Source organism: Camelus bactrianus, chromosome 22 (genome assembly GCF_048773025.1).
Source record: "Camelus bactrianus isolate YW-2024 breed Bactrian camel chromosome 22, ASM4877302v1, whole genome shotgun sequence".
NCBI classification, from domain to species: domain Eukaryota; kingdom Metazoa; phylum Chordata; class Mammalia; order Artiodactyla; family Camelidae; genus Camelus; species Camelus bactrianus.
The window spans coordinates 8,531,873-8,603,086 of NC_133560.1; the positions used below are offsets into that span (position 1 = coordinate 8,531,873).

Here is a 71,214-nt window from a genome sequence, read left to right on the forward strand (position 1 = left end):
CTTTGTGTATCCATCAGATGCCTTTATTCATCATATCTCTCAATTCTCACTGCAGCCTACAAGATAGACTTTATAAACTCTGTAACCAAAATGACATCTGAGGCTTCCCGATGCTTTGAGATCTGGACAAGGTTGGTTTGACCCCACACATTCACTACCCTCTAGGAAGTCCAACAAGCCTTTCCCAAGAATCTGGTGACTTCCCAAGGGGCTCAGAGTCTCATAATCTCCTCTGCCTCTGGGTATCTACCTCCTCTAGGGTCCCTTCTGTTATGTTCTACATGAACCCAGATGTGAAACTCCACCCCTTTCCTAGACTGTCTGCCAAAACCACTCATACAAAATATGCACAAGGACAGTGGATTCTCCTGGAGATCTTTTTATAGGAGAAAAGGTGGAGAAGGATTTATATCACATCAAAGCTTGCAAAAATAAAATGAACACTAGGCATTCCCTTTTCCTCAAAATGTCGTTTTGGGAATATGCATGGTCCCCATCTTGGTGGCTCTTGTCTCTTTTCTCTTTTCCCATCCCTCCTCCTCACCATCTGCCACCCCAAACTGTGCCTGAGGAACTCCAAATTCTTCTCCTTCCATTATGGGGATAGATAAATACATTTTCAGATTCATCCAGGTGGTCCATGGAACAAAGGAGACCCAGTTAACAATAAAGAGATTGTCTCTTGAAAAGGCCATTTAGGTTAGAAATAGCATAAAGGGAAATGTGTGCAGCACCACCAGTTCATGGATGAGAAAATGAGGATCAGAGAGGACTGCGTCCATCACTCCAGTTGTCCTGTCTGGCAAAGCTCACTAGATCAGATGCACGCTGGGTCCCTGGGAGAAGAGATTGGAGTAAACTCAAGATGATCTCCACCCCTAAATCTCTATGAGATGTTGGACGCCCAGGGTAACCCTGACTTGGTCTCACATCCTGGACTGAGCTCTAAGGGTGGTGGGGGTTTCTCCAGCTTTGGGGAAGTGTTAACTGGTCACAGCATCTGGGAGGCTCAGAACTGACAAAGTAAGAATGCACAGCCATTCAGAGTAGGGAGTGTGCATCTCATGGCTGGAAACTACGTCCACATGGAAGCACCAAGGGATAACATGGTCCCCATCAAGCAGGGCTGCGAGTGCTGAGCCAAGGAGCCTGGTCTGTATCCACACGTGGTGGGAACCACACAGGCGTTTAAGCACAAGAGTGCTTAGAATGACCTGCATTTTAGCAGTAACAATGGTTGACATTGATTGAGGACGTACTAACGTCTAAGTTCTTTTATTGCATTGTTCTAAGCACCCTGAAAGCATGATCTTATTGAATCTTCTAACAACCCAGGCAGATACTGTAATTATCTCCATTTTACGGATGAGCAAACTCTATGCCAGGAGGTAAAGTAACTTGTTCTCACAGCTGGATTTCAAAGCCAGACAGAGACCATGATCTACTCTCTCTGGCTGCTTTAAGGATGTAAGAGGTGGATGGACATATTAGAGGAGGAGAGAATGAAGACTGGAAAACTAGTTAGGAGCCCAGGAAAGACTGACTCAGGGTGCTGGCCCTGGAGATGGGAGGAAGGGGCACATGTAAGACCCTTTTTGAGAACCAGGAGGCTTTCTAGATCCCTCTCGGGTACTGCAGAGAAACCTTGGTCAAGACAGAAGCAATTTACACTTTCTCCATGACTCTTCTTCTCTGCTCTCTCCTCACTGTCTCCACCTCAGTCAGAGTGGAAGGGAAGCAGGGAGGGCTGGCTGTGTCAGTGGCAAGGGACATTTTCAGTGGTGTCTGCTCTGGATGGGAGGCCACATGCCACATCCCCACTCTCTTCTCCAAGGGCTCCTGCAGAGAAAAGGGGCATTTGTAGCTGAGGCCAAAAACCGGGCTTTCTGGTCAAATGTGGCCAGTGAAAGGGCTTGGTTTTGTCGGTGCAGTGTTTTTAAAATTTTTTGCCATCTTTTCAAAGATCTATCTGTCTATCTATCTATCTATCTATCTATCTATCTATCTATCTATCCATCCATCCATCCATCCATCCATCCATCTATCTACCATCATCTACACATCCACCCATTCATACATTTATTTTAATGCTTCTACAGCATTTATTATGTGCCTAGCACTTTTCTGAGATCTTTACAAATATTAATTCATTGAAAAAGGCTAATAGAAATCCAGATTTATGGTTTCTCCTAAAAAACAGAATCTGGCCCCACATCCCCATAAAGGAACTTCACTATATACAGAGTTGCTAAGGTGTTACTCAGACTATTTTATAATGAGTGTGGCAGGGGCATAGACCAACTGCAGGGATGTTGGTCATAAACCACCAGTGTGTCTTTTTCTGTTGTCTTACACGAGTGAGCTTTGCTGGTCCCTGTAGGCATTTGAGTCTGGGAACCCCTGGGAGGAGTGAGATGCGTTCTTTGACAGGGAATGTACCCAGGAGGAAGTGATGAGCTATTCTAGGAAGGGGCAGGGATGGTTTTGAAGTGGAGGTGACGCCCAACTTGAGATTTGAAGGATGGCTAAGGGAAACTCTGTAGGTTGAGAAGGAAATTCTACATGGGATATAGCTGTAGAGTGAAATTGTGTGAGAGTACAGGCCCTTGGGCTGGATGGGGAAAATGGAGCAAAGGGAGAGAGGGATGTGAGATGAGGCTGGACCATTAAGCAGAGCCAGACCATGGTGCAGCCTTGAATTCCCTGCTCGATTGATGATAAATGGAGGGGACAGTGGAAATTGTGGTGAGGGCCACCGAAAGGACATCAGCCAGGGAGTGCCAAGGCCCAGAGTTTGAGTCTCAAAGATTTTGTTGTAAGCCAGGGTAGGGAATGAGCATAGGGTATGTAGGAGGCTGGAAGCAACTATAATATTGAGGAGTGGGGAGGTTTAGAGAGTGCCAGGGAATTTCCAGTCACTTGGGAAACCCAGGTCCCCTCCGTCCTGAGGATGCAGAACTCTGGAGTCAGGCAGCCTTCAGTTCCTATCCAGGCTCTGCCTCTGTGGTGGGTGAGATGGTCATCCAGTAATATTCATCTCTCACTCCATCTCAGCCCCATGGGAAGGGTAGATATGCTTGCTCTAGCATGGCTTGGCCATGGGACTTACTTTGGCTAATGATGTATTTGCAGGCAAGATGCTCAGGAACCTGAAATATGCTTGTACTGCTGGGATTGCTCTCTTGTATGCCAATCATTTCTGCAAGAAGGCCATGCCTGGGTGGGCCTGCTGGTGCCAAGAGAGGGTGAGAGACTTGTGGAGCCATGATGAGCCACCCCAGCAGAGCCCATCCTCAATTAGTCAGCCTACAGAATCATGAACTACATAAATGTTTTTCTTTTCTGTCTTTTAAAAAATTATTATTAAGGTATAGTCAGTTATAATGTGTCAATTTCTGGTATTCAGCATAATGTCCCAGTCGTGCATAAATATATACATATATTTATTTTCATATTCTTTTTCATTAAAGGTTATTGCACAGTATTGAATATAGTTCCCTGTGCTATGCAGAAGAAATTTATTTTTTAATCTATTTTTTATATATAGCAGTTAACATTTGCAAATCTCAGACTCCGGAATTTATCCATTCCCACCCTTTTCCCCTGGCAGCCATAAGATTGTTTACTATGTCTGCGAGTCTGTTTCTGTTTTGTAGATGAGTTCATTAGTGGCCTCTTTTTTCTTTTTTTTTCATAAATGTTTAATAATTGTCATACACTGAGAGTGTTTGTGAACATTTGTTACGCAGCATGCCTGTGGCTGTCGTGAAGTGATACAGCTTCTCTCCAGTGGTACAAATTGGGCAAGGTGGCCCTCCTCTACAGACACCCCAAGGAGGAAGGTCAGGCTTTGTAGAGCTTGCAGGAAACCTGGGGTGAGCCTAAGGGAGTTTCTGGGTATTTCTTCTACCTACATGACCTGCCTGCACTGACTAGAGGTAAGACATCTCTAGGAGGAATATTCTAACCTCTCAGGGATGAAGGGAGCTGCAGGGCATGGTAGAAGGGGCACAAGTGTGTGGTAGGGACCCCTTAGTGTTGTTGGTGGGAGCTTGAATGAGCTGTGCCTCTCTGGAGGGCTGTTCAGCAACACATGGGCTCCACATCCAGAGTTACACTGTTAGGTATGCTAAACACATGTGCGCACAGGCAGACACACACACACACACACACACACACACACACAATGGCAACAAAACCCACCTGCAGATGTGCACAAGGAAACACTGTTTCAGATGATCAGCATACTATTATTAATGTTTTTATTGACGTATAGCTGATTCACAATGTTGTGTTAGTTTCAGGTGTACAGCAGAGAGATTCAAACGAACTCATTTATAAATCAGAAACAGACTCACTGACCTAGGAAACAAATTTATCATTAGGGGGGAGGGATAAATAAGGAGTTCAGGGTTAAAAGATACACACTACTAAACATAAAACAGATAAACAACAAGGACCTACTGTACAGCACAGGGAACTATACTCAGTATCTTGTAATAACCTGTAATGGAAAAGCGTGTTATTATTTCAACAGCTAGAAATTTTAGAAAGATTCAGATGTCCATGGCTAGGGGGACAGCTAAATGAGCTGTAGGGTGTCCATTCCTTTTGGACACAATAAGAAAGGAGCTCTTTATGTACCAATGATGTAGTTGAACCTTGAAGACAAATGAGTGAGTTCAGTTCCTGAGGAGCACTTGTGTTGAAAACCAAACAAAACTGAACCAAACACCATGTAGCAAACTTTGTAGTGGAGGTTGCCTTGGAAATCTCTAGAGGAAAAAGATGGGGTGGGGAGGTCCAAGGATCTCTGGCTTTCTCTGTCACGTCACAATTTTCAAAAGAGGTTGTATCTGTCACTTAATCCTTAAAAGTGAGTTTCACAATATGAATGATATATTAAAAAAAAAAAAAGACCCAGACTTTGGGGGCAAGCAGGTCTGGGTTGGAACCCCAGTTATGTTGCTTCAATTTTTGACTTTGGGTGCGTCCTGTACCTTTTCAGGTCCCGGGTGGTGAGGATGCTAACTTCTAGCTGTGGCCAGTGGGAAAATCGGACCAGTGCCTGTCGAGGGGCTGACATAATGACTGGGTGCATGAAGGGGCTTGTACACGTCAGTTGAAAGTGAAGGACAGGTTTACCTGGGAGTCACACAGCCCGGAGGGCGTGTCCCACTGGACCCTTCCTTCCTTGGGAGTCCAGCCAGGCCCGCTGGGCACGTGAGAGCCTTGGCAAAGTCCCAGAGAGCAAAGGCTGATGTCCAGCCGGGCCCGTGCTCTGGCTCATGCAGTGGCAACTCAGGGCGTGAGAAACATGTTCTGTGTGACCTTGGATGGAGACACTGGGGACATGGTGCCCACATCTGCAATGACCTCCAAAATAGCAAAACTATGTGCCCCATAGGGCTGCTGGTGGGGTGAAGGGGGCCTTTTCCTAGTCACCCCAGGGGATGTTAGTGACCTTTGAGGGCTCCCAAATGATCACTGGAATGCTTGGAATTCTGGTGGGATTTGGGAATTATGGTGAGAGAAGTGTGTCCTAGGCTGTCACTCCCTGCTTGAGTGACCTGGAATGAGCCCCCTAACGTGGACACTGAAGACGATAAACTCTCCCCCAAAGCTCCAGATGGCGCCAAGTGTGACCTGCCAGCTGCTCAGCTGGGATGGGAAGCACGGCCTCCCACCTCCCACACGTCAAACCTGAGCTGAAATACAGCCCGATGTGCACCAGGAGCACATCCCCTTAGAAGTTCATGGTTGTCTTGACCTGTATCCTTACACACACACACACACACACACACTTTCCTCCCTGGGTGTCCCTGGCACTGCCCCCCAAGTCCCATTCCTTCTCGGATTCCCTGGTAATGTCTCGCTATCAGCCCGTCTCTCTGGAGGGCGGGGAGGGTCTGATGCCTTTGGGTTCCCCGCACGGAGCCTGAGTCAGCCTGCCTGGGTTCTGGAATCGATCCTAATAGGACACAACGGTCTACCCTCCCCGGCAGTGGGGCTGCCCTGATCACCCAGCTTCTGCCCTCTCACTCCCTCAGTATATTTCTCCAAACTGGACTCCAAATGAGCTTGCCAGAGCCCAGCTCTCATCAGGTTAGTCCCCTCTTGTTAGAGGCCTTTCAAAGCCATTCCTCCCAGGATGAGATAGTGTTCCCTGATGCAGCCCCCTCCCGGCCTGATCCGCTCCAGGACGCCCGCAGCAGCCCCTCCTAGCCTCTCTGGCCCCCTTCCCCTCCTCCCACCCCCTCCCCTTGGCCTACTTAGCGACAATGGCTTTGCTTCTCCCCCCGCCTCTCACTGGTGGAATCTAAACCTATTGGGACGGATTCTCAGGAATTGCGGTCCCCGGGCTTCCAGCCCTAGCTGGTTGCCTATGAAGTGGCCCAGTATTCACTGCGTGCACTGTAGTCATTCAGGGGGACAGTTCCCTGTCCTTTTAAAACCATCTGCATAGAACCGCTTGACATCACCTAGCGACTCCTTCTGAATGCTGCTTTCATCTTCCCGGGTATCCCTGAACATGCTTCGCCTTCTTGGCCCCGAAACAGGGACCTCCCGTCTCGGGCAGGTCAGTTCCGGTAAGCTTTGCTCCTGACGACTCACGTCTCCTCCCTGCCTCCTGTGGAAACACCCAAGTGTGTCTCTGTGCATCCCTCGGGGAGGCTCCGAGTTCAGGACTCCACAGCCTCCCCCAGCCCCTCCTCCCGCCCCGGGACACGGCTCACTGCCGACACTGCAGTTGTCACACAGCGACCTCGACTCTGGTCAGCTCCCTCCCTCCACCTTCCAAACCCTTTCCGGGTGCCTCTGGGATTCCGTCCTTGCACCGAATCTGCGAATATTTTCTTTGACGTGGTCTTTTCACTTACACCTCACCCACCTCCTCTTTGACTGGACTTTCCTCGATGGACAAGTTTTCCATTTTAAAGATGTCTTTTCCTCCCACCTAACAAAGGCATCTCTGGATCTGACAATTTCAGAAATATTCCATTCCACAAACGCTTGCTGAGGGCCGATCGAGTACCTGGCTCACCAGGTGAGCAGGACGAAGGCCTGATCCTTCCCATCAGTCTGTCCCTCATTTCCAATCGGATGTTTCAAGGTGAGACCTAGTTTCCTGAGAACGCTTTCACTTTTTAAGGCAGTTTCCAAGTTGGCCTTTACCCCAACATTTTATCATAGTTCTTTATCTAAACCGAGACATGCCGGATGATGAAGTTCGGGGAGCATTTCCTCACCAGGAAGTGAAAAACGAAACCCTCAAGGCAGCATCTGTTTTGATAGCTTTATTGGAACACGATGGTGACACGCAACACGGATTTGGGGGCCCACCGCAGACGCTCCTCTTCTAGCAGCATGCGCCCCACTTCTGCAGCCAGTCGGGGCTTCAGGAGGCCTCCAGGAAGGCGGGGCAGGGCTCAGAGACAGACCTGAAGGAGTCCCTGCCGTGGCAGGTGGCACGCGGGAATCCTGACCTCTGCCCTGACCTGCTGAGCGTGATCAGCTAGGCTAGTCTTGTGCTCTAACTACTTGGCCATGACTTGGAGACCTACCTGTCTCAGACTCTTAGGAAAACTTCCAAGGAGGGGATTCTGGAGTTTCGGGAAGGAATTAAGCCAAGAGACTGAGCATCTCTGGGGAGGTCATGGGGGCAAATCGTGCCTTCAGGTGTATGTTGGCAGATAAGCTGCTTAAAGCTCCTACTCTGTAGACTGAACAGTCTTCCAGGGGCTAGACAGACAAAGGTCAACAGATACAGGCAGGACTCACGACCTCCTGAGTGGGGGAGACAGACAGGGCAGGAATCACACAGATGACTATAAATGACAGCCATGCCCATGGTTCTGAAGATGGCTCTGGGGATGTGTGTGGGGAGGCCTGACCCAACAGGGAGGGTCAAGGAAGGCTCCCTCAAGAAGTGATGGTTCAGCTGCGATCCCGTGGCAGAAAGGGCAGGATGAGCATTCCAAGGCATGGAAAGAGCTCTACGTGTGGCCTGGCTGCTGGAGGGAGCAGGGAGGTAAACAAACCAAAGGAGAAGGCCAGCAGGGTGGGGTGAAGAGACGGAGGGGGTGTGGGGCCAATGGAGGCTGGAGGGACACATCGGGCCGACCACGTGGGACCTGTGGGCCACGTGGAAGATGGGTTTCTCCCTGGGTTTGCACCGCACAGCCCACAGTGGCTGCTGGGTGGAGACCAGACAGGAAAGAGGCCAGTGGGGAGCACAGGGAGGTGTCATGAAGCTGTTTGAATTGTCCTGACAGAGGGGATGGCAGTGGGACCGAGTGAAGACAGAGCAGCCGGAAAGAACCAGGTAAACGGTGGGTACTTGTGGGAGCTTGGACTCGAGAGGATGGATCATGAGGAGCCAGGAGAAGGGCGATGTCAAAACTGACCCTCAGCCTTTGAAGCCAGTGGCAGGGCTTCTGTCTGAGGAGCGGGGCCTCAGGAGCGGAGCAGGTGCAGGGAGATGGCCAAGCTGCAGCTGTGGACCTGCTAACAGTGAGGTCGAGAGTGGGTCGAAAGCGTCCCAAAGGAGCCTGGGCTCCAGGTACAGATCTGAGTCACCTCCTGAGAGGTGAGTCTCCTGTAACTTCAGATGCGAGAGTGTAGACGTGGCCGCAGAGGGCAAGAAGTGGCAGTGAGAGGACGAGGCTCAGGACCGAGCCTCGGAACGGCCGCGTCGATGGCTGGGGAGAGGAGGTGGGCGGCAAGAGCCACTGAAGAGGTACAGGTGGGCGGGGAGGAGGCCACCACGAGGGGGTCTTGGAACCAAGGGAAGAGTGGACTCAGGGAGGGGCAGTGGTCGACAAGGGGGCCCATGGACACCCTCATGTCTCCGGGGCTGTCATCTCCTCCACCTCCTTGGGTCTCTCCACCACCCCCGTAGATGGGAAAGGGGAGCGCACCCGCCCACAGAGGAATAAAGAGCTGCTCAGGGGCGCTCCCTGCGGCGCCCAACGTCACGCATCCAGCAGAGGGCGCTGGGGGCCAACTTCCCCACCCACGCCTGTCCTGCCCCCTTCCAGCTGCCACCTGTCCCTCCCTGCTGCCCGCACACTTTCCCCAGCAGGCCTGCCCCACGCCACTCCTTGTGGATGGAAAGCACCAGAGAGGATCTGTACTGCAGCATGAAGGGACCCTCCCAGCCCCAGGCTCCGGGTCTGGGCGGTGAGAGCGAGAGGGTCACCTGAGTCAAGGAAATATCGTGGCCTCTCTTGAGAGGCCATTTTAATGTCATGTTAAGAGCATGGGCTTGAAGCCTGGTTTTCCACCCATCATCCTGTCTGTCCATTTCTTCGTTCCTTCCTTCCTTCCTTCCTTCCTTCCTTCCTTCCTTCCTTCCTTCCTTCCTTCAACAACAGTTTCTCAAGTGCCTCCCTCGTGCCAGGCACACTTTCTAGCTGAGTGGCCTTAGGGACGGCCCCGTATTTCTCTGAGCCTCAGTTTCCCTATAAAGTGATCCCTGCCGCACATGGTAAGGACTATGTGTGCTCATGCAGAGGGCGTACCTGGCACACGGCAGGTGTTCATTAAAGGCTAATGCCCTTCCCTTCCTTTGTCTCCCCCTCCCTTCCTCCCCTTCATCCCACAGAACCCGCGAGGGAGTGAGAGGCTAACTCTTTATGGCAACACCCTCGGCCGTGCTCAGAGGGCACGTGTGCTCCTGCGCACGCACATCCGAGCACACGCCCGTGCACACAACCCCGAAAGCCCCGCGTCTCTGTTCATGACCCAGGGCCAGCACCAATGTGAGCTCTGAACCCGCGGGATTCAGCAGACCTGGACCCAGGGGAGGCTGAGCGCAGAACAGGCTGCTCCACCCCGGGCCGGAGGACCCCAGCGCCCGTCGTGTGCTCCGGGAGTCCCCAGACTCATGCCAGGGTGTGTCCTCCATGGTTTTGGGGGCTGCTGGGTCCTTAGTGGCTCCAGGAGTCAAATGTTGGTGACCAGGAGCAGTAAGTTCAGTGTCCTGGGGCCGAGGCTAGACAGCCTCGGAAGGCAGCGTTCTCGGGGGCTCCTTGGACAGCGGCTCCCCCAGCTGCTCTTCCGAGGGGCCTCCCACATGTCTCTGGAGGAGCCTAATTCCCCACAGGCTCTTGCAGCAGCTCAGAAGGTTGCTTGAGCACGTGGTGCAGGACAGCGCCGGCCTCCTGGGGAGACACAAATGCAGGTCAGGGCTGGGGTGACCACTGAGCAAGGCCCTGGGAAAGGTGCGGCGGGATGGGACAGGGGACCACCCACGTGCAATAAGGACTTCTTCCCTCACCCCACAAGGGGAGTATTTGGGAGATGCTTTTAAATCCCCAGTCAACTTCTAACATGCTGTGTGCCCTTGGTCAAGTTACTTAACCTCTCTGATCCTTAAATAGAGGTAAAAATAACCACCCTTCCAATTCTTAAGAGGATTAAGTTTATAAGATATGTTTAAAAGTATCCCACACATTGCCTGGCTCATAGTAGGAGCCCAATTAACATTTGCTATTTCTGAGTCTTAATTAAATGATTCCTGAACATCTACATTGTGTTTCGCATCAGTTGGGGGAAGCCTGGGAGAAGACGATACAAAGATTTATTCAGCCCTGCATTAATACCAGTTGTGAACACGCCTGTCTCTCCATGAGAAGGTGTGGTCCCTGAAGACATGGCGCTTGCCTTTCAAACCCCTACCATGTGGCCGGCACATAGCAGGTCCTCAAGTTAATGGCTGTTGAGTCAATCTGCTTGAAGGTCACTGAAGGTAAGTTAGCCAAGTGCCCAGTGTTTGACATATATTTTCAGAGAGATGAAGCTCCCTCCCACTTCTAAGTATACAGAATTCTCTGCCCTGTTGCCTCTGCTTAAGATGTGGATGGTTGACCTGCTTTCCTCTTCTACTACTTTCAGTGAGTGAGAGTTCTTTTATTGTTTTGGTTTTTTTTTTTTTTCTCAAGCCTTTCTGAGGTCAGAGGGAAAGGCAGCGTGGTGCACCTGTGTTTTCAGCATCCAGCACGCAAGTCTGCCTTTATATCTGGGAGTGGGAGCAGGCTCAGAGCTTTAATCAGGCAATGGGATCTGACCAGACTTGGATGGCATGGCTTTGTGTCAGTGTATTTGTGTTCAGAAGTGTTTTCCATTTGCCACGAGTGATACTGCATTTCCATTTATGGTGATGATATAAAGTTTTCTTATAAATGTATTTCAGTGAAAACAGCCAGGTGGTGTAGAGATTTAAGCGCACAGAATGCAAATGGGTTGCATGGGGAACGGGGTTTGCAAGCAGCTGTGGCTTGGGAAGTGTTGTGGTGAGCCCCGCCCATTCCCGCTCACCGTTGCCACAAAGCAGGAAAAGCTGAGCACCGCATGCTGTCCCTGGGAACTCTGCCCCAGGTCATCTCCATGACAGGACAAAATCTGGCTTCAGTTCTAAGACCACAGACGCTACCTAGTTTCTCACTTCCCTGTCTAGACTGGAGTGGTAGCTTTCCTCTTCCAGCTTCAAGAGAGGAGCCACCCCTCTTGTGGTCCTGAGACCCATCGCGGGTCCTCTGGGTGTCCCGTGAAGCTCGTGTCTGGCCTCTGCTCATCTGCTAAGGTCATCTGGCCACCAGAAGACTCAAGCTTATTTCTCCACGGAGAGAGGAAAGAGCCTTGTGCTTCCCCTGAAGAGTCTATCAGATGGGAGATGCAGATTTGGGTGCCTGACTTTGTAGGTCTTTGTGAACAAGGACACAGCCAGCAGCCACAGCCAATGCCGAAGCGTGTTATGTTCTGGCTGAGCCAATGCTCCCCCTGTGGGTTTGGCCAGCGCCTCCCTCCCCAGAATCCCCACCCTCACCTGGACCTCAAGGTCGCAGCCCGGGCACGTCAGAGGCTCCGGTCCTTCTCCGTGCCAGCAGTGTACATATTTGACCGAGCAGGCAGGTAGCTACCCTTGGATTGTCACTCCAGATGGAAGTCTGATAAAATGACTTGCGCTGAAATTAGTGAAATTAGTGAAGAAAAGCTAGCCCTAGGCTAGGAAATACCGACTTCCCTTCTTCTAAAAATCACTTGAAATAGTATTATTATGGAAGTATCACATGTGCTTAGTAAAAAATTCAGAACATACAGACCAACAAAACAAAGAAAATAAACATCTCAGGCACCCCCCCTTCTCAGACATCTCTCTGCTACATGTCGATGCTGTCATTAAGTATTTTTAAATGAAAGACATCAGAGAGACTACATCAAAAACCACATATGCGTGGCTTAAAATACTAAAGAATATGAATGGACACCAGTGTAACCACCTCTAGGTTAAGAAACAGAATTTACCAGGATCGGACTTGTTTCAGCAAATATGTATGTGTCCCTAAACAATATATTGTATTATTCTGCCTGCATTTTATTTTTATATAAATGGGCTCATGTTTTAAGATTTTTTTCCCCCTGTAGCTTCCTTGTTTTAGTTGCTGGTTCACATTATGTTTTTGAGATTAAACTGTGTTGATACACGTATCTGCAGCTCACGTTCGTTGACATAAAGTGTCCTACCATGGAAGGTACTCCAGTTTATTTATCTGTTCACCGGTTGATGGACACTGAGTTGTTTTTCATTTTTATCATCTCCCTTCTCATACTTATTTTTGAATCTACACTATTCTGGTCTCATCATATAAATAGGAGTGTTTTCCCTTTTTCTCTCCTGTGAAGGATTTTGTGGAGGACTGGAAGGATCTGTTCCTTGAGTGTTTGGTAGAACTCATTGGCAAAACCAAGCAGCACTGGTGCTTCGTCCATTTTATTTATTTTTAATGGTTATAGGACCCTTTAGGTTTTCTGTTTCTTCCCAAGTCAGTTTTGGCAAGTTCCGCTTTGCTAGGCATTTGTTGACTGCATCTGAGTTTTCCCTTGTTTTTGGCATAAAACTGATCACAATGTTCTTATTATCTTTCTTAATTGCTGCAAAATCTATATTAATATTCCCTTTCATTCTTAATACTGTTTGTTTATGATGTTAATGATTAATTACTCTTTGTAGTTCTGTCAATTATACTTCATCAGTTTTACTTTTTGAAGCAAGTTTATTTGGTACATACAAGTTTAGAGTTTTTCCAGTGAATTGAGTCTTTTTTTGAAAATATGGTGGCCAGCTTTATTTTCAGTAATACTTTTTGCTTACAGTTCACTTTGTCTACTATTAATATAGCTACTTAGATTTCTTTTGGTTGGCATTTGTCCAGAATGTTTTATTTTTCTTTCCTTATACTTTCAACATTTTTGTTTCCTTAAGTCTAGCTCTTGTAAAAATATTTCTTTGGATTTAAAACATCAAATCTAACCATCTGCATTTAAAAAAAATTGATCAGCTTATCCTACCTACAGGTACAGTGATTACCAATGTATGTTGACTAATTTCTTCAGCGTGATCCTGTGTTTTATATTTGATCCATCTTTTATAAAATTCCCCTCTGTCTTTTCTTGCTCTGTTTTAAACTGCCTTTTCTCTCATTTTCTTTCCTTCTTACCATCTGGAATGTCAGTCCCCTTATAAAAATTTTTTACCATGCATACTTAACTTAATAACGTCCACAGGCATGAAGCCCTTCCTCCTTTTCTAGCTTGCCATCCATACCAAGTGTACGTTGGGTTGAGAGACTAAGCTGGATTCCCACACTCTGTAGAATCTATTACATTACACACATTTAGGGATACTAGTAGGTTCAATATTCCTTGACTCCCTTCACGGCCCCATGGCACACGTTGTCCCTGAGCCCTGACACTTAAGGCTAGGAGGTGTTAATGGGGCTCCAGGAGAGCACGTAATACAGTGTCTGTCACTCAGTAAGTGCTTATGGTAAACATCTCATTTCCACCCTCCCATCATCAACCCCCCTTCTCTGAGTAATAGCACCTTGACTTTTCTTTGGGATCCAAAGTTCCCCACTCTTTGTCCATGTGGGTGAAGTGGGGTTGACCTCTTATTCACTGGCCCGCCTCTGGGTCTGGGTACAGAGGCAGACACATGACCCAATCCAGCCAATCAAACTTAAGCCTGGAATTTTCTGTTGGAACAGGAAGAGAGGGATGTATTTTCCATGAGGGCTGCTAAGATGGTAAGATGTTCTGCTGGTGGCACCATGGCAAGACTAACTGAAAATGAAGGCAACACAGGGTGAAACTGGGTTGAAAACTGGAGAAAGACAAATTTATGACGGCGTCTGAGCACTTGAATCCAGCTTAAAGCTACACTTAGTTTCTTCGGTTCTATAAGCCAATTCTATACCTCCACCAAGCCCAGACTCTTTTAACTGGGTTTTTACTACTGACCGTTAACACTGTCCTGACTAACAACATTCCTAAATAAATGTTCTTTGAATCTGAATCTCAGTCTTTCCACATGGGGGATGCTATAATATGATCAGCCACCAGGGGTCAGGACCCAGTTTCAGCGCTACTTTGTATGAGAAGCCCTGCTCAGGTCCTCTCTGAACCCTGGTTTTCTCATCTGTGAAATATATGAATAACAGCTACCTCACAGGACTACATAGTGACTGCCAGTGCCCTTTCCATCACCCTCTATGGCTTATAGTACAAATGATCACACAGAATCACCACAGCACATCACTCTGCTGTTTCTCGTATCTGCACCTTTCCACGTGTCATTCCCGTTGTTTGAATTCCTTTATTTTCTTCTTTGCTGTGCAACATCTACTTCCATTTCAAGGTTCCGTTCAGGCATCACCTCCTCTGGGCAGCTGTCTCTGAGGTCTCCCAGGATTACTGATTCTCTCCCGGCTCCCACAACCCCTCTGCGGAGGCACTTACTTCCTTGGATTAACCATCAATTTACCTGTCTGTCTGTCTCCCAGACTAAAGGCAGGAGTTGTATCTTTCCTCATCCACCCCACCGTCCAACTTTATAGCAGGTGTTCAATAGTGTGTGTGAGCTAATGAATGAACAACCTAGTACGTCTCAATGTAGATCGTGATTCTCCCGTCTTCCAGCTTCCCAAGCTCACAGATCATTGGAAGCAGAAGCCCTTTCCCTGGCTGCTGGGCAGCCCTTACCCCATGTGTGGTGTCTCATTCTAGCTTTATTTCTATATTTACCTTCCCACTGCTACTAGCCCCAAAGAGTCTTGTGGGCAGTAACTGCAGGACAGTGAGGGATGTTTACCACTTCAGCCAATACCTCCTGAGCACCAGCCCTGTGCTAGGATGATTGGGACAAAGTGTAACAGGAAAGAACAAATATGACTTCATATTGGAGCTGTTCCTTTTAATTTAAACTTTGTATCCTATTGCTTCTGTTACAAGTTAAGAATGTTGCCTATGTCCTGAAATACACAGGATGGCCCATTCTCAAAGCTCTGACCTTTAAAGGTATAACTCTTTTCCATAAATATAGAGATAAAGAGTTGCAGAACAGAAAATAGTGTTTGTCTTATTGGAAATTTACAGGAACATCATGACCTGATCTATCTGAGCAGCTGCAAGAACAAAGGATTCTGACACCAAGAAGTTTGCAACAACCAACCCCCCCCCCCCCTTTTAGTATAAAAGAAGCCTGAATTTTTAATTCGGGGAAGATGGTTCTTTGGGACACCAGTCCACCATCTTCTTGGTCTGCTGGCTTTTTGAATAAAGTCACTATTCCTTGCCCCAATAACTTGTCTATTTATTAGTCTGTCCTGTGGAGAGCAGTGCAAGCTTGGACTCAGTAACAAAAAATGTGAGATTTGGAACCAGGAGTCCTGTTCTCAGTTTGAGGCTCCCTCACTCCCCTGCTGTTGGGTCTCAGACAACTCCGCCTCCCTACAGAATCCCACTTCCTCATCTGACAAATGGTCATGAGCCAGGTTCAAAGTTGTGGAAGCCATGAAAAGAGATAGGAGGAAGTGAAAGGTTTAGAGATTCCAGAAGATTCTCCTCCGCTCTCTCCCCATCTGTTTCCCACAATGGGTACAGCCATTAACTTGAGGAACTCTGTATTGAAGTCGCGGCTTATTGCTGAACCCGGGCCTTCGCGAATCCCGCAGCCAACCACCTGGGAGGACCGCCACCCCCCAGATGGGCAGTTTCTCTGACATCCTGGGAACTGGGTTACTGTTCTGCTCTCCTTTTTGAGGAAAGGGAAGTGGAGATGCTTAGAAAGGGGAAGTGGCTCTCTAGTGCCCTGGGAGCCAGACAGAACCCACCACGTGTCATCACCTTCCCTTCAACTTTTGCCAAAATCAGGGGTGAGTGTCTTCTAATTTCCAGCTGTCCTAAAATAAGCTACGAGGTGGAAATTTCAGGATGCCAAGTTACCTATAGCCCACTCTTGGGGGTGCTATCTTTGTAACTAAGCAGGACCCTAGGGGGCCTTCCAGGGACAGACCCCTCCCCCATACTCTCTGCTGGAGCTCCTATCTGATGTACCCAGATGCCAGTATCTGATGCCTATTTCCTGAGCTTTTCAGCTGCTAAAACCACCAGGGAATGAAAGGAAGAAATGAACTACTTGATGATCATGAGCACGTGGCCCCCAGACTTTCTGGCGCCTAAGGATTGATCACCATCAACCAATCAGAGAATTGTGCACTAGCCAATCACATACCCCGGGGCACCCCTCCATCACTTTGCCTTCAAAAATGCTTTGCTGAAACCCTTCAGGAAGTTTGGGGTGTTTTGAGGAGGAGCCTCCCATTCTCCTTGCTTGGCCCTGCAATAAACCATTCTCTGCTCCAAATGCCAACGTTTCGGTTTGTTTGGCCTCAGGCACATCAAACACACAAACTTACACTGGTAACATCTTCACAGAAGTTTGTTTTCTACCACAAACCAGTCTTAACCTAGAATTTGGCTGAAATGACCAAACTTCCACCCTCCGCTCATGAGAAAAGTGATCTTTTTGATCTTTTAGTGGCCTTCTCATAATTTTCTGGAAGTAAGCACAGAAGGTTTGCCAGCACCAGCGTCTGCTTTGAAGTGTGGAGGGCCAGGGCAAGATGATGGGCGCCCAATCCTAAGTCCATAGACGGAGCTCTCCTTCTGTCCTTCAAGCTTCAAGAGCAAGGCAAAGACTTCCTGAAGGAGCTTTGCAAAAACAAAGTTCATTTTCATGCCAAATAAGGTGAAATGTATCCAAGAAAGGCACTCGCAGAGCCCCCTGGGACTTGGTTAATAGGTGACAGCCACAAACAATTGTCCCGTTTTGTTTTTTCCTCCTGGCATGGGAAAGAGATGGCGAGGGTCAGGGTTTAGGCTCCTGAAAGGGATCTTTACTAGGAGCCTCCCAGGGCACACACCCCGGAACACTGGTGGGTCACAACCTGGGACCACAACCCAGAGCTCGAAGGGAGGCTTGTCTGTGACTCCAGCAGTCCCGTGGGGCCTGGCAAAGAACTGGCATCTGTGAATTGTCCTGAATGAAGAGCAACTGATTGACAAGGGCGCATTTACTGAGCGCTCACGCGTGGGGTTGTTCGGCATCCTTTTTCTAGTTAGTTGCACGCTAAAGCAAGTGCAGGGGTCCCAGTTCACAGACCAGGAAACCCAGGCTCTGGGCGAGTAAGCGATGCCCCTGGGTCACTCAGTAACAAAGCTCAAATGTGAATCCACAGCTGACTCCGAGGTCTGCTCCCCTCCCATGGCAGCATGCTCCTTCCTGGGAGCCAGGCTAAATGAATACAACAGAGCAGGACCGAGGGCTAATAGTCAGGGCCGGGTAGCTGGTCTCAAAGCTCAGGGTATGAGTGTGTGTGTGTGTGTGTGTGTGTGTGTGTGTGTGTGTGTGAACACCCAAGATTGTGTGTGCCAGTGCCTGAGTGTGCATGGGGTTGTGTGCATCTGAGTGTCAGTGGGTGTGCATGGGGAGCACTGAGTGGCGCAGAAGCCATTGCTCATTTTATCGATCATATATATTTTAAATGCTTCATGACCAAGACGGCAGAATGATAACATGATGAGAGTCATCATGGGTAGGGTGCTTAACACTGAACTTCCACACTATCCATGTGACACGGACGATAGACTTCTGATACTCTTATTTCCAATGAATGAGGAAATCTGAGCCCAGAAAACTTTAGTCACTTGCCCAGGAACTCACAGCAAATAAGTGGTGGGGTCTTGAAAGACCCCAGCCTGGCCCACCTGCAGAGACGGAGATTCCCGGCCCGCCTTCCCTGTCCAATACACGTGGAATCTGGGTCATGCTCAGATGTCCCCAGTCCCAAGGAGATCCTGCGCTCGCTGCTCCCACCCTCCAGGAACCTCCATTGGAGACTAGCTGGCTCGCGCAATCCTCTCCCTGAGACTCTGGAATGTCGTTTTAAAACCGAAGGCAACCCCATAGCTCCTGCCAACTCACACGAGTGGGTACTCATGGGAAAAGAACCCACATACTGGAGGCAACTCTCACAGTCACTTCCCATCACTCATTCCGTCCCACCCCCGGGAGGCAGGCGAAGGGTCACGCCCATTTCATAGATAAGAAATTGAGGGTCAAAGACTGCCGTTTGCCCCAGGTCATCCTGGTCCGGCACTGTATCCTGGGCTCAGGGCCTGGCATCCCCAGACTGGTCCTTTTGATTTGAGACTTAATTTGCTCTGTAGTCTCTGAACAGCTCATGCCCTGGACGGAGGCTCGCCTCTCCGAGGGTTAGTCCTCAGCCCCATCAAAGACTCTTCTCCCCTCTTCCCTGCCCCTCTGTCCATCCCTAAATGCCAGGGACCCCTTCTCCTTGCCGACTATACCCTCTGCGTTGATCAGCCCCTCTCACGACATTTCCAGGACCCTCCCCCGGTGTGACTCCCAGGAAGTGGTGCCTTCAGATGTGGCTGGCGTCACCAGAGCCCGTCCAGCCAATCTAACAAACAATTAAGCAACTTGTAACAAAAAGCCTAAAATATCCCTCCCCTTTCACCAGTCATTCTTGTTCTAGAAACTCAGTTTTTAGGGACATAATCTGAAAGAAACAAAATGTTCTCCGCATGGAGATGTTCATAACAAGGTTGCTGAAAATAGTCAAAATAATGTGGAGACAAGGGCACAAGACAACAATAGGGGAGCATTGCAGTCAATCTTGAGGCTCCCCATGCACCTCCTCCCCCACCAGTGAACCGCCAGGGGCTGCTGTTCAGACACTCCAAAGTCACCATGCTGACAACTGGAAGTGACTGTGATCCCCTGACCTGGAAAACATACGTTTTCCCGCCATCCGTGAAATGGTGGCCTGTGGACGCCCAGAGCAAAATGAAACAAAAACCTGACACCTGAGCACCTGAGTGGACTCAGCCCTGTGCCCTGAGCTTCCACCCCAGCACAGGCATTAATGCCCTTGGTCCTCTCCCCTGCCCTGGGAGGGAGGGGCTGGAATGATCAGTCCTACTTTGCAGATGGTGACAAAGTTTTAGAAAAGGAAGTACCTGCCCACGGTCAGCTGGCCAACAAAATGGGGAGGTCAGCCCCCAGCGTTCTCTCAACAGACCACGGCCACCACTGCCTGTGGGTCCCTCCTCCCCCTCCTCGCCTCCTCCACCTCCAGTGTCCACACAGGCTACTCCTCTGATGAGAATGGTGCCTCCAACCTCTGCCCTTTGGCTTAGAAAATTCCTGCTTGTCCCTCCAGAGTCAGCTGAGACATCACCCCTTCAATGAGGCTTTGGGTTCATCCCCTCCCTGCTCATCCGACAGCTCTGTTAGCGGCCCCCTCCACTCCTGCTCCCACCTCCCGCAGGGAAGTGGCGCTAAGGGATGAATGAATGAATGAATCAGTAGGACTCAGCAGCTCCTGAAACAGAGACCTGCTGAGGAACTCCACGTGTGGGTGCTCTGGTTGCTATGATATTAAGACCACATCTGCTCACGGGAGACAGAAAGGGCAGGCAGAGCGTGCCTTCAGGGGTCATGTGAGATGAAACAGGAATGGAGTTTCTCTTTGACATTCAATTTTAATGCTCCATTTCAATGCTAATAAAATCCTTATAAATTTTCTGCGTTTCCCAAGTCAGTGAGGAAAAGACAAGTTCCTAGAACCCTCTGGGCACCCAGCACCACCCTGCCGCCCACCCAGAGTATCTGTCCCAGGGTGACAGTGACATGCAGTGGAGTGAGGAAGGCCTGTGACTCAACCACGGACCAGTGAGTCCTAAAACCTGTGGTCTTCCCCGAAGGCTGCACCCTCCTGTAAGATCAGATGCAGGCAAGGAGAGCCATCTGCCACTTTTTGGCAGGTGGGACAAACTCCCCCTCCTCCCTGCCCGTCTCTGGACAGGGAGCAAATGGTCCTCACACTCCAGGAGAGCCTCAGGGTGGCTGTAGACACCCTAAAATGCCCAGCAGGTCTCAGGCACACCCCATCCCTGTCCCCTGACAAAGCCACAAAGAGCAGCTATAGGTTTAATGAACACACAGCATCACCCCAAAACAGAGAGCCCTGTGACTCACTGACGTTTTCCCGGGAGCAGCACCGGCTGCTAGAAGCTTTAGCTCTCTCTGACAGATGAGGAAACGGGGGCTCAGAGAGGGACGTGATCTTCTCAAGGCCACACAGCCAGCCAGGGCAGAGGCAGTGAGAAACCTGGGTCCCCCATCTCCCAGAAGCCCCATCCTGCACCCAGCCTGCACCCCCGTCTGCCCGTGGCCCTGGCGCACAAAGCTCAGGCCGTGACAAGGACACGTTTCACTGAATCTGCCTTCACCCTCGGAGAGATTTCATTAGTCTGAAAAACAGGTTCCTTCTTGCCCTTGGCAGAAGATTCTCGACACAAACACAGTGGAGGGTTTGGCCCAACTGCTCTCTCTTGTTAAGTATTTACGTGTGATTAATGTTGGACCCCTGAGACAGTCCCCATTTTCAGGACAGACACGAGGCTCAGGGTTAAGGCCTGAGTTGAACAACTCAGTGGCACAACTGATACACACATCCACAAAGTCTGCCCTGGGCTTCTCAGCTGCTCCTTTACAGAAGGGCCACAGGGGAAAAAAGAGAGAAAGAAAAAAAGAAAGGAAGAGAGGAAGGAAGGGAGGAAGGGACTACCACTTACAAGCATCTACCTTGTATCAGGCGCTTTGCATAAATCGATGCTAAGCCTCATCCAGTCCTCCCAGGGAGATATTTGTATCCTCATTTTGCAGATAAGCAAGCTGAGGCTCAGAGAGGGCAAGCCACCTGCCCAAAGTCACAAAGCCAGCAAGTGCTGGGCCGGGAACTGACACCCTTTTCTTTCCCCTGCACCAGGGGTTGGCAGACTAGATGGCCTGTGGGCCAAATCCAGCCCACCATCTATTTTGTAGAAATGGTTGGGGAAAAAAAAAAAAAAAGAATAGCAGAATAACATTTTGTGACTCGCAAAAATGATATGGAATTCAAATTTTGGTGCCCATAAATAAAGTTGGACTGCAAACCAGCCACCCCCATCCATTTCTGTATTGTCTGCGATGACTTCTGGACTACACCAGTAGGGTTAAGCAGTGGGGACTGAGAACATAACAAAGCCTAATGTATTTGCTATCTGGCCCTTGGCCGAAGAGGCTTGCCGAGCCCTGCCCTACGCCGGGCCGTCTCCTGTGAGCCGGGAAGGTTTGCGGGGCCTCCCCGCGGCTGTGCAGGCTGTTCTCTGCACCCGCGGTCTCAGGGCTGATATCCAAACCTCCTCCTGCTTGCAGGGCTGTGCGCCCCGGGGCTGGGTCCCCTGGAGAAAGGGCCTTCTCCTAATTTTTTTACCCAGAGTGTTCACCTTTTTCTTATGGGTACAGAGCTACTAGCGGGGGCCCTGAAGGCACGCGACCCCTTTCCTCCCCATCACAGCCCTGGGGAAGCAGCCCCGCGGCAGACCTGTCAGATGTGCGTCAGAAGGAACCGGAAGGGAAGGAAGGGAAAGGGCAGGGGTCTGTGCAGAGCCAGAGGGACGGAGGGGCATGGCTGGGCATCAGCGGGGGCCTCCAGCCGGCTTCAAAGGCACAGGCACCAGGGCGGAGGGGAATGAGGGGTTCTCTACCTTTCAAGTGACTCCTGGGGGGGCCACGATTTATTCTCCTTGACTTTTGAGGCTGGAAAAGGCTTCCCACCTCCTCTCTCCCTGACTTCCTCTCCTGGGCTGGGAGGGGGTCTCATTCCCCAAACTCTCTGAAGAGACAGAAGATGAAAAGGATTAATTCCTCGCTGTAGCCCATCTGCTCTGCCCACGGCGGTGCTGGAGTGCGGGCCCCGCAGGAGCTGCGAACGGGTGCTCGGAACCCATCGGAGCAGGCCAGGCGGGAGGGACGTGGACCGCCTGGGGGTCCGGGATGCAGCCTCCCGCCTGGAACTCCCCACCCAGGGCCTCCCGACGGCCAAGAGCTGCCAGAAAGCCCAAGCACACGGTGAAGGAGCCACGGGGGGAAAGGGGAGCGGGGAGGGAGAAACAGCCGGAGGGAAAGAAAACACACGACAGAGGGGGAGAAAGCAAGGAAGGAAGAAGAGGCAGAAAATAAAGAAAGAACTGGGAAAACATTACGCTAAGTGGAACAGCCAGCCGCAAAAGCCCAAGGGTCATCTGAGATGTCCAGAAGAGGCAAGTCTACAGAGATAGAAAGCAGATTAGTGGCTGTCTGGGGAATGCGGGGTTGGGAGGCGACAGCTGAAAGCTACAACATTTCTCTGGGGGTGATGAAAATGTTCTAAACGGACTGTGGTGGTGGCTGCACGACTCTGTGAATATTCTAAAAACCTGTGACTTGTACACTTGAAACGAATGATGCACAGAGCACGTGAAGGATATCTCAGTACGCCTGTTACATAAAAGAAAGAACATGACAGAAAAGAGACAAAATGAGAAGAAAGTAAAAGAGAAAGAGAGGGGTGGCTGAGAAGGAAGGGTCACGTCTGTTCCAGTCCCTGCTACGTGCAGGGAACTGTGCTCAGTGCCCGCCTCCTTTATTCTGGTTTTATTTTTACTGCTCTGCAAGGGAGGTCTGATAATTATCATAGTTCTCTGGGTAAGGAAACTGCAGCTCAGACTATCCACGGCCTGTCTAACATCACTCAACCCCTTACTAGTGGTGGGGCCAGGATTCAAACACCGGGCTCCCCAGCTTCCCCACGGGAGCAGGAGAACCCCCCAGGAGCCTTGTGGTGTGACCGCCAGGTACAGAGGGCAGAGGGGACAAGCAGCAGCCAGCAGGAGGCCAGCGTGCAGGGGGCAGCCAGGGTCCCGGGTGGGAGGTGCGGTGGGGGCAGCGGCTCCAGGCGCCTCTGCAAAGAGTCCTTGTTAAGTAAGACCTGTTCAGAAATCCTGGAATCCATGAGCCACAAAGTTAGACTTTTAGAGCCCAAATGATGCAAGCAAAAAAGTTGGGGCTCTTGAAGGACTAAATTATGCAAAACTTTCTTTCTGAGCAAACAGCTCCTTCTTAAGAAGTATGTGTACATCGTCAATCATGCAAATTTTTATCTCCTCAGCCAGAAGAAATTGAACTTGGAGCAAAAGATAAAGCCAGCCCCACCCTCCCCTTGGGGCCTCCCACCGCTGGCCAACCCACGGCTAGGCTCGGCGGGCTGGAGCCACAGAGGACCGCATCCCAGCTGCCTAAACTCTGGATTTGCATCCGGGGATCCCTGCCCCTTTCCTGGGGGCGGGGGTAGAGGCGAGGCTCCCTCCACCAGCAGACTCTGTGATTCGGAGCTGCGGAGGCCACTGTGAGGCCCGAGGCTGACACTGCGCTTTGGAGGGAGGCCTGGGGTGATGCCAAAGTTAGTAAAGGGAACCAGGAATTTCTGAGCTCCCAGGAGTTTCCTGGAACTTTCCTCTGGGAAACTCGTTTCTCTGATCTCTAAAGGGGGGATGGTGTGAGTCACTTCTTGAGGCTCTTGGGGACCTAGAACAAGATATTCATTCATTCATTCATTCATTCATTCACTTATCCACTCAATGGATATTACTGGGGCTCCAGGCAGAGTGTTAGATGTTAAGCAGTGATGGATACAGATGTGGGCCTGCCCTCAGGGAGCTACGGTCTAGGGGAGTAGAACAGATGGGAGATACCAGGAGGGGAAAGAAGACTGTCCAGGCTGAGAGGAGGGTGCATGGGGTGGGACAAGTCATGGCCTGGGGAGATGACCTAGGGGCCCAGACGGAGAGAGGGAGGGGTCAGGGAAGTGACAAGAGTCAGGCAGGGCAGGACCTTGTAGGTCAGGACCTTGTGGGGCAGAGCAGAAGCCTGTTCCCATCTGGAGAAAATGGTCCCTCTGGCAGCAGAAGGAAGGAGGGCAGATGGAAGGGGCCTGGGAGTGCTGGCCAGAGGCCTGTGAGGGGAGAGAGCTGATAGGACCTGGCAGGAGCGGGGCAGCTGTGGCTCCTTGCCTCCCTTTGGGCATCTTCTCCTGAGGGCTTTCCTGAGCTCTGACTCCAACCTCCAGGCCTGGGGAGAATCACCACCATGGGTACCAGGGCTCCACAGGAACAAGGAAGTGCCCCGCCCTGAGGGAGACTGCCGACACTCCAGGTCCCCGGGAATCTTGTCCCCCTGCCTCGGGAGATTAGCAGGGCCAGCCAGGGTCTGGGAAAAGGACCCAAGAGGCCCAGGCAGGGATCCAGAGAGACGGGGTCTACTCCTAGCCCCTGCCCAGCTTGCTGAGGGCCTCAGAGAGGTCACCTGCCTCAGTTCCCCCATCTGTGGGCTATGGGATTAGCTCTGAGTCTGGGCTAAATTCAAGTCCGGCATGTCAGCATGGAACGAGCCTGGCTTCGGGGGCAGACGGGCTTGGGCTGCTTCCAGAAGCCCCGGCTGCTGGCCGGGGGCCCACATTTTGAGAACTACGGCCTTGGAATAACCTCCCTTAGGGACGAAGACCCCTGCTTTGCTCACTGCTAGCCCCCCAAACAGCGCCGGCTTCGGGCAGGTCCTTGGTGAGTGCCAGTGAATGAATGAACTCTGAGTGGCTTGTTTGGGTGGGGCTGGAGGGTGGGCGTGGGCCTGGGGATGGTGTCCGGAGGTGGTCAGGGACCAAATCATGAAGGGCCTCTAATGCCAGTTCAGGGAGCTGGGACCTGTAGGGGCTGAACATGGCCCCAGACACCCGCATCCTCATCGCTGGAAACTGGGAGTGTTACTTTATATGGCGAAAAGGGCTTTGCAGATGTGGTTCCGTTAAGGAATCTGGGAGGGGTAGGTTATCCTGGAATATCCCAGAGGGCCCTGAACATAATGACAAGTGCCCTTATTAGATGAGGGAGGCAGAGGGAGGGTGTAGCTCAGTGGTAGAGAATGTGCTTGGCACACGCACGAGGTCCTGGGTTCAATCCCCAGTACCTCTATTTAAATAAATAAACCTAATTACCTCTCCCACCAGAAAAAGAAAACTGCAGCTTTTCCTTTTTAAAAAAGGAAAAGAAATTTAAAAAAAATTAAAAATAAATAAATAAAGAAGGAGGCAGAGGGAGACTTGGCTACAAAGGAGGGGATGGAGATGTGACCAAGAGGTGGGGGTGAGGCGAGGACCAGGCCACCAGCCAAGGAGTGAGGGTGGCCCCCGGCAGCTGGAAAAGCCAAGGAAACGGATTGTCCTCTGAAGCCTCCGGAACCAGCCCTACCAACACCTGGATCTCAGACCTCTGACCCCTTCGACTGTAAGGGTAGGAATCTGTGTTGTTTTCTGTCACCAGGTTCACGGTCATTGGTTACAGGAGCCCCACCTGGGAACCTAATGCAGGCCTGTGTCTGGTGGAAGCTGTGGGCCTACTGAGTAGGGTCAGTGGAGCAGAGAGGGTGAGGCTGGCCACCTGGGATCAGAGAGGGGGAGACGTGACGGCCAGTCTGGGTCAGGGCAGGGCAGACAGAGCATCCTGCTGGCGGGAGGGGGTGGTGGGGCGGTGGCTGCTGACTGGCCTCCGGGAAGGGAGGACCAGCCAGCTCTGCCACTCTTTCCTGGGCTGACTGTCTCCCACCCGCCCCTCACCTCCACCACCAGCAGCCAAGGGCAGGTAGGGTCCGTCCCTTGGAATTCTTGGCACAGGCAGACACCCCCGCCTCCTTGGTTGTGATAAGGGCTCTTTGTCAGGTCATTGCTGGCTTTTGTCCTCAGATGGGGAGCAGGAAGGACACACTATCGGTCATCAGGGGGGCTGGGAGCCAACCTTGTGGAGGCCACACGAGTCCCTGGGTGCCCTGGTGGCCTCCTTTGGAAAATCAACCTCTGGCTGTTCTTGGCTTCCTGGACCCCGACACCCACAACCATAGCGTGAAGCCCTTCAGCTGGTTCCCCATGCGTCTCTGCCGAACCTCTCTGCTCTGCAGCTGCTGTGTGTGACCCAGGCAGGCACGGCCTCCCAGCTGGCCTTGCTGGTCAGGGTGGCCGTAACAGTCAGAAGAGCTGGTGGTCTGGCCCCCAGAGGGCAGTCGGTAGCGGGGGCTGCTATTTCTGTTTTTGCTCAGATCTTGGCTTCGGGAGAGTCACTAGCATGTGTCCTTTGACCAATTTACTTAACTCCTCTGAGCCTCAGTCTCCCCATCTGCAAAGTGGAAACTAAGCAAGCAGCTACCTGACAAGGTGGTGTAGAGAATGAAACGGGGCCACGGGTCTAAAGGGTCCAGCACCACCCTGGAGGAACGAGTCTTTCCCAGCTGCATCTAAGGCTCAGCTCAGAGGTCTGCTCCCGGCACGGCCTCCTCTGGGGGCCTCAGGAACTGGGTTTCAAGCCTTGGCATGTGCTGCACCAAACCATCACCAGTTTGCTCCTTAACCAGACCATCACCTCCACCTGTGAGCAATTGCAGGTGGTGAGAGTGATGGCGTGGGGTGGGGGGCTGGCTGTCTCTCCCTTTGCACCCAGCACGGGGGTGGGTGAAGGATGCCGCCACAGAAAGATTAATACATAGAAACAGTGACAAACGTGAAACTGGCACCTAGTCGGTGCAGGTGAGTGCTCGCTGGATGTCTCCCTAAGGATTAGGGGTCAAGGTGGCCTATTAACCTGAGGTCGCACAGGTAAGAGCGGTAGGAAGTGGTTTGATGACTAGACTGAATGTGTAACTGCCTTCTGCAGAGTCCACACCCGCCGTGCTCTGCCCTTTGTTTGCTTTGTGAACAAAATTAGCTTTGTACCAGAGGCTGCTTCCTGAGTGAGGGAGCGTGGAAGGACAAGGTCATCTTAGCGATCAGGGCCAGACGCGGAAGCCTCCAGACAGGCGTTCTGGAGAGGCGCCTTTGGGTGACTTGGAGGGTGGATGTGAGGGAGACAGCCTAGAGGCTGGAAGGCCAGGAGGAGGCTGGATGCAGGAGCCATGAAGCTTGTTCCAGAAGCATAGCAGTGGAGGGGGAGGGTCCGGGACCCAAGTCTACATGGGGACACTCCACACCTGGCCGATGCAAGGACCAGAGTTACACGAGGCCTAGGGGACCATTTGGTCAGTTTCAGCCCCAAAGTGCTCCACAGGGACTGGCACCCAGAGCGGATGGGTGTGCAGTGCCCATCCAAGCCTTTCTGGAGTCTGACGCTCAGTACTCGAGAGCAGACAAGTACCCCACTGCAGGTCCTAAAACCTGTTTGCATCCCCTGGCTCACGTGTACTTCAGGCGACTCTGGGAGGTGAGCCGGACAGGCTGCCTGAGGACAGACCTCACCCTCTACGAGATGAGGAAACTGAGGCCCAAGACGGGCAGGGACTCGCTCAAGCCACAGAGCGAGGAGGGCAGAGCTGAGATCAGGGCTGGGCAGTTGCCTTTCCATCCCAGTGCACCACAGCAGATGCCGAAAACGTCACCTCTACATCCCTGGCACTCAGCACAGTTCCCGGCATGGGATGGGAAGCTGACAAATGTTTGCAAATGAATGAATCAGGGAATGAATGAGTGAATAAATGAATGAATGAATGAGTGGGTTTGTCACATGGACCAGCATTCTGGGGGGGGGGGGCAAAGGCATGGTCTGTGGGAAGAGAAAGGAAAGTAATATTGAACACCCGCATGTCTGCTGTCCTGCCAGCACCCTTTCATTTACTCATCTCAACAGCTGGGGCTCCCTCCCACCTGTAACCCTCCTCCCCGCGGGCGAGCTCCCTGGGGCCACTCAAGTCTTTGGTGGGGTTCCCCTTAATACTTTGCATGGGCTTTGTCACCAGTGAATTGATCTAAATCTCATTCTGATCCTGTTTATCTGTTCAGCCTGGGCATCTCTTTGGAGGCTGAATCCTAGGGCATTGTCTCTTGCATTTCCTGCATCCTGGAGAGTCAATGGTCTCCAAGCCTTTTTGTCTGTTTGTTTTTTCAATAGCCTCCTAGATTTTGCTCTGTTCTCTCCTCTCTGCTCTCCTCTGTCATGGACCAGAGCCGCATTCCCCTTCACTGACGTCCTCATCTTATCCTTGTGGTCCACATCTTATGGGGCAACCAGAGCCCTCTTTCCAAGGCACAGAGGTGCCTGGGTTACCCCCTCCTTGCTTCTAATCCTCTCATCTTCCCCTAAGACCTACACTACAATGTCCAAGCCTGGCTTTCAAGGCTCTGCCTTCCTCCCCGCACTGGAGCACCCCCAAAGTAAGAGCTGATGCTCAATGAATGTGGGCCGAGTGGGGTCTCTGACTGAACCTGCAGGAGGTAGCATTAATGCATGGCCATTGGAGGGCTGTCCTGGCCAGTTCAGATGAACACTTAGGACCAGTAAGTAAGTGGCAGGGTTGGGTCTCAAAGTTAGGGTTCCTGACTATAAGGACCAGGTAGCTAGAAAAAAGGGCCCACAAGTTCTGGAGTCGAGGGAACTCTAGTCACATCCCAGCTGTGTGACCCTGGCCAAGTTCTCTGAGTCTGGACTTGCCTCTTTTAGAATGGAGGTAAAAAGTTCTGTTTGGGGGAAGGAACAATACGAGATTTGGAAAGTGCTCATGAGGCATTTCCAACCCATAATGTTCCAGCCAGCACCTTGGGGACAGCTGCCACTTGAATGGTTTCCATGAGTGGGACCCCCTCGGGTCCCCATCCCACACACAAACAACCCTAGCAGTTACCTGTCTGTGGCTCCCTGGGGGGCCGTGACCTCTGTCCCACTCCACACCTGGAGCCTCAGGGGCCTCTCTTCCTGCCACCTGGGTTCTTGGCTTTGATTCCTCTTCAGCTGAGAGCTGCTGTCCCTCAGCGAAGTTCTGTCGGCGACGTGGCCGGCGGGCCGGCAGCGGAAGAGGCGCTGGTACGCCGTGCGGAAGTCTCTGCTCAGTGTGGCGTACAGGATGGGGTTCAGGGCCGAGTTGGCATAGCCCAGCCACAGAACAATGGCTTCGAAGGTCTCGTTGATGGCATCGTCCCCTCTCAGCCCACGGTAAACAAACACAGTGAAGTAGGGGAACCAGCAGACGATGAAGGCTCCCATGACGGCGGCCAGAGTCACTGTGGCTTTGTGCTCCCGGAGGGTGGCTGTCCTCCAGGAGTTGATATGATGGACCCTCTTGGCCTGATCCCGGGCGATCTTGAAGATGCGGTAGTAGGTGATGCACATGACCAGCAGGGGCAGGTAGAAGGTGACCAGCCCGTCCACCAGGCCGTACACCAAGTTGACCTGGACTTTGCACTTGGAGATGGTGTGATTGGTGCTGTTGGTCTCCGCCCTGCTGTTCCACCCCAGGTGGATAGACAGGAAGGACAGTGTGATGGAGATGACCCAAATTAAGACCAGGGAGATGGCGACCCGGACAGGGGTCACCAGCACGGGGTAGCGCAGGGGGTCCGTGACGGCGCAGTACCGGTCCAGGCTGATCATGAAGAGGTTGAGGATGGAGGCCGTGCAGAGCATGACATCCAGGCTGGTGTAGATATTGCAGAAGGCCTCACCGAAGCCCCACTGGCAAGACAGCTCGTGGAAGGCCGAGAAGGGCAGCACCAGCAGGCCGAGGAGCAGGTCAGTGATGGCCAGGGACACGATGAAGCAGTTGGTCAGACTCCGCAGCCGCCGGGTCAAGCCCACCGCCAGGCAGACGACCACGTTGCCGGCGATGGTGATGAGGATGAGGGCGGTGAGGACCAAGCTGACGGTGACCCTGAACGCGGTATGGTTCAGACAGGAGGAGGGGTCCGTGCTGTTGGATGCCATGCTGGGGCCCTATGGCTCCTCCTCCTGCCCTCGGCCCCGGGGCTGCTCCTCCTGCAGGTCCCCAACGTGTAAGTTATGTCACCACTGGGCTCCAGGCTGCCCAAAAGAGCCAAAAGGAGTGTCCAAATGTGGGGAGGCTACAATGACTGACCTGGGTGCTGTTTTCCTAGAAGTTAATAAAGCAGTCTGTGAGGAGGTGGTAGGCATGAGAATGAATGAAGAAGGAAAGCTAGTCTCTGAAGCGAGGTTCCCAGTTCAAACCCCATTCCTCACATCGGCCCCTGCAGAGCTGGATTCTTCCCGGGACTGGAGCTGATTTCCACTGTCCAGGTTTTGCATAGAGGCTGAGGCCCTGGGGCATGAGTCTGAAGGTGGCTTTGGCCTCACGCGGGAGGCGTCAGGCGGAGATGGGGCTGCAGCCTTCTCCATCGCAGACAGCTGCTCCCGCCCACATGACGGGGGTCGGGCACTCCTGCCTCTCCCTGTGGGGTGCGCTGGGGAGCACGCGCTGGAAATGCAAAGATTGAGTATTGAGCATCCGGAAACCAAACCGAGAGTGTGGCCCGATTCACGACGAACCCTCCTGGACCCTGACCTCCCTGCAAGACACCAGGAGGCATGGAGCCAGTCCCGTACCTCTCCTTAGAAGGGACCAAGGCCATCAGGGTTCCTAGGGGGAGGAAGAGAGGGGAAAGGACTCAGACTGTAAGCTCCGCCTCTGCTTGTCCCCTGCTGGGTCCCAGTGCCTGGCCTTGCAGGTAGGCACTAAGCGTCTGATGAATAAATGATAAAATGAATGAAAAATAAGCAAAGGCAATACATTTCCTCTGGCAAAGCACGGGGAACAGCATCTCACACTGCTGTGTCACAGAATGTCATCACACTCTAAACCAGAAACCAAAAGACTTTTTCAGGGAGGGGCCAGGTAGAGGACATTTTCTGCTTGGCGTCCCAAGCCTCGTCTCTGCGGCCACGACTCAGCTCTGTCGTTCAGCGTGAGGACACCTCCACAAGACAACGGGCAGATGAGTGACGGTGGCCGTGTGCCAGGAAGACAGACCACGGCTGCTGAAACGGGAATTTCACATCGTTTTCACGTGTCATAACATAGTCTCCTTCTTTGGAATTTTCCCCCCAAACTCTTTAAAACCATTTCTGAGCTAAAAATGTAAAAGTTATTCTTAGCTTGCGGGCTGCAGGAAGCCAGGGAGAGGACACCAGATTTAGCTTGCTATCATAGTTTGCCAACGGCAGCCCCACCCCACATCTGCCTCAGATGTCTCTGTGAACCTCACTTTTCAGGTCAGCTGGTACAGAACTCACTCTATCTTTCTTTTAAAATATTTTTTTGTGGGGGAGGTAATTAAGTTTTTTTTTTTTTTTTTTACTAATTTATTTATTTTGATGGAGGTACAGGGAATTGAACTCAGGACCTCATGCATGCTAAGCACATGCCCTACCTCTTGAGCTACGCCCTCCCTCCTCGCTCCACCTTTCTAATGGCTGTACATTAGTCCATCATCACCCCATCACAAGTATTTGGGTGGTTTCTAGTTCCTTCTCTCCAACTGCCCTCTCTTCCTTCCTCCTTCTTGTCCCGCTGCGGACATCACTTCAGCAGAAGGTTTAACCCCCTCCTAGCGGTGATGAGCTACGATTCTAATTGATGCAAAACCAGGGAAGGGCCTGCTTGATTCCCGGACCCTTGCTCTCAAGCTGATCCTGGCTTTCCAGAGAGCAGCCAGCAGGCCACCTCCTGGGATCTGGGAGTGTGCAGAAAATCAAGTTGACAGCGGAAACTCTCTCAGAAACAAGCTCGTTACTGTGTGACATAATTTAAGCCTCTCCCAGACTCTTGCCTGGAGCGGTTTTGCAATCTGAATATGAGAAGCATCATTTAATCATAACCAGTCTGTTGGTGCAGGGATCACGGCTCCTGGTCACCTTCTGCCACTCCAGCTGGCTCAGCCACCTAGCCTAGCGGACTGGGCCTCTGGGGTTTCTTTTCAGACGATCTTTTCATTACATAAATAGCCCAAACAGGATGGCTCTTACCGCCACACTTAATTAACTTTGGAGGGGGGTAGCAGCCAGAGTGTGGTTTTTTGTTTTTCTATTTTTGAGAATCGCTATCTATTTCTGATCAAAATTTTCTCTGTGTTTCCTTAACAGCCAGGTTTAGGTATTTTGAACTGACATTTTAGTTGATGCTTGGCGGTTTTCAAATTTGCACAAACCAGCCTCTCACATAATTAAAAATTAATTTCTTCTCTCCCTCCCTCCTTCCTCTTCCTCCTGCCTCCCTCTGTTCTCTTCAGCAACTATTTCTTGCAGAACCTACAATGTGCCAAACATGGTTCCATGCGCTGGGGGGCCCATGATTAACAGAACAGTGGTGGCTTCCTTTTTCAGAGAGTTTCAAAAGAAGGATCACTTCTGTTACGTTTCTATTTTACAGCCTCGGCCCCAGAAGTTTCCAGTGACCTTTTGGTGAAGGCAGGAGCTTCTGCACGGAGCTCAGTTCATCTTGTCCCTTGTGGGGAGAAGAAGGATGGTTCTAGAGGATCACGGGACCCCAAGGTCACTGTCACAGCTAATCTAAAAAACACTTTCTGGAACTTTCCTTTCTAACTTCAAAAGCAATGACAAGCTGATTGCAGCAAACCAAGGTATACAGGACGGGCCAACTGTTTGGGCCATGGCATACCCATGGCCTCAAGATGGGGAGGGGACTGTCGCTGGCTGTTTGGTGTGGTGGGGACCTTCCATTCTTTGGGCCTCTGTGTGCCAGACACAGGCAGATGCTATTTAATACATCTGTAGATATTACCCCACTAGTTCCTTTCCTTTTTTCTTTTAAAATTCCCGTTATATATTGGACGCCTCTCTAGATCACTCAGATCTGACTCATTCTTTTGGGCACCTAGTGTTGGCAATACAACCACCAGGATGAGAGGACCCACGAAGAAGGAGGTCGGTGTGAGCGGTTTGCCAGGGGCAAGCACATAAAAGAAACCACATGAAAGTCCACCAGCCCGGGAAGGGTGCTACGAACAATGGCGCATCGGAACTGTCGGGTGGACCAGGGCCAGGTGACGTCCTGCACGCGAGTGAGGGGAATCACCGTCTCCATTTAACAGTCGAGGAGAGCGAGGCTCGGGGAGGCCGAGCGATGTCACAGCCCTAGTAAGTAGCCAGAGAGCCTGGATGCACACTCAGCTCACACTCCTTCGGTCTGCCTCAACGCCGGTCCTTGGATCAGACGTCAACTTGTCCCTCCAAGTGGATCTCGCCCAATAGCCCTGTAATTGTCCCCTAACCGCGCTGTTCAGGCAACCGGGCCTTTGCTCAAAAGCAGCAGGTCTCCACCTCCCGGAGTCCCGCTTTCTCAGCTACTGCCCTTTCAAGGCCCAGCTCAAACACAGGGTTCCCCCACTACCCGAAAGTTGAGCATCCCTACGAAACCCTTCAAAAGCCGAAACGGCAGAAAGCGAAGAAGCGGTTACCTTAGGACACCTCTTGCTAATGGATGCGCACGGGGAATGGAGCTAAAGCACAGATGCTCAGATAGTTCACGGCTCTGGCGGCCTGGAGCCGATGCTGAGTGCACTTCCCGGGGAAAGAGCCTGGTGGGGTCACCCCACACTCGGGGTGCAGGTTGCCTTTATAACGACTTGGATGCAAAACAAACCTGAACGCTATTTTCACCTTTTTTCGTAAAAGCGAAAATCCCTGGACTTCTTCTGGTTAGCAGAAACAGGTACTAATGCAGGTGTTTCATAAAGCGAACCTTCAAAAAGCAGGGGATGCCTGTAGCTCCAGCTCCCTGAAGCCATCCTGAACGCCCGCGAGCAGGGGCACCCTCCCCTGCACTTTGTATGGAGCTATACTGGTGGCACCTGCCGCCTTAGGTTGTTCACATGGCTCTGGGTCTGTCCCCCAGCAGGGGCTGGATCTGGACCACCTCTTCGGGCCTTCCATCCACCCACCCTTCCGTCCTTCTATCCATCCATCCATCCATCCACCCATCCAGCAAACGTTTCTGGTTGTCTATCTAAGGGAGAGGTCCAGGGTACATGGAGTGTGTGTGAGTGTGTGTGTGTGTGTGTGTGTGTGTGGTTTCTCCACTGTGAAAACCTAAGGGCACTCATCTCGGCATTTGATTGGCCCTATTTGTACGTCTGAAAGGATATGTGAGAATGGGCCCGTTTCCCCCAACATTTTAGAGTGAAAATTGTCAAACACACAAAAAGCTGAAGAAACAATACAGTGTACGTTAGCTCTTGCCCCCCTGTTCATGCAGATTAAATAATGATGGGTTCTCTCTCTGTGTGTGTGAGTGTGTGAAAAGTCACTAAAGCCGCTTCGGCCACTTCCTCCCCCTTTGCCTCAGGCTGGCCCCAGACGCTGCAGCTATGCACCGTCCCACCGCTTCCTCCTACCTCACCTCATCTTTGCCTCAAGAGCCTCTGAAAAGCCACTTTCTGAAGAATTTGCTCATGGGTTGCAGCGCCCCTCACGACCCCCCCGGGGAGGCGTCTCATCTTTCCCTACAGTCATCACCCAGCAAATGCGAACATGACAAAAGGCAGGGCCCAGCTCAGAGTCTGACTCATCACATCAGGTGCCCCTGTGAGGCCACACTGGCCAGTTAGCCCCTAAGAGGAGCCACCGCCGAGTGTGTTCAACGCACTCATTGTGCTCCCAGGTGTGTGTTGAATCCCCTGTGCTGGGCTCTGGGCTGGGGAGCCAGCTTCCATCACTTCCCATTACCAGCCTTGGTTGTCTCCAAGTATAAACCTTTGGCACGGCATTCAAGGTTCTCTGTGACTTGCTTCTTTCTTCTCTCTTAAGCCTTAGCTCCTGCCTGCCGAGTGACCTTTCGCTGGGCAACACTTTGAGAAACATCTCTGGTGGCATTTAATTCCTCCTGATTTTGAAAGTCCTGGGCCTGATCTGACTCTGCTTTTACACATGCTGTTCCCCCTGCCTGAATTCCCTTCCTCCCTTCCATGCCTGGTGAGCCCCCACTCTTTCTTGAAGACCTGGCTTCCTCTGCCACCTCCTCCAGGGAGTCCTCCAGAGGTACTTGCTCCATCCTCTTTCACTTCTCCCTCCCACTTCTACCCGCCTCTGGCAGAGGCACAGGAAGGAGGGGTTCTTTTACCCCTCCGGGTAGAATTCTGAGTTTTCAGGGCCCCAGGAAAACTCTCCTCTCAATGTGGCCTTTGGTGATTCCCCATCAGAATGTGTCTCCCCCGGAACTGAGCTGTGGTGGGTGGAATCCGGAATACCATTTCCTTCTCAATCCCCCTCTGTGGCAGCAAAGAAAATGGGGGCTTGAAAGGCTGAGCATCGCCCCACCAGCAGAGGTATAGCCCAGAGGCAAACCAGGTCCCCTCTCACTACTCCTCAACCCCAAAATCCCAGAAGAGATGCCACTGGTGGTACATGCTGTTTACCAGTCTGGGGGCTGGGGTCTTCTCCTATCAAACTTTATCAAACCGAGTCTAACACTTTTCTCTTCTCATTAGGAAGTCAGATGAAGCTCCCCGTTTGCAGTGTAAGGACCCAATCCCCAGGCAGAGCCGCAGTCTGGGGGAGTCAGTTCAGGCGCCTTTGGGTCTCTCACTCAGCCTGGAAGATGAGTCTGATTTCCCCAGCAACCACTGACCAAGGGGAAAGACAACGACACTCAGCAGGAGGCCGCTGTGTGCCGGGCACCTTCTGCGTGAGCCAGTGGACAAGCGGGGCAAGTAGGTAATTTGATCCTTATTCTGCAAAAACTGACACTCAGACAAGTGAAGGGAGCCCCGGGGGCTGAAAAGCAAGGACTTCGACATTGGGCAGATCTGGGTTCTAATTTCAGGGCTGTCACTTAATAGCTTTGTCACCTTGGGCACGTGACTGCCACCTCTCCGAGCCTTAGTTTTCTCCTTTGTAAAATGGGGGTAATGAGATGTCCTTCTTCACTTGGTGGATGTGAAAGTGCACAGAGTGAAGGGCTGTGAAACACTTAGTGCCTGGCACGTGGCAGGTTACGTTATACGTAATAATAGTGTAAGATCATTACTTTGTAGCTGAACAGGACCCTGTGGGGCCTTCCTGGGTCAGAACCCGCCCCCCATATCCTCTGCTGGAGCTCCTCTCTGATGTACCCAGGTGATGGTATCTGATGCCTATTTCCTGAGTTTTTCAGATGCCAAAACCACCAGGGAAAGGAAGAAATTAGCTACTTGACTATCATGAGCACGTGGCCCCTAGACCTTCTGGTGCCTAAGGATCAATCATCATTAACCAATCTGCCAGGGACGCCCCTCCATCACTTTGCCTTTAAAAATGCTTTGCTGAAACCCTTCAGGAAGTTCGGGGTTTTTTGAGCACGAGCCACACGTTCTGTTTGCTCGGCCCTGCGATAAACCTTTCTCTGCTCCGAACGCCGTGGTTTCTGTTTGTCTGGCCTCACGGTGCGCGGGGCATGTGAACTTGTTTTTGGTAACAATTTCATAACCATAAAAAATGTGATTTTTGTATTATTATCTAAAGCTGCACAGCAAGGAAATAGCATTCATGCACACCCCATATATTTACTGAGTGCCTTCCAGATGCAGACGCCGTGCGTGGGTTCCGGGCTGAGTATGGCAGGCGTATCTTGGAGCTTCCATGGCAGCTGCAGGGCAGGGGGGTGGGGGGATAGGGGAACAAACAAGAAGTAACTCACAGCAGAGCGCTCATCTAATCGCAGTGTCTTAACAGTTACATAAAGGGACAGTATAGGAAGCCACGGGACTGTATCACGGGGGCTTCTGACCAGGTCTGGGGGATATCTGAGTTGACATCTGTACAGACAGGAAAAAGGTAACGCAGTGAAAATGGGGAACAAACAGATTCCAGACAGAACAGCCCCTGTAACAGCTTGGAGGCTGAGAGATGGTGGATTTTAACTGCAGAGCCGTGGGAAGCCTTGGGGGTGGAGGGGGCGTGTGAGTGGAGGGTGACGTGGCTGGGAGGCGGGAGGTGGCTCCACTGTCCAGCTGTCCTGCTGGGACATCAGGCATTGGGGGAGGGTGGCAGCTGGTGTGGGACTAGCTGGGCCCCACTGACCAGGCCGTTATCACCGCAGGTAATGAGATGTGATGTGCCAGGGGCCTGGCAGGCAGTTCCTCATTTTCACGAGCTGGAATTTCTTAGAATGTTGCCCCTGTCATTGGCCGTTTCAGGTGTTCTGGGGGCCTGGTGCTGGGCTCTGCCGCCGTCAGGAGTCCCAGAGTGGCCCAGAAGCGGCAGTGAGGTCAGCGGGGTAACTTGCATCCTTTAAGGAGGGAGGAGGAGCCCAAGGCCCAGAGGGGCCGTGCCACACGGGATGCTGAGCAACGCGACTGAGGCCCAGACAGAGGGGACCGAAATGGCCTGCGGCCTTCCCAGGGGGCCCTTTCTTCCCACACACAGGCGCTGCCGGACCGAGGTGCAGCGCCGCTCAAGAAAGGCTGACGGCACTTTGCGGCTGCTTCTTGCCTTCACCCGGGCGCCCGAGGCAAGCTGCGGGGCAGGGGCCGGGGGACTAACCAAAGGACAGGGTGGGTCCCAGACCCAGGCCATTCAGACCCAGCCCAGCGATGGGCAGCAGGGGCCTTGGGAGGGGCAGCAAGAGGCTGTGGGAACTGGAGGAATGAAGTTGGACACTGGGTGGTGGCAGGTGGCAGCTGTGTGTGTGTGTGCGTGTGCGTGTGTGCAGCAGGCAACGCTTCATCGGGGCTGGAAAACCCCATGAACGTTAAAACACTCAGACTGCTCACTGACCCACAGATGTACTTCTAGGAACTGGTCATGTGACCTGGAAATGGTGTGACAGCCCGCACCGCACTCACCGAACGGCTGAAGCAGGCTGCCGGCAGGTGTGGGATGGTCTCCACACGGGCGCCGAGTGTGACAGGTGAAACGGGGAGTGTGTGCGTGCGCACACCCGTGCACGTGCCCTGGAATCGACACTCGGACTTCCTCCAGGAAGGGCACGTGTGAAAAGGAACTGACTGCTTCCAAGGGGGGAACTGGGGGCTGGGCCAAGAGTGGGAGGAAGACGTCTTTGACTATACGCTCTTTGGGACATTTTGAGTCTTTTCACCTTGGGTACATGTCACCTACTCCAAACCTTACAGCCAAACAGTTTGGCCAGTGGAGCAGGGGGCGGAAGGGTGTGCTGGGCAGAGGCAACAATAGTAAAGGAAGGGTAGCTGGGAGATCAGGCCACGCTTTGGAGCGGGACCTGGGGATTCAGGGCTCCAGGCCAGGGCTGGCTCTTGGCCGCTCAACCAGAAGCCCCGTAAGCGTTAAGTCCTCCACTCCAAGCACGTCCCCCTCAGGGCCCTCTCTCCCCGCGGTCACTGCACAGGCTTTGGACTAGGGCTGGTCGGACCTGCCCCTCCAGTGCTTCCCCTGTTGCTGGCATCAGGATGCCAATGCCCGCCACACTCTGCGTGATCTGGCCCCCGTCAGCCTCTCCAGCTGATTCTCAGGGGTGGGGAGACTGTAGCTGCGGATAAAGTGCTAAGAAGTTTGGCCTTAGTTCTTAAGGCAAACAGGAGCCCTGAAGTTTCAGTCAACAGGCTGGAGATTCTGGCAGCAGGCCTGGGAGCCCAGCTGTCCTGAACCCAGTCAGCCATCATTCAATGAGGTTTCTCTGACTCATTAGCTCACGTCCCATGCTATGTCACGACACTCTGGGGCTCTCTGCTGTCTGCACATCCTCTCACTCACGCTTTACCGCAACATCCTGAAGCAAGAGATCTTTTCTTCATTTTATAAATGCAGAAGCCGAGGCTCAGAGAAGTCAAGTTGCCCAGAGTCCCAACATCACCAAATGGGAAAGTCAGGATTTGAACCCAGGTCTGCCTGACTCCAAAAATCCCTGCTCTCAGCCGCTACTGTTTAGCTTTTCCTATGGAGAAAGGACCCACCCTCTGCGATCTTCAGAGGGATGGGATAATTGCCTGGGCATTTGCCACAGAAAACACTTCCTCATTTGCAGTAGCATTTCAGTGTGCCTTTGATCTTTATGGCTGCAGATGTCTAAGTCCTTCCCTGCAGTGGGCTGGACATTTAGTAAAAGCCTCTTCAGGCAATAAAAAGACTCCTGGTTGAGGCTGCTCATTAGCGAGAAGGGCCCCGGCCCCCTGATGGTCTGAGTGCTGGTCACACCCTTTCGTTTCTCCTGAGCCGCCAGGGGCCCAGAGCCAGGATTGCGCGTCTGTCCTCAAGGGCATGTTGTCCTAAGCACTGCGGCCCCCTCTGCCCAGGCCGAGAGGTGAAGGGACACAAATATCGTCTGGAATTCGGGGCAGCGAAAGAGCCCCATCCATCCCTCAGACGTGCATCGAGCAGCCCAGAATGGGACGGTGGGATCAAAGTGGACATTTTATTATGATGACAGCCATCACTTGGGCATCACGGTGAGGAGGAAGGCAACCAGGACCAGAAGCCAGGACCCTGACCACTTCCGTTTGCCGAGCACCGACAGATAACGTTAATATCTCTGTGGGGCGGAGACTATTATTATTCCCATTTGACAGACAGTGAAACTCAGGTTCAGAGAGGTCAGGTTACTTGTCTGAGGCCACACAACCACAGCAAAGAGGCAGGCAGGGCTTTGAACCAGGCCTGACTCCAGTCTGAGTGCCCATAGCCAACCACCCCATGGACACGTGAGACCTGCATCCGGTCCAGGTCATCCCCTGACGACGTGTGTGACGGGCTCTTGCTATGGTGTTTTCTTACCAGCGAGAGACCCCACGCCATTGTCCTGGCCTCTGCCAGCGGTTGATGTGGGACCCTGAAGCCACCTCTGGTGACAACAAATTCCCTTGGCTTGTCTAAGAAAGTCTTTATTTTTCCTTCAATTTTTTTTTTGGTTCAGTTAAGGTGAAAAGCACACAGCATACCATCGTTCAGTAGCATCCTGTACGTTCCCCAGGCTGTGCAACCACCATTGCTATCTGGCTTTAAAACGTTTTCATTGCCCCAAAAGGAAACTCCACACCCATAAGGCAGTCACTCCCTCTCCCTGGTCCCTACAACGGGCAACCTGCCTTCTGACTCCATGGACTTATTCTGGACATTGTGGCCACAGAGCCCATGTAAACTGGGAAGGGTGGGACCGAGGGAGGATCCAGCCCCTGCCTCCACTTCATCTAACTACAGGCTCAGCCTACGTATTTGGGAATCACCCTTGACTCTCATCCTTCCTTCATCCCCAGCAGTCAAGCCGTCAGCACGCCTGGTGGATTTTGCCTCTGAAATACACGCATCTCGGATGCGGCCACTTCCCTGGGTTGCTGCCATCCTGGTCCTCAGTCCCAGCCAGTCCAGCCTCTTGCCTGGACTTCTGTCACTGCTCTTGCCGGGCCTTCCCGCTACGTCTTCAAGCCTCACCACCACCCACCTGCTTCTGTCTTCCCCACGCTGGCCCGTTACACCCTCCCCCGGGCTCACAAGGCCCCACGGGACCTGCGCCCCACCTCCTAGACCCTGGAAGCAGCTCCCTTGACCGTCCATCTCATCCCCTCTTGGCACATTTTTTTCTCTTGGCATTTTTTTGTTTCCCTATTTGTTCACTATTTCTTTCTCCCCGCTGAAAGGTAGGCACCTTTGAGGGCCAGATTCCTTCTGCCTTGTTCCCTGACAGGTGCTTAATGGAAGCTCAAGGAACACTTACTGGACTGACTAGATGCATATCGAAAACAGCTGCCCTAACATTATAGCATCTTTTTCACGGGGCACTTTGAAAGCACAGGCAAGTTTCTAAGCATCTTACATACTTTTAATCCGCTTAATCTCTCTGCAACAACCCTGTTACATGGTGGCCATTATTTACTTCCATTTTCTAGACGAGGAAATTGAGGTTCATGGTACTTTGTGACTTGGCCAAAGCCCACAGCCCTCAGTGGGTTTGCAAGTGTGGGAAAGGCCTGGGGAGGAGCTTTTCAGGGCAGGCGTTAGACTGGGCCAAATGAAAATTCCGCCTTGTTCTTCTGGGGCAGGTGAGACCCCAGATTGCCAGTGTCTGCAAGGGGGCCCCCAAGGGGCAAAACTGCCAGAAGGCACTGGGCTGGGGATTTGGACCCTGAGTTTGAGTCCCTGGTGTGACTCCGACTTGCTGCGCTACTGCCCACAAGTTTCATACCCCTCGTTTCCTCAGCAGAAAAGTGGGGAGACGGGCTTAGAGTATCTCAAAGGTTTCTTCCAGTAAGTATCTTTGTGCACATGTGGAAGGGATGGAAGGGAAGAAATAATGAGCCCCCAAAACAGTAAAATAGGAGGGCTCTGGGTAGAGACAAAACTCAGTGATCATCTGGTATTTAGGAACCCTTTCTACAGCATCCCGGAGAGACCGTCATCCCTGATTGCCTTGCATACTTCCAGCGACAGGGGGCTCACTAGCTTACAAATCGTTTGCCTATCAGTCACGGCTATTTAAAACCCTCATGGAGCCCTACATACCCTTTCTTTTGGAGACGGACCCCACTGTGTAATAAGTGCATTGTAATATGTGCACCTTCCACAGACATAGAATTTATATTCAGCTGTTTAGTATAATGAGCTGCCACTGACTAGCTGTCATAGATTATCAATTAAACAATCATTACTTGCAGTTTTGTGGGGTTTTTGTGTATTAGATCCAGTATTTTGTGTGTGTGTGTGGGGTGGTCTACGTGAGTCTGCAGATGTTTCTGTAGGCTCCTGAAAAGCTCTGAAGCCCCAGAGAACAAATCTAAGTCCCTTTCCTCAGGCAGCCCAACAGAGCCCCTTGTTTTCCTGAGTTTTTGCTTCTCTGTGATAAAAAAAGCCCTCCGGCCCTCCAGCTGGACATGTGACCACCATCATCGTCATCACAGTCATCATCACCGCCACTGCCCTCATCATAGTCACTGCCTTTGTCATCACCACCGTCGTCACCACTGCTACCACAGCATCAGCACCACCATCAGGACCACTTCCACCACTATCAGCCCCACCATCACCACCACCGCCAGCATCAGCGCCACCATCACCACCACCGCCAGCATCAGCGCCACCATCAGCAGCTGCGGCCACACGAGCTGGGCACCAGAACGCCCCCTCCAGCACTGTCTTCTTCCTCTCTGCCCTTCTCTCCCCACCCCTCACTCCAGGAAGGTGTTGCCCTTCCAGCAGGGAACAACTTGCTCCTACAAAGCAAAAGTCCTGCAGCCAGCTGGGTCACCTTAAAGATATCAACAGCAAACAGCTAAGGCTTGCCAGGAACATGTACACACACCGGTTATCTTATGCAGTCCCCTCCGCCCTCCCCCACTTTCCACAGCCCCTCCACATGCCCATTACCTCATCTCGCGTCCTGCAGGAGCGCTCTGTGAAGCCGTCATGGCAGTCACTATCACTCCCCTCTGCAAAGGTGTCACAGAGAGGCCGAATGCCCGGGCTGAGGCCACACAGCTGGGCAGAGGCCGGGAGCAGCCCTCTCAGTTTCTACTTCCCAACAGTGCCCCGTGTCCTCAGCTTCCCGTGTTTCCCAAACCTCATGAGTTCCTGTACCACCTCCAGGATGTTTGCCAAACCCACAAAATACCACTTCCATTTTGCATTTTAACATTTTTCTTTAAAGTGATGGAGTTACTTGCCAAAGGAATTGTTTTCTCATGACAATAACCGCCAGGATCACTTTCCCTCAAATCGGTTACTCTGAAGATAAATGCAGTGGAAGTGAGAGCGATGTGGTGCAGCTGCTGCTGCCCGAAAAGCCAGCCTAACCCTCTCCTTGTTAGAAAGGCAGACCTGCCTGTGCTACAAAGGTGTTAAAGATAGATTAGCAACTAACTGATACTTCCTTTGACACAAAGAGGAGAGTTTGAAGGAGAACCGAAAAAGGAATCCGTTCACTGGTAATACTGGATGTTTGCTATCATCTGAACAACTGACCACCCACGTCCGCCTCAGGACCCCCACACCGTGTGGTGGAAAGGAGCCAGGAGCCTGAGACTCAGTTCTCCCATCTGCAAATGGGCATAAAACGGCAGCGTGCACTGCTGGGGGGATGAAAGGTGAAGACGGGGGGATGGCGCTAGAGGCCCGATGGCTCCCGGGTAAACGCCCCTCCTCTCCCCACGCCCATCCTCTGCTCTTCTTTGGGAAGTGCTGGACTTCCAATTCCGCCTCGCCGCCGAGGGAAGGCATCCAAGTAAACACATCTTCATTTGGAAGAGTCTGAGCACAGGGCGGCTGCACTACGCCGTCTGTGAGCCACCTGGGAACGTGTTTGGGTCCCAAGGCTTCTCCTCCGAGCCCGCCCCTCACACCACCCGCATCTCAGCCTCCAGACCCCTGATGAAAATAAGGTCTTCCCCAGCAGCGGGTTCTAATCCCAGCTCTGCTACTTCCCAGGGAGGCGATGTGAGCCAGAGGGCTTTGCTTTGAGCCGTAATTTCCCTTCCTGCGAAACAGGGGTACTAATTCCAACCACATGAGCGTGTCCAGAGGCTCGTGGGGGTTAGGAGCAAGGGGATTCTGGAATCAGCCTCCCAGGTCACATTCTGGCCCCACTGCCTCTCTCTGAACAACTTGGAGCCTTGCTGCCTCAGATTCCTCACCTGGCAGGATGGGAATAACAGTCCTCGCATCGTCTGACTGCTGTGAGGAATCACGGGGCAGACGTATGATGTGCGTGAAGCCCCAGCACTTACTAATCGCTCAGCCAGTGTGAATGCTCTACGGGTCGGACACACAAGCGCTTGGTATGATGCTTGACCCAGAACCTGCCTTCCTCCAGCTGCCCACTGGCCTCCTGGTCCCTTCACCTGCCAAGCCCCCACCCGTGTCCTCTCTTTGAACTATGCTCTCCCAACACCGCCCCCAACCCGGGTCCCAGCCCTGGGGGACCAGCTACTCATGGCAACTCAGCTGCTGGTCCAGATGCCAGGCTTTCTGAAGATGCTCACTCAACTCAATTCCAAATACATACAAAACGGTAGGTTTAACTGTATTATTTATGGCCGGTGGATATTGCAAATGACTTTTATATGTTCGAAATTGGAAGGATGGCTGAGTCGATTACGCCATAAATGGAATTACTCTAGCTGTTACTATCATATTTTGGAAACTATGAAATAAAAAGGGAAAATGCTTATATTGAGGTAATAAAATAGCAGGGTTCCGATTGTATATAGAGGAGGACTGCGACTATGAACTCCTACCCTGTCAGCCTCCTGGGGAGAAAAACAGCTACAATTTATGCCCACAGGGGCAGACTGGAGGGTACCAGTGGTTTTCTTTGGATGGAGAAACAATGATTTATTACTGTCTTCCTCCACATTTCCTTATTCAAAATTTTCTTATGGAGAATTAATTCTCCAGGCACTATACAACAACATAAAATGCAGACGTGTGTATCATACACTCACTTATGCCCAAGGCATATATGTGTTTGCCTAAGTGTATCTGTTTTTGCATAAAGAAAATCTGAAAGGATACGTCACAACAAAATAAAAAAAAAACCTGACCCCCTCCTTTGGGCAGAGGACGGGGCAGACGGGGCCAGTGTGCAGGGGCCTCTCCCCATGCACTTCTGTATATGGTACTTCTGAACCACATCAGTGTTTTATCTAATCAAAAAGTGGAAAGAAAAGACATAACTATGTAATAAACATTTATAAAAAAGGCGCTATTTCTCCAAATGGGGACATCGGTTAAGCGTGCTCTTAAAAAAAAGGAATCTCTGCTGGGAATGAATCAGGGGTGAATCAGGTCAGCTGGGGTCTTAACCGGGGACTTGACTGAGCCTGCCAGTGTGCACTGTGCCCCAAAGAGGCAGGGCTTCCAACAAGCCAAATAAAGTCCCAGAACCTCCACTGTCCCGCACCCCCGGCCCTATTTTTCCGATAGAGCTTCCCCTGAGAATGCTGCTGCCAGGACCAGTTTAGGGAACACAGAGCAAGGACCAGGCTCCAGGACAGAGAACGCTAGGAAGCTGGTGCTGCCTCCCAGGTCTGAGCGCCTCCTGACCCAGGCAGGCTGTGTGTGAACCATCTCCACCCTCTGTGGGAACTGTGGGGGTGCAGGCATGGTGACCCACAGAGAGGATGCATGCCCGGGCCAGAGGGGTGGCCACTGTGGTCACTGTGTCCTCAGTGCCACCAGATCACCACATTCTTCGAGAAAGGCTGGAAATCTGCATTTTAAGTGAATTCTTCTGGCTTTAAAACAAAATATCCAAGATTTTCAATGAAATCTCATTTTTAAATGTTGGCTCTTTCGTTTGTTTGTTTGTTTGTTTGTTTGTTTTAAATGTCGTATGTGGAAGCCCTCTACCAGCTGCCATCTATGACCTCAGCACGTTCCTGGTGGTCTCAGAGAGCAAGGTCAGCCCCTGAGATTTACTTGCTTTTCTAACCATCCTCCCACTTTTCATTATGGCTTTGAGAATTTTGCCCCAGTTTGCATCAAACGAATTGATCCATGGGCTCAGGGGAGTCTGCCTTCCTCCTGGTTGAAAATTAGGCTGACATTTATCCATCTTTGCCCTGGGAGTGTGGAAAGGGGTCCAGGAGAGGACTGATTGACCCTAGTGGTGGGCTTTCCCGTGGGTACCGAGTGCTCCGTGTCTGGCAGTGACGTCAGCGATGCTGTAGCTGGGACTCCTGCTCTGGGCTCTAACTGTCCTCTGATGTCACAATCTCTGCCCGTCTTGCCTTCTCCAGACTCCGTTTCCCCTCCTCTCCACCCATCACGCCCTCTGTGCTCCGGCCACCCAGAAAGCCTCACCTTCCTCTAACTTTCCACATTCTTGCCCCTTCGAGCCTTTGCACATCCCAATCCCTGGGTCTGGATCATCCTCTCCTGCCACCTCTATCCTCCATCTCTCAGCCACCTGGAAGATGTCACACTCAAACGCCAGCTCCCACAGCTCCTGTGCCTCCTTGTCGTAGCCGGGACCCCAGGAGGCTGGCATCAGCTCTTCTGGTGTGGTTCATTATTTAGACTCCCCTGTCTCCTTCATGTGCTTTTACTTCCCAGACAGCTTTTGAATCTGTTCCCTTCTCTCCAGCTGCAGCATTCCAGCCTCCCCTATCGCTGCTTCCCTGGACTGGGCCAGAACACGGACATCCTGACTAGGGCCCTGGTCTCCCGCCCTCTCCTCAGCCCCACCTGCCTCGGCACTGTCTGGAGAAAGGACATTCTAGAAAGGGCAACCTGATCACCTCCATCCTTAGCCTAAAATCCTTGCATGGCTCCCACCGCCTACGGGACAAAGTCCAAACTCCTCAGCTTGCCCTTGCAAGCTTTCCATGATCTGGGCCCCCAGGAATCGAATCCTCTCTTACCTCCTTCCCCTGTCCCTGGCCCCTCAGGCAAAACCTAGTGGTTCTGAATGCCCTGAGCACACCTGGAGGCTTTGCAGTTCTGGGTCTCTGCCCACCTCCTTCTCCATCTGAAATACCCCAACACTCTTTGTCTACCTGCTCCGTCTCATCCACCTCCATACCCAGCTCTGTGAATCCTTCCCTGATTCTCCCTGGGGCAACGTGTACTTGACTCTTTGAGATTTGCTCATGGCTTTAGGGCTGTACCTGTCCCACTGTTGCAAGTGTCTGCCTTCGCCACTACACCCAAATCTTTTGGCAGGTGTCACATTTATCCATCTCTGTGTCTTCACTACACTGCCCAGGACTAGGCACAAGTGGGCTCCTGGGAAGAGTTTGTTGAGTGACTGAGTGGGGGACTGAATGGCTCTATAGTGCTCAGAGAGGGTTTGAAGCTTAGAAGATTATTCTCACAGGAGAAGTGGGTGATGCCAGAGCTACAAATGGCCAAAGAGTCCAGTCTTTGCTGAAGCTGCTGACAATTCTTCCTGCTGTTGCTGGAGGCTGGGCGCCAGGTCAAGGCTGCCACGTGCTCCTGGAGACCGTCCCCACGGGGCTGGCACTCATCAGCCATGCCGCCTGCTCCGAGCCATGACCAACTTGGCTCCAGCCACATTTCTCTCACTGCTGCGGTGCCAGACCTGAGCCCTCTTGGCAGCACTGTCACAGGGAAGCCGATATCAAAGAAGGGCAAAGTTGAAAAGCCCCTACAAAATCAGACTATGCTCCCAGTCTGGTTTTCAGGTGGGGCAGCTGGGGCCCTGAGAGGGGCAGCTGCTTGCCTGAGGCCACACAGGAGACCAGTTCATCTGGATCTTATCAGATCATAAAAAGAATGATCAAAAGAAACCTTGAGATGTATTAGAAAGGGCCTGGGAATAAGAGGAGGCTCTTGAACTGAGAGAACAGGGAAGACCATTCTGAGGCTGTCCCCAGAGCTCCCTGGTGATGCAGGCAGAGGAACCAGCCTGGCAAGGGACTTGCAACGGGCCCAGCTTGCTGCTTGGAGGCCAGGGTGGCTAGAGCAGTGAGCGAGGGGAGATGCAGTCAAAAGCCGGGGCATGACCCAGGCGTGTGGGGCTTATATACCTCTGCAGGCTTTGCCCTTCAGTCTCAGTAAGGGAAGGATGCAACCACGTGTTAAAAGATGACTGATCTGCAAACAAGATACACAAGTGGCCAACAAGCACCCACAAAGATGTTCAAATTCATTAGCCATCAGCGGAATGCAAATCAAAACCACTGTGATACCATTTCACACCCACCAGGATGGCTAGAATCCAAAAGTCAGCTCATAAGCATGGGTGAGGATGTGGAGAAACTGGAATCGGCAGACACTGCTGCTGATGGGAATGTTAAATGATGCGGCTGCTTTGGAAAACACTCTGATGGTTCCTCAAACGATTAAATGCAGTATTACCATGTGACCCAGTAATTTGACTTTTAGGTATATACCCCAAAGAAGTGAAAGTTTATGTCCTCATAAAATCCTGGACACAAATGTTCAGAACAATATCATTCATAAGAGCCAAAAAATACCCAACCCCAACACCCATCAACTGATGAATGGATAAACAAAATGTGCTCTACGAATAACGGAATATTATTTCAGCCATAAAAAGGAATGAAATACAGACACGCGCTACAACATCGAAGAACCTGGAAGACAGGATGCCAAGCGAAATAAGCCAGTCACAAAAGGCCAGACACTGTGTGATTCCATTGGCATGAGATGGCAAGCATGTCTACAGAGACAGAAGACCGGCCAGTGGCTGGGTGGGACTGAGGGAGTGACAGCCAATACGTACAGTTTCTTCTTGGGCAGATGAAAATGTTCTGGACTTAGGTAGCAGCGATGGTTACACAACTCTCTGAATAGACCAAAAGCAACTGACCAAATATTTTTTTTTTCAGTTCTACTGTTATTTATTTTTTTTAATGTTTTTGGAAAAAAATATAATTTTTTAAACAATAGTTTCAACTTAAATACTATTCATACTGAACACGAATAGCAGCTTAGCACACCCAAATATGAAGTTTAAGAAGCCAGGACTATTCCAGCTTTGTTAAAAGAAAAGTTGTGCGGTAGACTAGTGCACGTGATGGCTAACAAAGCAGGGAAAAGCACCGCTCAAATCGTGTTACGGTTTCTTGGTCCATTTGTATCACGGGTTGGTCAAATGTTAGGCTTAACACAGGTAGGGTTATGATGCGGTGACTCCTTAGAAGAGGGTGCAATGGGTAAACGGGTGAATTTTATGGCATGGGAGTTGTATGTCTATAAAGCTTTTATGTTTTTTAAAAAAAGAGACCGTTCTGGTTGGTGGCTGGTGACGAGGGCAGAGCAGCAGCAGGGAAGTCAGAGGGCTAGCAGTGCAATCACAGGCTGAAAGGAGGTACCTAGCAAATGTCTCTGGATGCCTTGGGCAGGCTGATCCCGATTCAGGAATGCCCTTCTCTTCTGACCCAGGGTTTCTCAGCTCAGTCCTGGTGACGTTTTGGACAGGTTAATTAATTCTTCATTGTGGATGCCATCCTGTGCATGGTGGGGTTCTTAGCAGCATCCCTGCCTTCTACCCACGAGACGTCCGCACGTGCCCTGCCCCCCACCCCAGTTGTGCCAATCAAAAACATCTCCAGACATTGACAAATGTCCCCTGGGGAACCAAACTGTCTCCAGTTGAGAACCACTGCTCAGACCTCTCTTGCTCACCTGATGAATTCCTGCTTAACCTTCCAGAACCATTTCAGATGCCATCTCTTCTGGGGGAACCTTATCGCTTTGTCTTCTCAAGTTTCTGAAAGAACCCCCCCACCATCGAAGCCCTGCGGACACCGTTTACATGTCGCTCCCCCTCACACCTGGGCAGGGGAGGCACATTATATACCTTCGGGTCTCCAGCATTCAGCACAAAGCCTGGCACTTTGGAGGTCCCTGCTGAGTCCTTTCCTCCCCTGTGCCGTGCAAATATGCATCACTCCCCCCAGGGTTTCTGTGATACGTGCTGCAAAGTCAGCCAGTGGACTCTGTTGACCCTTCCTGACTCTGGTTAGGAGCACAGGCTTTGAGTTTAGATGGCTTGTGCTTACATCCTGTGTGATGCTGGGCGAGTGGCTGGTGGGATCTGACTCCTGGGTTCTTCTCTGTACAATGGGGTATTGATTGTAGCCGCCTCAAAGGGGCCACCAGGAGCACACAGTAAGAGCATAAACAATGTCAGATATTCATGGTATCGATAATTTGGCACTCCTTCTTCCTTCTAAGGTGCCTGCCAGGCCTCAACACAGAGGTGTCCCTATTACTGACAAGCATCGATGCACCAGCCCTGTCCTGGCTGCTGGGAGGAGGTGGTGGGAGTGCGAGTGGGAGTGGGAGTGGGAGTGGGTGGGTTCTATTGCCATTAGAAGCCAGACGGGTCTGTGTCTGCTAATTATGATAGTACATGCCCATTGCATACAATCTGGAAAGTTCAGAAATTATAAAGAGGGCATAAATCTCCCCCTGGCAAACGTCGTGAACACTCTTTGACTTATTTCCTTCCAGTCTTTTTTCTAAGTGCTTGCTACCAATTTGAGACCGTGCCATATACATGCATATGCATAAGTGTGTCTGCATTCATTATAACTGTCCACTTTTAGTAGCACACGGTCATCCCATGATTTACTTAATCAATCCCCAATTGTTGGACATTTAGGAGCTCTCTGACTGTGGATGACTATTTCCATTTGAAAGAACCTTGCTCAGACTCCCATCATTTCCTTTGGATGTCCTCCACTTCTTTGAAAACATTTTTGGCAAAGGAACCTCTCCAGCCTGCCGGGACGCCCATCTTCCCATAGCAGGACGCTCACTTTCCCATCCCCGGAGATTTCCTCCCCAAGCTGAGCTAAATCCTTGGGCTCGGGACTTAATCCTGTTTCTCCTTCTCCGGGGCATTAGTGGAGATGGACCACAGCTGGCTCTGCTTTCTGCTCAGACACATCAGCCAGGAGGGTCTGTTCTGTTAGTCATTAGGGGGTGATGCAGAAGGACAAGTGCCCTTGAAGGCCAAGGAAGCAGCCGAGGCTGGGGTTAACGGAGGCGAGGTGAGCCGGGACATGGTGGCAGAGGTGGGAAGGGAGGTTGGTGGGCTGGAATGAGTCAGCCCGGTATCTGCTTCCTTGGTATTGAGTAGTGACCTTCCTTCCTTCCAGACCCCCTGCCATGTGGTCAAGGCACCCCGACCCCGCTGCCCATCTTCAGAATCACTTTCTCCAGTGATGGTGTCGCAGCTCCTTCTGTTACGTATTTAACAAGAAACAGTCATCAAGAAACCAGCTAACTAGACCCCAGGCCTCATGCCGGACACCATCCACAGCCATATTTTGGAGGTGGTTTGGTATCAGTAGAAACACTCCAGAGTCAGACGGAACTAGGGCCAATCCCTGTGCAGGCACTTCCCACCAGTGTGACTCTGTGGAAATCACGGACTCCTGTGGGTCTTGGTTTTTGTTTGTAAATTGGGGTTTAATGGCATTTCCATGATGATTCTGATCGCTATGGTTGATGGCTATCACCAATACTGTATACATAACACACCGAGTACCAGGCCTGCACGGGGCAGGTGCTGGAGAAATATTCTTTCCTTGTTTTGTTCGATTCTCCTCATGTCTCAGGGTCAGAGGTGTCAATAAATGTAATCTATCTAATAGTCTTTCATAACCTCAAGCAACAGCAATCTCATGAATAAGGAGTAGCTCTTAACTTTCTATTACAAACTGGGAAACTGAGGCTTGGAGAGGTTCCGCCAGGAGTCTTCATGAGGACATAAGCTGTCATCTTAACAGATTTCATGTCTAAAAGAACCATCAGGATGTGTGTCTGGGCTGGGGGGTGGGGGTCTTGGGCCCCCCAGATTCACTGGGCCCTGATTCGTGCCCAGCTGAGCCACTGACCATCTCTGGCAAAGTAGACCAGAGAGGACCTGCCACATACAAACGAGTTTCCAGAAGGTAACCAGCTCCAGGACTCTGGTCACCCCGAGTGGGGTGTAACAGCCGCCCTTCGGGAATACCACAACCCGCAGTACTTTCCTGTCTAACCTCATTATCCTCACAGCCATCGCAAAGGCAGCGTTAGCAGGCCCCCTTTCCTGGGGGAGGAAACTGAGGCTCCCATGCTCAAGGTCAACAGCGCTACTTAAGCGGCAGAAGTGGGTTTCCCAGCCTCCAAGCCTGGACCACTTGCCTGGCTCATCCCAGAGCCTCGCTCTCCAGATGCTCGGGGAAGACTCCCGCCTGGCCGAGGGCTGCCGGGTCCTCGCTCCCAAGCATCCGGGCAGGCGGAGGCGGCAGCCCAGGAGGACCGAGGCTCCCTGAGGAGCTGGGAGCCCCCTCCCCGCCAGCCCTCGGCCCTTCTCCGGCTTTCCTTAAGCAGAAAGTCGTTCCATGCTCCCACAGACACACCACCCTGAGAAAGCGCCAGCGCCCAGACCCAGGGACAAAACAGGGGCTGTTTCGGCGAAAGTGGATTTTCCAAATCCACCCCCACGGGGGCAGAGGGGACCTCCACCCGACCCCACGCCCGAGCACCACGGCGGACGGAGCAGGGCTGCATCCCAGGGTGCGGGCACCACCCCCGCGGGTCACAGAAGGAGAGTGAGGTTCGCCGGCGGCGGGACTCGCCCAAGGTCAGGCACAGCCAGCGCACAGCGGGGTCAGGGCTGGATCCCGGGGTCAGGGTCACGACCGCCGCGGGGAACCGGGAGCAGCCGCTCGGGGCGGCCCAGCCGGCGGCCGCCGGTGGACCCCATCCCGAGCCCGGGCCCCGCGGGGCGGCGGCCGCGTTACCTGGAGCTGCTGCGGCGGCCGCGGTGGCTCCGCTCGGGCTCGCCTCCGTCCTGCGCCCGCGCCGGCTCGGCCCCGGGCAGGGATGCAGCGGGCGGCGCGCCCCGCCCGCGCCCTGCGCCTCGCACCCACTTCCTCGTCTCCGCCCCCAACTCGCTCCTCCTGGCTCCCAACAGCTCCTTCCCTTCCTTCTCTCTCCAAGTCTTTCTCTCCCTCCTCGCCCTCCCTCTCCCTCTCTCCTCTCCCCCCCGCGCTCCGTGCGCGGCGCGCACACACTCACACTCCCTCTCCGCACTCTCTCCCACAGTCTCCAACACTTTCTTTTTCTTTCTCCTGGACCTTCTTTCCCTCTCTCTCTCTGGCTCTAACGCTTCCTCATTTGACTCTCTTTCGGTCACACTGCCTTCTCTTTCTCTCGCTTCCCTCCCCCCCCCCACCCCGCCCACTGCCCCCACTGCCTGGCCTGGGACCCAGATGTGGGTAACTGGCTGAGTGGAAGGGGACTTCCAGCTGTGGCCCAGCACCGCTTCCACGCACAACTGGAGGGCCTGCCCAGGGAGGGCTAGACCCACGGGATCAGGTGGCACTCCTTACCTGGGTGTCCAGCTCCCAGCCACCTGGGATCAAGCTAGACAGGGAGAAAGAACTGGTTTCAAAGTGACTGTCTGGACAATTCTGGGATCTGTGTCTGGAAACAGAGGGCCGGATGCTCAAGGGCCCAGAAAAATCATTGAGTTCAGAGTTATTAATTCTCAAAAAAAGATCAGTGGAGCTTCAGAAAACCCCAGAATGGATTTGTTCTACTTGACAGCAGAAGAGAGAGAGAAGAGGTAGGGAGGGGAGTTTTGGGAAAAGGGGCTCTTTGAGTAAGAAAAATTATGCCCACCTTCCAGATGAGAAAAAAGAGGCTCAGATGGGAGAACTTACCTCTTACATGTCAAGATGTCAAGGCTACTGTGCTAACCACGCAGACCTCAGTGTGGGGAGCCTAGGTAGGCAGGATGGCCAAGGGCATTGTGCCAGGCTGGGGTTGCTAACCCAGTGCAGGAGAGGTAGGCAGTCAGATGGGCTGCCCCTGATTCCCCGGGGAACCTGATACATGGAGGGCAGTTTCTGCAGAAACTTGACAAAGGAGAGGGAAAGATAGCTGGTTCCACTGAGTGTAAGGTTCAGGCGTGTGCTGCTGCTGATTGACACACCACCTCGAGTCATTTTGTCTCTGTGGGCTCCTCTATGCTATCCGTGTTCTGACACGCAGAGACCAATGTCACAGTCCCCTAGAGCTCTGAGGTTACAGCCTCTGGGGGAGGCTGTTGGAGGCAGTGCATCCAAGTCACCAGCATCCTGGAAACACAGAGCCTCCAAGCTCATCTCACAGACTGCTCTGGCTCTCCAGCAATTCACAAATCAGCATAGGTCATCTCAGGAAAGTATAAATCAGATCACACCTGCCTACTCCTCTGCTGAAAACCCTCCTATGACTTCCTGCTGCAGTTAGAATAAAGTCCAAGCTCCCTATCACCATCAACATGACCTCTCTAATCTCATGTGTCACCACTCGCTGCCTCCCTCTGTGTGCCTCTGCCACCACAGCATCTTTCTCCTTGTGCTGGGAACAGGCCAAGCTGGCAGACCACAGGCCATTTGCACGGACTGTTTCCTCTGCCAGGAATGCTCTTCCCCCACATCTTCCCACAGCTGCTCCAGTGTCAGACGCCATGAGGCCTGATCATCCTACCTAGCGCAGTCACCTCCTTGCCACAGGGTTTTTCATATACCATCCCTCTTTCATTGTAACAAAAACACCACTATCTAAAATTATTTTGTTTATTTATTTGTTTTTGCGCTTATTGCCTGTTTTAGCACTCCAGAATATAACGCAAAAGGGAGCAGGAAACTTGCATATATTACTCCCTGTGTCTCCCCAGAGCCTGAAGCAGTAATAAATGCTCAATAAATATGAATGAGTGAATGAACAGATGCTATGATGAAGAAGTTGGGAGAAAGGAAAAATTGATTGACCCTGTCAAAGGCAACAGAAATCTACTTCAGAGGGAAGTGGTTTTGGAGGCAGATCTTAAAAGGAAAATGACATTTCACAAGGTGGAGAACAGCAGAAGGGCCACGGAGGCAGAGGAAACAGCGTAGAGAGAGGCACGGGGCATCACACAGCCTGGGACGTCCAGGGAATGCAGACTGGCGTGCTGGCAGGAATCAGATTGTGGGGGAGCTTCTAAGGACACAGGTAGGACTTTGAACTTGATCCTGTGACCAGTGAAGGATTATGGCAGATTTTCACACTGGGTGGCCTGAAAGACTGGGATGTATTGCACCCTGGAGAAGAGAGGGCTCCAGTGACCTTTGTCTCTCTGCAGGGCTCTGTGGGCAGAGGGAGAAATGTGACAGCAGTACTTGGACCAACAGTTGAAATAGAATGAGACAGATTTGGTCTTTGTGAAGGGTGTTTTGGTTTTTTTTAAGGATCTGAAGAGAAAAATGGACTCCATGTGGATGAGATTATTCTGTGTCCCTCCCAGGGAGAGGATGAACTGTCTGTGCCTAATAAGCCACTGACACATTGATGGATATGATTTGTGTCACTTCTGTGCAGGGGCTCTGGGCCAGTACGTCTTGGTCTCTTTCCTCTCTGTCACGAGACTGGCTCTGCTCAGGAAGTGTTCAAGAGAGAGGTTGCTCCCAAACTTTAAGTTCCAGAATGAAGTCTCAGAACCCCAGCCAGCCCCAGTGGACATGTAATATGAGTGATGTTGGCCATTTAGATTTCTGGAGTCACAGATCATCGGGGTCCCTAGGTGTTCCTTGTTGAGTCAGAGGTTCGTTCAGGCTGGTTCCAGCACTTACTGTCTGTGATAGATTTTCAGAGGTGGCCACAGCATGGCCCCGGCTCCTTGGCCGTGTGACAGCACCTCCCATCAAGACTGGAGTCTATATCCCTTCCCCTAATCTGGGCCAGCCTCGTCACTTGCTATGATGGATAGAACCCAGTGGAAGAGATGCTGTGCCATTTCCAAGGCTAGGCCTTTAAGAGGTCTTGGTCCTTCAACTTTTACTCTCTCGGGATGATGCCCTGAGACCACCAGACTGTGAAGACATCTGAATGGCTACACAGAGGGGGACGGCCAGCTGCCCCAGCTCTCACAGCCGTACAGGTGAACTCAGACAAGCCTAGCAGAAGAACCACCCAGCCAGCCCCCAGAACTGAGAGAAATGATGCTTTCTCGTTGTTTTATGCCAGTAAACTCTAGGGTGGTTTGCTGCAAAGCAATGAGTAAGTAGATACGGGGCTTGGGAAGCGGTTTGCATCTCTGAGCCCATTTCCTTGACCAGTAAATAAGCATGACAGTAATGTCTGCCTCAAAGAGTTTGGATGAAGCCCACGTGAAAGAAGAAATGGACATTACATTCATTCATTCCTTCCTTGAACACACGACATTGGACCCACTATGTGTCAGGCATTGGGTTAACTCTGGGACACAGTGATGAACAAGATAGACAAGGATCTGACGTGCTGGAAGGAGCAAAAAGATGATGAGCAAGGCAGATAATTTTAGCTAGAGAGAATTGCTGTGAGAGAAGCAAAGAAGGGTAATGTAATTGCGAGTGACCGGGGGTGGTACTTTCTTTAAGACAGTTGGAGAAGGTTTTTCTGAGCATGTGACATTTGAGCTGAGCCAGGTATCTGAAGTTAAGGGGGACCAGTGTCTCGTGTAGAAGGAGCAGTAGGTGCAAATGCCCCAAGGTACGGACAGGCTTGGCCTCGGCAGGGAAGACGTCCATCCTGGCTGAGAGTATGAGAAAGAAGGATGATGGTTGGAGATGGTATTGGTGCAAGGCCGTGGTGAGGCGTGCCAGTTTCATCCTCAAAGATACGGAGCCACTGGAGGGTCTGAATAGGGAAGTGATACCCTTCATATTTGTAAAGTGAGGCATTTACAGTTGGCAACCCAACAGATTGGGATGTCATTTGTAACCCCTTCCAGCTCACAAGTTACCAGTTCTGTACGAGAGCTGGAAACTAAACCCTTTGATCATCTAAGAAGTCATCATTCTCACTAATAGTCTCCCCACCTTGCAAGAGGGCTTTGGGATCTGATGGCCTCCAGTTCCTTCTTGCTCTGATTGTGTAAGAACCATCTTTCAAAAGAAGCCGGAAGAAACTTCTCATTCTGAGGAAACCCAAAGCACTCTTTGACCAGAACAGAAAAAAAAAAAAAAAAAAAAGGCTCTCTTTGGATGAGTAATCTCTGTGAAGTCTGACAGCTTTAAACTAAAAAAACAAAAAAAACAAAAAAAAAAAAACACTGCAACAATTAAGATAACGAATGACACGGCATGGTGATAACATTTACCGAAGTGGTCTGCGGAAAATTCCAATGAAACCCCCTGGTTTTTGCCATCAGTTATTTTTTGTCTCTCTCTTGAGCGCTGGGATGGCTCTGGGTTTGTGGTAGGGTACCTGAGACTGTGGTTAGGTGATGTGGGGTGCAGAGTTTCCTGGCCACCCCATGCTCTGAGTCTTGAGAGACGTGTTGGAAACATCTCAGGACTGGGAGTCACCAGACTGACACAGCAGGTTCCTGCCCCACCAGGGCTACTCCAAGGAGCCTGGACTTGGCTATGTCCCTCTAAGATTGTGTGATGCCCCAGTTACAGCTCAAAGGATAGGAAGAAACACAATTTGTTGAGTACCTACCATCCTCTGTATACTGGATGCTGTGTTCATTACATAGAGCATCATCTCAAGTAATTGTCACTACAGTCCTGTGAGGTCCATGCTAGGTCCCCCAGGCTGCAGATGAGGAAACTGAGGCTCAGAATGTCAGCGTTTTCTCCAAGTTTCCACAACTAGCTGGGGGATGCACTGGACCACCTCCAAAGCCCCTGCTTTTAACCAGTTTGCTCTCCTGGCCCACTCCACTAGCAAAATAGACTCTTATGTGGGAATCTGGAGTAGGAGATGATGCATTCAGTCTGAGTCTCTGCCAGCCAGCCCACCCTAAGGATTTTGGACTTGGCAGCCTCCATAATGGCATGAGCCAATTCCTTAAAATAATTCTTTCTCTCTCCATATTCTACTGGTTCTGTTCCCTGGAGAACCCTGACTAATGCACAGAAGAAGAGCTATCAGCATGTCTGAAAGCAAGGCTGGGATAGAATATTCCGAGCAGCTGGAGGACATGTTGACAGACACGGGCAGCCCAGAATTGGGGACTCCAGTAAGAGGACAATATCCTGGAACAAAAGAAGAGCCAGGTCTGGGGATCATGCTGGGCTGGCTCATTAATCAGAGTCTTGGGAGACAGGGAGTTTAAAGGCGAGCCTGGGGTCCAGCCTAAGAAGTCTTGGGCATCTTGTCCCTGGTCCAGGCAGGTGCAGGGAGCATGGCTGTTGTCTACACAGTGGTTTCCACCCCTTTTTGTCCTGTCTTTATCCACCTTAAAGGCTGCAGGGTTAGATACTCACTTTTCCAGTCTCCATTAGAGGTGGACGTGACCCAGTTTGGCCAATGAGACCACGAGGAAGTCTTGGCGTGGGGCCTGGTGCAGTGGGGTGGGAAATTTCCCTCCTGTGACAGGAAGGAGAGACAGGAAGCAACCTGGCCTGCTACCTGGCCTGCTTGATCTGCTGCCTCCTTCTTTAGATCCTCCAGCTGAGACAGCCGTGTTGGGACCAGGAGGGAACGAAACATGAAAGAAAGAGATGAGCTCAGAACCCACAGACTGTCGGGCTCTTGGACCAGCCCTGGAGACCACCAGTCTCCCATCTTTTTCACTTGTGGAATAATGCAATACACTGTGAGTCAGGTTTTTTATAATTCACAGCTGAGCACATCTTGCTTCAAGGAGGAAATATACAAATGTGCAGACAATATAACCCCATCCTCAATTTGCTGCCCTTCTGGAAGGTGGTGACTCCATTTTTCTCTTGTTTGGGACATTTCTCCTTTTTCCTCTCCACACACTTGGCTGCCAAGCTTCGATATTACTTTCTCCAGAAGTTCCACTTTAAGTTCCCAGGCTGGATCCCACTGAATTTCTTGGAAACATCTTTGCCTGGTGCTCTTCCGCTTTCATAGCACGGGGCGCGTGCTCTGCTGTTGGCCACTTCCCACCAGGGGGTCTCTGTGGGGGGCCAGAAGAAAGGGAGGCGGGAGGGAGCCGGTGACATCTGTCCCCCTTTCGGACTTCAACTTACGTCTCATTTGCCCAGACCTACCACGTGGTCACCCCTAGCTGCAAGGGAGACTTGCAAAGTGACAGTGGGACCCGTCCAGCCTCTATGTGTACGGCAGGCAAAGGGAACGGAGGTGCTGGACTGGCCACTAAGTAGCCTCTGCCACAAATGACAAAGTCTTTTATCAAGTTCTTTGATGTTTTAACCATAGATTATTATTATTACTGTTTTTTTTTCTAGGCGGAAATCTTTCATTATTATTGTCTTTTGCTTCTCAAAGCAATAAAGCTTGTTGTAAAAATTCAAACCATTTGGGTCAAGTGAGTTTCCCAAAATCCTACTCCCCCGGGGATAAGCTTATGAATAATCTGACCTATATCTCATTCCAGATTTTTAGCTACTCATGAAAATGTTTTTAGACATTTGTATGTAAAAATGGGATCATCTCACATATACTCTTCTGCCACCTACTTTTTTTTTTTTAAAGACAGGAGTAGCACAGACATTTCCTTATATTTATGCAAATAGATCTAACGCAACCCTTCTGAACAGTGACGCAGTTTCTGTATCTGTGATCTATCGCTGCAGCACAAATTACTATAAACCTTGATGTCTCAAAACAACTCTCATTTATTATCTCACAGCTTCTGTGAGTCAGGAGTCTGGGTGCGGCTTAGCTGGGTGGTCTGTTCGGGGTTTCTTACTAGACTGTAACCAAGTTGTCGCCTGGGTTGTGTTCTCTTCTGAAAGCTTGAGTGGGGAAGGATCTACTTTCAATTTTACTTACGTATTCGCTAACAGGGTTCAGTCCCTTCTGGGTTGCTAGCCTGAGCTCCTCAGGGACTGTTAGCCAGAGGCCACTCTCACTTCCTTGCTAGGTGGTCCTCCTCAACACGGCAAGTTGCTTCATCAAAGCTGGCAAGGCAGAGCACCTACTAGTGGAACAGAAGTCAGGATCTTTTGTAATCCAATCACAGAGTGATATCCACTTAGCACTGAGGTATTCCATTGGTTGGAAGCAAGATATGGGTCCCGCCCACGCTCAAGGGGAAGGCATTGAACACGGGTGTGAGTACCAGAGATCGTCTGGCCACCATCTGACCTGGTGTCCCACTTGTTTAACAGTTCTTCCTCTGATGAACACCTACGTTGATTTCAGTTTTCTCACCAATATAAACAATGTCATCACCCTTGAACTTGCATTTTCATGAACTGGTCCAAGATTTTCCTTAGAAAATTTTTCAAGGTGAAATCTCTAGATCTAAGAGCAAATAGATTCATGGCTAAGTGCTCTCCCGAAGACTGACCAAATGTCTGCTTTCAGTGGCAGCTGTGTGTGCATCTTGGCTCTTTTCATCCCCCCCTCCCTGACTGTTTAACAGTCTGTTAAATACTTTTCCACATGATAGGCAAAAAAGGATATCACTGTGTTCTAGTTTGCAATTCTTTGTTTCTCAGTAAGGAGTAAGGTTGAGTATATTTTCTTATCAGCTACTTGTTTGGGTCAGAATTTTTTGGTTACCAGGAACAAAAAGCTATTTAAACTAACTTAAGTTAAAAAAAAAAAAGGAACAGGGTGTTTTTGGTAAAAATACAGAGCAATTCCATAAACAAATCACTGCCTTGCCTTAAGGGAAGCTGACTGCCAACCATTCCCACTCCCTGCAGCTGCTTCTGTCGCTGCTCTCCCTCTGGGGACCGGGAGGCATCTCTGCTTCGCTCTGACCATCAGCTCCACTTTCTTCTCCTTCTTGACTGATAGGTCCTCCACTTAGAGGAGAAATCTTCCCCACAGCTGTCTTTTAGTTTCCAAAGAAAACACACTTGTTATGAACATTTAAATTAACGTAGATGTGCCTGAAGTCCAATGTAATAGTGTCATCCCCACCCCGACCCCTTCCCGCAGAGGTGTGGACAATGAACAACTTGATGTGTATTCTTCTAAGTTTTTGGGTTTTTTGTTTTTTGCTTTTTCTCTATGGAGAATGATGGTGAGAGCTCCCAGTTACTGAGCATTTTGTATGTCCCTAGCATTGTTCTAAGATGGCACATGTTTTAATACTCAAAAGACAACTATTTGAAGATGATACAGTTATTCCTCATTTTCTAGAAGAGGAAACCAGGTTGAAGAATTTGCCCAATTCTAACCCAGGCAATTTGAATCTTAAACACACACACACACACACACACACAATAAATAAAAAATTTTTAAACTATAGTTTTAAAATGTAGCTTAAAAGTTTCACTTAACTTCCTGCTTTTTTTTTCATGTCAATAAAATTTGAACCTCATTCTGACTAATTCCCAAATTATATTCTATTGTACGGAAGGGGCAATGTGTGGGCAACAACCTGCTCGTCATTCTTTGATTGTCTCTCTTTCCAGAGTTACCTGTTCATGCCATTTGCCCATTTTTTAATTAGGTGATTTTCTTATCCTTATGGGCTTCTAAGACCACCTTGAAAACCAAGGAGCTTTGTCTACCATCTATGTTGTGAATATATTTTCTCATTTTGTTCTTGGTCTCCATGACTTGGGCTATAAAGAAGGTTTTTTTTTAATTTTTAAATTTTTATTTTTTTACTGAAATATAGTCAGTTTACAATGTGTCGATTTCTGGTGTACAGCACAATGTCCCAGTCATGCATATACATACATATATTGGTTTTTATATTCTTTTTCATTATAGGTTACTACAAGATATTGAATATAGTTCCCTATGCTATACTGAAGAAAATTATTGTTTATCCATTTTATATATAATAGAAGCTTTAAGTTGCAATTTGTTACATCTACTGATCTTTTCTTTTATCATTACTGTCCTGTTGGAAATACCTTTCTCAACTCAAAATTATAAATAATTTTCCCCTTTGTTTTCTCTATTACTTTTATGGGTTTTGTCTTACACTTAAATCTCAAATCTGTTTCAAATTTGTCTTTAAATTCAAGTTAATTGGGAAAACTGGACAGCAGCATGTAAATCAATGAAGTTAGAATACCCTTCACAACATACACAAAAATAAACTCAGAATGACTTAAAGACTTAAATATAAGACAAGACACTATAAACCTCCTAGAAGAAAACATAGGCATAACATTCTCTGACATAAATCTTAGCAATGTTCTCTTAGGGCAGTCTACCTAAATAAAAGTAAAAATAAGCAAATAGGACCCTATTAAATTTATAAGCTTTTGCACAGCAGATGAAATCATGCACAAACAAAAATGACAACCATGGAATGGGAGAAAATATTTCCAAATGATGTGATGGACAAAAGCTTAATTTCCAGAATATATAAACAACTCATACAACTTACTAACAAAAAAGCAAACAACCCAATCCAAAAATGGGCAGAAGACCTAGACAAGCAATTCTCCAATGGAGGCATACAAATGGCCAATAGGCATATGAAAAAACTGCTCAGTATCAATAATTACCAGAGAAATACAGATCAAAACTACAATGAGGTATCACCTCACACCAGTCAGAATGGCCATCATTCAAAAGTCCACTAACAATAAATGCTGGAGAGGGTGTGGAGAAAAGGGAACCCTCCTACACTGCTGGTGGGAGTGCAGTTTGGTGCAGCCATTATGGAAAACAGCATGGAGATTCCTCAAAAAACTAAAAATAGATGTACCATATGATCCAGCAATCCCACTCCTAGGTATATATCCAGAGGGAACTCTAATTCAAAAAGATACATATACCCCCAATGTTCATAACAGCACTATTTACAATAGCCAAGACATGGAAACAACCTAAATGTCCATCAACAGATGACTGGATAAAGAAGTTGCGGTATGTTTATATAATGGAATACTACTCAGCCATAAAAAAGAAAAACCAATGCTATTTGCAGCAAAGTAAATGGACCTGGAGATCCTCATTCTAAGTGAAGTAAGCCAGAAAGAGAAAGAAAAATACCATATGATAGCACTCATATGTGAAATCTAAAAAAAAAAAAAGAAGAAGAAGAAGGCAATAATGAACTTACCTACAAAACAGAAACAATCTCACAGACCTGGTAACAGATCTGCTGGTTACCAGGGGAAAGGGGGTGAGAAGGGATAAATTTGGGAGTTTGAGATTTGCAAATATTAACTACTCTATGTAAAAATAGATAAAAAACAAATTTCTTTTGTATAGAACAGGGAACTCTTGTAATAACATTAAATGAAAAAGAGTATGAAAACAAACATATGTGTGTATATGTATGACTGGGACATGATGCTATACACCAGAAATTGACACATTGTAACTGACTATACTTCAATTAAAAATAAATAAATAAAATCAAGTTAAGCATCTCTCAAATAATTATCCCCACACAACTGATTGACTCAGCCACTTCCCTACTGATCTGAGGTGTCTTGGGGGTCCTATCACATCCCTGTACTGCTTCCAAGCTGGGACGTCGGAGTTGGGCAGACTTGGGTCTGGATTTTGCTACGTAGCCTTGAGCAGGCTAACACCTCTGGGTTTATGTGTAAAGTGGGGATCATCAGGGCTCCTGGTTCACAGCACTGCAGAGGGGATGCAATGATGCGGCACACACAGAGCACTCAGTAAACACCGTCATGGTGATTATTTTCTGGGTCCCCGCCCCCTGCTTTTCAGAGCCTATGTCTGGGCCTTCACCATTTCTGTCTGTTTCTGCCCCAGAGCCCCACCATTTACATGCCCCTAGTCTATAGCATATTTTAGGATCCACTAGACTGTAAGCTTCTTGAGGACAGAGATGGTACCTCTATCTCCAGCATCTGGTATATTATAGGTGCTCAGTATATATCCACTGAAAGAATGAGTGGCTAGTGTGAGCTCCCCTGCTCCTTGCATTTCCTGAACATTTTCTTGGCTCCTCTTGAGTATTTTTTTCCTCCAAATTAATTTTAGTTAATTTGCCAAGATCTCCCAAGCACTAATGGGATTTTTAGTGGCATGACAACAAATTAATGGGGTAATTTGAGGAGCATGAACCTTACAACCTTAGGAACATGATCTGTGCTCCCTCCGCCCACACTTCCTTGTGAGCTGAGCTTTGGTAAGCCGCCTCGGCCTTGCCTGCTTGCCCGTACGTTTATTCCTGCGTATTTCTGACATTTTTCTTGCTCTTCTGAAGGCATCTCGTCTCTATTATAGTGACTGAGCCCCTGGATCTTCGGTTGGATTCTGTCCTGATGGCATCAGTGGTTTAGAGGTCGGCCTCTGGAGGCCAGCAGATCTGGATGCGAATCTACTTAATAAGCATGTGACCTTGAGAAATCACCCAAGCGCCCTGAATCTCAGTTCCCCAGGCTACGACAGAGAAGATGCTCCAAGGGCTCGCTGTGAACATTAAGTAAGAGATCTTAGGTAAAGCTTTTAGGATGTTGCTTGGTACTGTGCAAATGTGTAATAAAAGTCAGCCATTATGATTACTTAGTAATTTTAATGACATAAATATTTTATAACTCTTAGCAATGTACTATCATGCTGCGTGTCTTATTATTACTATATGCAAAAGATATTTGCAAGTCCTCCCCCCGACCCATCTCTTTGGTAGCTGGGAGTCCTTTCCGTTCCCTAAGTACATGCGTCGAGTACTCAGTCTGATGGTCTAATGACCTTTCAGATTCTTGAAGGCAATGCTGATGTTGGGTGTGGGGATGCTCAAAGAGTGAAATTACTCTGCCTGAGACCAGATTGAGACTAGAGCTGGGGGACAGGAAATCTTGGGAGGGATGAAGCGGTTATGGAGGAAGATTCTGGGGAGTGAGAGACCACGGAATGGGAGAGGAGGGCAGAGAAGTGTCACATGTCAAGGGGGAGGTATGGGAGGGAAGTCCCACATCTTCCTAGCTCCTCCACTCCTATGCACCTTCATGGCTGCAGGTGTGTTTTTCTCCACCACCACCAAGCAATTCTCTGACACCAGCTGGGAGTCCTACAATTCAACTCAGTTCTGACAGTATCTTCCTGGAGACAGCATCAGATCCCACGTCAGTCCTACAAGACTGTCCCGCTGCCCCACTCTGATGCCAGTCACAAGTCCAGGTTGTCACTCCTGCTTCTGACGGATTGGCTATAGATCAGAGGTTCCCATGAGCCCCTTGTTGGGTTTGATTAATTTCATAGAGCAGCTCACAGAAGTCAGAGAAATATTTAACTTATTAGATCACCAGGTAATTATAAAAGGATGTTAACTCAGAAACAGCCAGATGGAAGAGATGCACAAGGCAATGTATGGGGAAAGGGGGCGGAGCTTCACCCCGTCTCCAGGTTCACCACTCTCCATGAGTTCACAACCCAGAGGCTCTACAAACCCGTCCTTTTGGCCTTTTATGAGGGCCTCATCACACAGGCATGTTTGATTAAATCTTTGGCGGTTGGTGATTGATTCAACCTCCAGTCGGTCTTCCTTTCCTGGAGGTGGGCGACACCGGAAGTTCCAATCTTTAATCAGGTGGTTGGTTCCCCTGGCAACCAGCCTCCATCCAAGGGGGTTTCCACCCATCACCTCACTAATGTAAATTCAGGTGTGTGGCTGAAAGGGTTTCTTATGAGTATCAGGACACTTTTATTGCTCTTAACGCTTAGGAAATTCCAAGGGTTTTGGTGAGCTCTTTGCCGGAAGTGGGGAAAAAGACCAAAAAAAATTTTTTTTATTATAAATCACAATATCATAAAGGCCAGGCAAGGAAGTTCTAAGCCTGCCTCTCCCTGGCCTAGATCCCTGAGCCCCCAGACGGAGCAACTGGATCTCCTTCTGAGCTGCACTTGCCTGCAGTGGGTCCAGGGAGGCCCCGGGCCCTGCAGAGATCAGAGCCCACCAGGAAGCCATGCACCTTCCTCCCACTCCAGCCGGGGGCGTGGGCGGGGCAAAGGGAGTGGGGAACTAGCTCACTGGTGCTGCTGGGCCTGGCCTGGCCTGCCTGCAGCGTCCCGGGCCTGGGGGACCTATAACCCTGCAGGCCTGGTGTAGGGGGCTGGGAGAGGGGTAGGCCAGAGGCTGGCTCCCTGCCCCAGAGCCCTCCCCACTGGCTGCTCCTGCCGGCTGGGCACCACTTCTCCAGCTCAGTGAGCTTACCAAGGCTGGAAGAAATTCATCACCACCACCACCCACTCCCTGCTCCTCCATCCTCACCCCTCCCCTCTCCCCCTCTTGACCACCAGTCTGAAGTTCAGCATCAAGACCCTCTGATGTTTTCCACAGTGGCTGCACCAAACTGCATTCCCACCAGCAGTGTAGGAGGGTTCCCCTTTCTCCACAGCCTCTCCAGCATTTGTCATTTGTGGATTTTTGAATGACAGCCATTCTGACTGGTGTGAGGTGATACCTCATTGTAGTTTTGATTTGTATTTCTCTGATAATTAGTGATACTGAGCATTTTTTCATGTGCCTATTGATCATTTGTATGTCTTCCTTGGAGAATTGCTTGTTTAAGTCTTCTGCCCATTTTTGGATTGGGTTGTTTTTTTTTTTCTTGTTAAGTCATATGAGCTGCTTATATATTCTGGAGATCAAGCCTTTGTTGGTTTCATTTGCAAAAATTTTCTCCCAGATGTAGGTTGTCTTCTTGTTTTACTTATGGTGTCCTTTGCTGTGCAGAAGCTTGTAAATTTCATTGGGTCCCATTTGTTTATTCTTGCTTTTATTTCTTCTAGGAGAAAATTTTTGAAATGTATGTCAGATAATGTTTTGCCTATGTTTTCCTCTAGGAGGTTTATTTTATCTTGTCTTATGTTTAGTCTTTGATCCATTTTGAGTTTATTTTTGTATATGGTGTAAGGGAGTGTTCTAGCTTCATTGTTTTGCATGCTGCTGTCCAGTTTTCCCAACACCATTTGCTGAAGAGACTGTCTTTATTCCATTGTATATTCTTGCCTCCTTTGTCGAAGATGAGTTGACCAAAAGTTTGTGGGTTCATTTCTGGGCTCTCTATTCTGTTCCATTGGTCTATATGTCTGTTTTTGTACCAATACCATGCTGTCTTGATGACCATAGCTCTATAGTATTGTCTGAAGTCTGGGAGAGTTATTCCTCCCGCCTCTTTCTTTCTCTTCAGTAGTGCTGTGGCAATTCTAGGTCTTTTGTGGTTCCATATAAATTTTATTATGATTTGTTCTAGTTCTGTGAAATATGTCCTGGGTAATTTGATAGGGATTGCATTAAATCTATAGATTACCGTATGACCCAGGAATCCCACTCCTGGGCTTGTATCCAGAAGGAACCCTACTTCAGGATGACACCTGCACCCCAATGTTCATAGCAGCACTATTTACAACAGCCAAGACATGGAAACAGCCTAAATGTCCATCAACAGGTGACTGGGTAAAGAAGATGTGGTATATTTATACAGTGGAATACACTCAGCCATAAAAACCGACAACATAACACCATTTGCAGCAACATGGATGCTCCTGGAGAATGTCATTCTAAGTGAAGTAAGCCAGAAAGAGAAAGAAAAATACCATATGAGATCGCTCATATGTGGAATCTAAAAAACAAAAACAAAAACAAACAAACAAAAACAAAGTGTAAATACAGGAGAGAATTAGACTCATAGACAGAGAATACAGACTTGTGGTTGCCAGGGGTGCGGAGGGTGGGAAGGGATAGACTGGGATCTCAAAATTGTAGAAAAGATAAACAAGATTATACTGTATAGCACAGGGAAATATACACAAAATGTTATGGTAGCTCACAGAGAAAAAAATGTGAAAATGAGTGTGTATATGTCCATGTATGACTGAAAAATTGTGCTGAACACTGGAATTTGACACAACATTGTAAAATGATTATAAATCAATAAAAAATGTTAAAAAAAAGACCCTCTGATGACAGTGTATTACCTACTAACACCATGTATTAATAATTGTATTCTCTTATTGTTGGGGCCCCAAGTGAGTTTCCTGACTCCTACAGGGCACAGGCATTAGGAAGTGTCCTGGCAGGAAACAGATGGCACATGGATTGGGTAAACTGAGGGGTGTAGCAGAGGGGCTTTTTACCAAGGGGCGGGCAGTGTGCAGGGAAGCCTTGGAAGGTGGAGTGGCGCCCTCAGCTGGCCACAGCTGGGCACCTTTACCTCCAGGGCTGAAGGGACAAGAGAGCTAGCAGGTTCCAGGGGACACAGAGGGTCTGGGGGAGGAGGTGGCAGGTGGATGAACTGTCTAGAAGGCGCTGCATCCTTGGGAGGAGGGCAGCACCAATGCCCTCGGGGCCCAGTGGTGGAGGAGGGGGGAACACAGACCCAACCCTATTCTCCCCCCACCACCGCCTTCCTGGCTGCACTGCTGGTAGGATGAACACAATGAGAAGCCAGAGGGCAAGGGAGCTCTTTGATAAGGTGGGCCTTTGGGGAGGAGGGAGGGTGTGGATGGCCAGGGAGATGTCCACCACGGCCGAGAGCCACACATGGGTCGCCAGGAGAGTAAGGACAAACACACACAGCCCTGCTCGCCTGCCAGCCGCTTTGCCAGAACTTCATTTGTATGAACGTATTTAATCCCCGCGACAACCCTCTGAGGTGGTGCCACTGTTGTCAGCATTTCTCATAATAAAGCTGAGGCTCAGAGAGGTTAGGCACTTGCCCGGGGTCACCCAGCTTTGGAGAGGCAGAGCTGGGGCCTGGATCCAGGCAGCCTACCCCAGAGTCTGAGTGAGGTCTCAGATGCTGCGCTGCATTGTCCCCTGAGTCCCATGTCAGAGACCCCAGGGCAGCTGCCTTCCCACGTGGCTCTGCGCTGTGAAATGCACCACGGTTGGGGTTGACCCAGACATGAAGGCAGGACCCCCAGTAAGACAGGCTCACACTCAAGAACTTTACTCAGTGATGAGCCGATGGCAAAGTCACAGGCCGGCAGCAAATGAAAAGAGCAATCTGGCTGTCTGCATCAGCTGCTGGCCTGCATGTGTGTGTTTAAATCAACATTTCAGCTCCGGATCCCTGTAAAGTCATCCCGTATCTCCAGGCCAGACGGGAGGCCAGCTTCCCTGGGTGTGAGACCCAGCTCCGTCACGTACCAGCTGGGTCTGGGCGACCGTAACAAAATACCCAAGACTGGCTGGCTTAAATAACAGACATTTATTCTGCAGTTTGGGAGCTGAAAGCTGGAGATCAAGGTGTTGGCAGGATTGGCTCCTTCTGAACGCGGCGAAGGAGAATCTGTTCAGGCCACTCTCCTTGCTTCTGGGCATTCGTTGGCTTGTAGATGGTGGTCTTCCTGTGTCTTCTTCCCTCTGTAAGAGCTTCTCTGTGTCCAAATTTCCCCTTTTTATAAGGACACCAGTCACAGTGGATTCGATGCCCTTCTAACAACCTCAATCTTGATCATCTGCAAAGACTCTATTTCCAAATGAGGTCCCATTCACAAGAACTGGGGGTTCACAGCATCTTTTGGGGGGGACACAATTCAACCGATAACATTGTCATCCCAGCCACCTTGACAGCTGAGACATTTATTCAGTCCTTCATTCACTCCCTTCATACCTCTAACTGAGCATCTAATGTGTACCACACCCTGGATGCTGGGGAGGCAAAGACATTGAGAGCTGGTTTCCTGTTATCAAGAAGCTCACAGCCCAGAGAGGCAAACTCATAAACAGGTAACAGGAGGGAAGAAATAAGAGGGGTAGGTGGCAGGAGAGAGGGCAGCAGGGGGGGGGAAGGGATGCTGAAAATAGTTCTGGTTGTTCTCAGGACCCTGTTCTAAGCCCTGTATAAACAAACCTTCAGCAAATCTATTTGCATTTCTAGTCCAAATCACTGGTCTCACATTTGCCAGGCATTTGGGGCATGGAATGTTGGAGAGGGGGGTGGGGAGCTTCTTTTTTCCTTATTGAACAGGAAGCTTTAAAAAAAAAATAAGACTTCCAAACAAATTTCCTGATACATTCAGAAAGTGTCTCAAAACCTGAATCTTGTCGGGGAGGGTATAGCTCAATGGTAGAGTGCATGCTTAGCGTGCATGAGGTCCTGGGTTCAATCCCCGGGACCTCCGTTAAAAAAATTAAAATTAAAATTAAAAAATAAATAAGCCTAATTACCTTCCCCCTCTCAAAAAAAAAAAAAAAAAAAAAAAAGAAAGAAAAAAACCCTACAAAAAACCTGGATCTGCTGCCAGGGTTTTTCAAAATCTCTGTTCCCACGCTCTAATCCTGACTCATGTCCTGCTGGAATAAGCGTGAACTCCCCTGATTCTGTTCCAACCCACCTCCAAAGAGAGGGGGTTCTTCCCTTCCAACCTTCAGCCTAAATTCTCCAGCACAAAAGAATGCTTCTCGCCTGAGGGCCCATGGGGTTTTAGCTGGGTTCCTAAGAAAGACACTAGGGCAAAAAATGTCATATTTTGAATATTTACTATATGCCCAACATTGAGCTAAGCATTTATACCGATATAAATCCATTTCACACTCAGAGGTAATCATCACTGATTTACGAGTGAGGAATTTGGGGCTTGGAAAAGAGAAAGCCCTGTCCTATAGTTACATACAAGGCAACCATATACAGCTGCTCAGGCTGTGCACTGCACAACTCCAGGTGATGATTTTCATAAACTCTGTGAATTAGCTGGTAAGAGCCAGTGCCAAGATTTGAACTAAGCTCTTACTAGCTCCCAGCCCATGCTCTCAATCACTAGGCCACGTGCCTTTTTAGAAAGGAAATGCTCTCAGGAACCTCAGAGACGACCTTGCCCAGAGGTTGGAAATAGGGGAGTCAAGACTTGTGTCCAGCCTGTTTTATTTGTCTGGCACATCAGAGTTGATATTTACAAATTAGAAGATTTCACCCCCCCGAAACCCAGATGTTTGTCTTCTCCTAAAAAGTCAGACACCGGGCTAATTCTCACGAGGCAGCATTCCGTGGGAACTGAGCAGTGTCTCTCTCTTTCCAGAGGATATGAGTTCTCTACTTCACCACACACCTCCTTTGGGCTCAGACACCTGCCCACCTCACTCATGTACATCATTTGCCCTGGGCCCTGCAGGCACTGGACCACGTGACTTTTGCTGCAAATATCTGACATACATACATGAGTCCTTGCCTGCTAGGTGCTCACTAAACAAAGCATGCCTCCCTGCTGTCACTTGGGCAGCTTCCTCTCCCGGTGTCCTTCTCCTCCGAGAAACTCCTAGTCACTCCTGGAGGTTTGGCTGTCACTCTGTGACAGTGCCTCCTTCCATCAGCGCCTCTGATTGCCCCTCAAGCATTACAGTGAGCTACTTGCTTGTCCCCTTTCCGGATGATGGGCTTCCTGAGGACTCGGAACGTGTCTTTGATCTCTGCATCCCCAGTGCCCAGCGGGATGTCTGGCCCAGAGTCTACACGACACTAATCAGCATGTATTCCCCTCTGTCTCTGTCCCCGTCTTCTCCCCACAGGCAGAAAAACTGAGGATCAGAAAGGACGTGTGACTGGTCCCAGAGCACACAACGCAGATCATTCGTAGGGCAGAGAGAGCCCTTGGCGACCACACATTCCTGCTCCCTTGTTAACCAGAATGGCAGGTGGAGGGGAGCAGCCGCTGGCTCAAGGCCCCCCAGTTGGTCTTCTAGCTCCTAGTCTAGGGCCCCCATCCCTTTTTCTACATTTGAATTCCAGCTCGTGTCTTGCGCATAGCAGAAGTGTGAGCTCCCCTGTCTGATTCTACCCATCCCCACTCCAGAGAGCAGGATTTTCTCTTCCAAACTCAGAACAGAGAACTCTTCTTCCCCAGAGGGTCCTCAGGTCCAACTCCACATGGAGGGGGCAGCACCTGCTAAGCAGTTGGTGACAATCCTCTGAAGTTCTATTTCCTAGAAGA

At 50.4% G+C, this 71,214-nt stretch overlaps 1 protein-coding gene across 2 annotated transcripts; it reads right to left on the reverse strand.

Moving 5' to 3' along the window:
• Positions 1–7,283: 7,283 nt before the first annotated feature.
• HRH2 (histamine receptor H2) lies at positions 7,284–52,456 on the reverse strand. 2 transcript variants are annotated; one of them, XR_012501539.1, is made up of 4 exons: positions 52,233–52,456; positions 28,943–30,526; positions 21,961–22,088; positions 10,034–10,166 (listed from the first exon to the last, which is right to left on the reverse strand). XR_012501539.1 is itself a non-coding variant. In XM_074350264.1 (3 exons), exons 2-3 carry the CDS (start codon positions 30,016–30,018, stop codon positions 9,998–10,000), a joined length of 1,245 nt encoding a protein of 414 aa, XP_074206365.1. In that variant the 5' UTR covers positions 30,019–30,526; positions 52,233–52,450; the 3' UTR covers positions 7,284–9,997. The 2 variants fall into 2 exon arrangements, 1 of the variants encoding a protein (XP_074206365.1); XM_074350264.1 differs by lacking the exon at positions 21,961–22,088 and having other exon boundaries at positions 7,284–10,166; positions 52,233–52,450.
• Positions 52,457–71,214: the final 18,758 nt, after the last annotated feature.

Coding starts and splice junctions, on each gene's coding strand:
- HRH2 (XM_074350264.1), bottom strand. CDS start 30,018: ATGGCATCCAACAGCACGGACCCCTCCTCCTGTCTGAACCATACCGCG. Junction 10,167..28,942: donor CCCCAGGGAGCCACAGACAG/GTAACTGCTAGG, acceptor GTGTCTCCCCAG/GAGGCCGGCGCTGTCCTGCA.